The 67,913-nt window shown below is 33.1% G+C and overlaps 2 protein-coding genes across 2 annotated transcripts; both read left to right on the top strand.

Moving 5' to 3' along the window:
- The first annotated feature begins 8,918 nt into the window (after positions 1-8,918).
- Positions 8,919-31,313, top strand: LOC132735347 (uncharacterized). Its single transcript, XM_060722285.1, has 10 exons — positions 8,919-9,025; positions 13,441-13,479; positions 14,336-14,430; positions 17,488-17,559; positions 18,683-18,845; positions 22,453-22,550; positions 23,009-23,077; positions 27,416-27,539; positions 28,443-28,514; positions 31,211-31,313. The coding sequence occupies exons 1-10, from the start codon at positions 8,998-9,000 to the stop codon at positions 31,249-31,251; spliced, it is 801 nt and encodes a 266-aa protein (XP_060578268.1). The 5' UTR covers positions 8,919-8,997; the 3' UTR covers positions 31,252-31,313.
- A 4,736-nt stretch (positions 31,314-36,049) lies between these two features.
- On the top strand, positions 36,050-45,128 carry LOC132735345 (salivary glue protein Sgs-3-like). Its single transcript, XM_060722284.1, has 9 exons — positions 36,050-36,205; positions 37,425-37,568; positions 41,010-41,132; positions 41,383-41,442; positions 42,234-42,383; positions 42,915-42,974; positions 43,250-43,591; positions 44,470-44,589; positions 44,997-45,128. Exons 1-9 carry the CDS (start codon positions 36,166-36,168, stop codon positions 45,104-45,106), a joined length of 1,149 nt encoding a protein of 382 aa, XP_060578267.1. The 5' UTR covers positions 36,050-36,165; the 3' UTR covers positions 45,107-45,128.
- Positions 45,129-67,913: the final 22,785 nt, after the last annotated feature.

Consider the following 67,913-nt stretch of genomic DNA (forward strand, 5'->3'; position numbering starts at 1 on the left):
TTTACATGTAATGAGGTAAATTACATTACGCGTAGTACAATTAACATCATTGTGTAAATCAAAAGAACTACCTGTTATGCTGCTATTAAATTGTGAACCAACAATTATATTGTTACAATGTGAACATCTACTTCGTAAACATTGGCTAGATGAAAATGTGCGATCAAGTAAAGCACTTCTCATAAGATAATTTTGAATGTTTTTAGGACGTCTATATGCTAAAATAGGTTTGAACTTGGTATGTATATTTTTAACGCTTACCTTATCAGACAAAAGTAATAGATCCCAATATTTATTTAAGATTTCACCAATATTAGGCAGAGATGTATTAAAACATACAGTAAAAGGTATTATTGAACTAGTATTTTTAACGACAGGACTTAGAGCATCATTTTGGGACATGCCTTCAATTTTAGAAAACGCTTTCTCAATAATAGATTTAGGATAATTTCTATCAGAAAAATATCTATTTAACGTATCTAAAGACTGCTTAAAAGTACCGTCATCGGAAATGACACGTCTATAACGTTTAGCTTGACTAAACGGGATACCACGCTTACATGATAAAGGATGAGAGGATGTAAAATCTAAATACAAATGCATATTTGTAGGTTTGCAAAATATATCGGTAACAATTTTTCCTGTTACGTCTTTAGATACAGAAACATCAAGAAAAGGTACCGAACTTTTAGAAATATTGTAAGTGAATTTAATATTCGGGTGGAAACTATTTAAGGAATTTATAAAAAAGTTTAGCGTTTCCAAAGAATCATTCCAAATCATAAAAATATCATCTAGGAAACGTAACCAGACATCAGGTTTTACATAAGTAGAGTTAAGAAATTGCTCTTCTAGTCTACCCATGAATAATGAAGCATAAGAAGGTGCCATAGGGCTTCCCATTGCTGTGCCCATGTTTGTAAATAACTCTGATCGTTAAAGTCAAAACAATTATTATGTAAAACAATATTTAACAATTTCCTTATATCATTAGCTTTGATGTTATTGTTTCCTTTATCTTTCTGTAAAAAATATATACAAGATTCAATACCTTCATTATGAGGGATATTTGTGTATAATGATGAAACATCAAGGGTAACTAGATAGGTGTCTTTGTTTAATTTAAGATTACGAACCTTATTTATAAAGTCGGTGGTATCCTTGATATAGGAAGGCAAACTTTGCATATAAGGATTTAAAATAAAGTCTAGGTATTTCGCTATGTTCTCAGTACTGGAGCTACATGCTGAAACAATGGGACGACCAGGGTATCCGAGAGGAAGTTTCTCATCATACGTTTTATGCGTTTTCGGTAAAATGTAAAATTGAGGTGTACGTATAGTAGACGGGAACATGTCAAATTGTTTAGTAATGCTTACATTATTTTCCTGTATTTCATTTACACATTCTTCTATTTTTATGTTGTTCCTTTTCTACTTTTTTGCAATATCGCTCATCGTTCAGTTGTCGATTCACTTTGTCGATGTACTTCTGTTTGTCCATTATAACGATGGTATTGGATTTGTCTGCCTTTTTGATAACAATATTTGTATCACGAGAAAGGTTTTTAAGCGACTGGAGTTCTTGCTTGGATATATTAGGACGAAATCGTTTTTGTTTAGAAGAGTGCATAATTTCATTACTTATAGCCTCAATATAAAAATCCAAATAAATGTCTCTCCCGCTAGGTGGGGTAAAGGTAGATGATGTTTTATTATAGAACGGCAAATTTTGATATTCTTCTTTTTGGTTATTATCATCGCTTTCGTTGTTATCATTTTTATACAAATCGTTGAAGTACTCTTTTAGTCTTAAACGTCTTGAAAAATGAAAAACTTCTTCCGCTAATCGAACCTTATCATGCGAATTATATCGTGGACAAAATCCTAACCCTTTTCCAAGCACTATCAGTTCAGTTTCTGACATTGGGCGTGATGATAAGTTCAACACTGTTTTTTTACCTTGTTGTATCTGACTTTTCCGCTTTTTATATTTTTTATATTGATTTCGTGTCTGGAATTTTTTGAACCTTCGTGATTTTGCTTTGTTGTTATCATTGCGATTTCCTTTATTTCTTGTAACACTATATCCATTTTTTGTAGCAGTTGATTTGTTTTCAGATTCTTTGGTTCCCCGTTGATCACGGCCTCCTTGTATGTTTTCTTGGTGCCCGGGGTTTTCACGTTTTTTGATTTCTGATTTTCTAAGGTTGGTTGGATTAAACGTAATGAAATTATGCACTCTTTTAACCTTTTTTTTTAGAAATGAAGAAAGGAATTCTTTGAAATATTTATTTTACCAATTTGATTAGTGGTTATTCATTTTTACCCCTCGTCAAAGATAGAAGGATATAGATTTTGCGTTGTTTGTCATAAAACATTAACTCTCTTATGTATAATTTTGGAGTTACTGCCCTTCATATTTTTTTTTCATACCAGGTATTGCACTTTGTTATTTTTCATATTCTTCTTCTATTGTATTAAGCATACCTGTAGTCAATTATGATATATCAAGAACTATGAGTCACTGTTATTGATATTTTACATTTTAGATCTTAATAGTGATTTCATGAAAAATTTAATACAAAAAGTTTAGTATAAAATTTAGTACTGGTCAGGGACCATCAACCGGACACTTTTTGATCATTTTTCTATACAAATTTCATAATTTTAAAGCTAGAGGTACGAAAATTTGACACAGTACAGCTAGGTTCTTCTCCTAACTAACAAACTAGTTTGTTTAGTTCTGATTATGTTGACACTTATATCCGAGGCCCGTCAAGGAGGGTATCAAAATTACATAAATTGTACATACTACAGTACCATGTGTCCGGACAGATATGTAATAACGTTGATTTAATTCAGATAAAAGCTTTGGTGTTCTTTTTTTTATTTTTAACATGACACACAATATTTCAGCAGCAAATGCTGAAGTTTTGGATATTTTATTGTTTACTCTGCTAATAATTATTGCTGTTATATGAGGTCAGGCATTGCTTTCTTGACCCCCAAATTTCAACGTCAACATTCTTGAAATAGACATTAAAATATTACCATTTACGGAGGTTGAAATAAATTTATTTACTTAATTTTAGAAGAAACATGCATTTATTGTTGATAAAAAAGTGACTGACAACCACTGAACAAAGAAAATTCTAAATCAAGCATTTTCAGGGCCGTCCGGGTTTGGTGGTTGTCCGGTTTTGGTGGTCCCCAACCAGTATCAATTTTAATTAATTTATACATGATGACATGCACCTCACAATTAGTATTACGAAAATAAATCAAAGTTAGTATTTAAATTATGTTTTTTCCTGGCCTTATTGGATTCAATGACTTTGAATATTGGAGCATTAAAATGCCTTCATTACACGCAAATCCCAAGGTTTGAAATTCTCATATAACAAACTTTAAGTGAATGACCAAATTATTTTTAATAATGACAAAATAATACTGTTATGTAAAGGCATTATATATTGAAAGGATGTTCTTTGACATTATATATTAAAAGGATGTTCTTTGTCATTATATTTTGGAAGGATGTTCATTTGCTTGACATTTCAAATTTTTTCAGCTTTGTATCAAGTTAATACACTGAGTTGGATAATACTTAAAAGTTTTAATTGGGTGTATTGTATCATTGGACGGGTGATATATAGTCAAAAGATTTGCTTGTTGAAAACCTCTTTAGTGCATAGAATTGATAATTTGTATATTTAAGCCCTTGTTATTAAAGTGTATAAAGCTATATATCTGATGCAAAAATTGTTGTTTGAATTTTAAAAAAAGTATAGTTCCAAAATGTTTGTATGAAATAAATATTGTAATTTATTGCCTTAAAAACGAATGGCACATGCACAAAATCATTGCTAAACGGATAAAACCCTTCTTAAAATAGCAAAATGATATTTTTTCCGGAACATTTTATTCTGCTTACGAACATTATCCATGGATATTAAATAACCACAGGAAATTGACATTCTATAAGCAAATAATTAAAAAATAACGGAAAATGGGTGTTTACAACCTTCCACACAGCATTGCTTTGCAATAATCGCTCGTGACGTAATACGTGTTTTGTAAATTTGATCTTTCAAAAGAGAGAAATGGGGATTCAATGCAGAAAATGTGTGCCGACACAATCGTGATGAGCCCTGAACATTATTTATTTGTTTGTTTTGTACATGTGTTAAAAATAGAAAGTAAGTCATCATCTGGCGACTCGAATACATGATGTAGTATAGTACATAGAGGTACCACCGTTTAAACGGTATCGTTTCGGTTCCTAGCAATCGTGTAAACGTTTACAAAAAAATGTAAACGTGGGAGCCTTAATTGTTAATGCACCAATAGTGCAGATAGGAATCTAAAACTTTGATTTTTGGTTGCCAATAATAAACGTGTTGATTTTATATTTATGAAGAGACAGTGTAATAATTTTTGATATTTTCAAATATCAAATTTGAGCAGAATATATCATTAATTTGGTAAAATTGTTATCCCATTGTGATATAATTTGTTTGTGAAAAGAGAAAATTATGCAAATTTGGCTTACAGAAATTTTCAGCCAAGGTACAGGTTGTTCGTATATTTTGTACTTGTGCTTTGTTGTTGTTGTTTTGTATAAATCACAGAATATGGTGTGTAGCTTATTCACATATATCTTAATTCATTTGAGATAGTGGCATAAGATGTTTCTTTTGTCAACAACCAAATTAAAGACAAGAAATTTATTAATCAGACGTTTACAAATCTAAAACTATTACGATATTATCAATATAGTCTGGTTATAGGTTGTATATGCATGGGTGCAAGTTTTCAGGCATATGCCTGAAGCTCAAGTTTTTTTGTGACAAATTTCATCATGTTTTACTATTATATTATGTAGGAAAATGATTATGAATTTATGTTTTCAGGTTTTTCCAAATTTCCAACTTGCACCAATGTATATGTTGATACATTTAGATAATTTAAATACAATCACAAGGTTCTATATATATTGTTTGTATGAATGAATATATTATGAAAATGCATATTAATTTCAAATTCTTACAGATCAAGTTAAGATATAAAAGTTTATAAGTTTTATGTCACTTGACTATTAAAACTTTTGAAGAATGATGGTGCTGTTCGTTTTATTCAGGCATCAGTGTTGACATTAAATTTAGGTTAAAGTTTTATATGTAGTTTCTTGTGCAATATCATATCTTTTCAATTCAATATAATTATTTGCTTGTAACTTAACATTGTTCAAGACCCATGAATTATTGCCCTTTGTCAACTTACAAACTGTGTTGCTCTAAGTTTTGCATGCAATTCAAATATTCAAATTTACTGAAAGTTTTAACTTAAAAAACGATCATAAGAATCATAATTGGAGGTCACTTATCCAAGGCCTGCAATTCTTGCTTGGATTTTGACAAAATTATTTCCCTTTGTGAACTTACAAAGTTTGTTGCTCTAAGTTTTGCATGCCACTTAAATCTTCTGAGCTTCTGAAAGTTTTAACTTGAAACTTAAAAAAATGTCTTGGAAGCATAATTGGAGATCTCTATCCAAAGTCTGCAACTCTTGAATTATTCCCCTTTGACTTGAGAACATACAAAATTTGTTCCTGTAACTTTTGCTCTCAACTTCAAAACTACTGATGGTTTTCACTTCAAACTTAAAACATGTTTTTTGGATCATAATTGGATGTCTCTCTCCAAGGCACATAACTCTTAACATGGATTTTGAATGGATAATGGCCCTTTCTGAACATAGAAAATTCTACGGTCAATATCCAAGACTCATGAACATGTCATTTATTTCTTAGATGAAATATTCGTATTTATGAATTTCTGCATTATACATGCTCTTGTTTAACTATTAAACATTGAGAATTGTTGAGCATGCTGCCAGCAGCTCTTTGGGTTTTTGATTTTTTTACAGTTATTAAAATGGTTGACAAGCAAGGACTTTGAAATCATGAATTGCTTTTTTGACAAGCCTTAAAGGAGTTCCACTGAGGTCAAAAAAGACTAAAAACATAAATTAGAAATTCTTGCATACATCATGTGATGTACTTCAAATGGAAAAATCTTCAAAAGATGACAAAGAAGTATACTCTTAAGGTATACACAGTTAAACTGAAAATTGATTTGTTGCACGATTTTAACCAGGTTTTAGTGAAAATCATTGCAATGCTTTTCATTCTTGAGTCACTTTGCACATTAAAAATAATCATTCTGGGTAAATGGAGTGAGGGACTGGTGTGAAATTTTTTCACACAAGTTAAAAGTCAAGACATTCATCATAATTATAGTACACAAGTCTCAAAAAATATTTAAAGTCCTTTCATGTTAAAAAAAAAACCTCAGTGGCTTTCCTTTAAGGTAAATTTCTTGAAGATTATCTTGCATAGAAGCAATACATGTCTGGTTTCAGTCTATATATGAAATGGCTTAAAGCAATATATACTAGTATAATAATGTGATAACAGATGAACTTTACCTTTGATTACACCAGCAAAACTAATAAATATCTATGTCCTTGATTATAAAAGATATTCTTCTGATATATTGTGATATCTTTCATTTAATGAATTCTGAAATATTTTGATTGTGTTTTCTGTTTTTGTTTATCTCCCCTGACAGCAGTTCACACAAATGTTACTTTGCTTACCTCCCATGATTAGTAGTCATACAAGAATGTCGATAGTTACCTCCCCTGACAGTGGTGCACACAACTGTTAATTTGTTTACCTCCCATGATAGGAGTCATACAAGAATGTAGATAGTTACCTCCCCTGACAGTGGTTCACACAAATGTTTCTTTGTTTACCTCCCCTGATAGTAGTACATAGTCTTGTCCCCTGACAGCAGTTCACACAAATGTTACTTTGTTTTCCTCCCATGGTAGTAGTCGTACAAGAATGTTGATAGTTACCTCCCCTGACAGCAGTTCACACAAATGTTACTTTGTTTACCTCCCATGGTAGTAGTCGTACAAGAATGTCGATAGTTACCTCCCCTGACAGCAGTTCTCACAAATGTTACATTGTTTACCTCCCCTGATAGGAGTCGTACAAGAATATTGATAGTTACCTCCCCTGACAGTAGTTCACACAAATGTTAATTTGTTTACCTCCCCTGATAGTAGTCGTACAAGAGTGTAGATAGTTACTCCCCTTAAAGTGGTTCACACAAAATGTTACTTTATTTACCTCCCATGTTAGTAGTCGTACAAGACTGTTGATAGTTACCTCCCCTGACAGTAGTTCACACAAATGTTACTTTGTTTACCTCCCCTGATAGTAGTCGTACAAGATAGATAGTTACTCCCCTTAGAGCGGTTCACACAAAATGTTACCACACAAAATGTTACTCTGCTTACCTCCCCTGATAGTACTGAGTAGTCGTACAAGAATATAGATTGTTACCTCCCCTGACAGCAGTTCACACAAATGTTACTTTGTTTACCTCCCCTGATAGTAGTTAGTTTGGCCTTTCCAAAGTATAAAAAAATATGGATTTCTTTAGTTAAAGCGTATAGTTTAAAGTTGCATTTTATGCATCAGCATCAGTGCTTATGTTAATTCATGCATGTATACATATGAGTAAGTAGGCATATCGGTGACAAATTTATTTTACAGCCAATCCATTATAACTAGTCCGGGATGTCATAGAAAGGATTCAGGATTGAACGGTTTTCTTTTTATTATATTATCACATTTTTGCAATGGTTATTTACTGTATAATATGAATTATATAAATATCTAAGAAATTTTTAATTTCGCCGTAAGAAATTTCTTGATTTGCATTTAATTAAAAAAAGAAAACAAAAACAACGCCCGCGAAAACAAAAACAACACGCGCGCGCACTCACCAGAAGCTTAACGGAAGACTGGCGGAAAGGACCGAAAAGTTGATACTGAAATCAACTTTTGGAAATCGTAATATGGTTAAACTGGCGCCTTTGTCAACAAACCCATCAAATAAACAATATAAAACATTGAGTAATAAAAACGATGGCTCAACCACCATCCAATCGCGTGTTGAAGTAGATAAATTGTTTCTAAATTCCAAGCATTGTTGATAATTTACATTTTCTTTCCGCATTCTTGATGAACCATTGCGGAAATTCTAAAATATTTGTCGTCTGCGCCTATATGGGATTCAATTATTTTTTAGAAAGCTGACGTTTGAAAGCCGAACTTAACATTTTTCTGTTCTCCGAGTACCTTTTAAGGCAGCATGCCTCCAGATTCAGGCTAACTTTCATGAAAATTTTGAAAATGTAATTAAAAGTAAAATATTGTGAAGTGAACAAAGATATTAATTAATACATCATAAACAACGCTTACAATCCATGTAAATTACTAAAAAAGAGGTCAAAATATGCATTAATAGCCCTTACTGCGTAAGCATGCTTGAAAATATCTTTTAAAGCAGCACACCTCCAGATTTATACTAATTTTCATGAAAATTGGAAAATGTATTTGAATGTGTAATATTGTGAAGAAACCAAAAGGAAACAATTAAAACATTATCAATGACTACCAAAAAAGTGTTTAAAATATTCACAAATAGCCTTAACTGCGTTAGTAATGCAGTAGAAATATAGTTGTAAATTCTGAAAAATCAGTGATTAATCGCACATAATATGTAAAATATTACTTGAATCTTGAAGCATTTTACTTTTCCTTACATCTCAGTACATTTTTCTCAAGTTTGATTTTATTGAAATATTTTGACTCATCTGGATGCATGTAGCTTTAAAAGTGTTCAACAACAGCAGACAGTGTAGCTGTCCTAAAACAAAGACATTTTTACATTTTTTCTGCGCCTGTTTTTGGTGTGTTTGTTTATTTGGTGTGCAGGTGTATAAGTGAAATATTTGGTTGCTAAGGACTTCGTGACTACAAACGCCGTCGTTATCTGTCCTCACTGACAAGTATAAAACAATTAGACATTTAAATTTCAATAACATTAAAGTACAAACAGTATGTGAAGTAGAAATGAATTTTTTGTTCAATTCAGGATTGGGTAAGTGAAATTATATCTCTTCAGGACGATGTACTTAATAAGTTAGGTGCAGTTTATTTGGTCATGCGAAAAGTTAATGGATGGGTTTTAATTGGAATGAAGAGATTTTTTATAGAAAAAAAAGCACAATTTCAATTTTTTTTTCAAAAACAAGAAAGTTATTTATTTACAATTCGTGAAAGAAAATTTTCAGATTCGGTAACCAAGGATAGGTGTTAATATATGGGAGAATATAATATTGATTTTATTGGGATGGTGTACTACTTTATGTCATCAAATCTGTTAACAGAAACAATCTCTTTGTTTCGCTGTAAAGACCGTCTCACTTTTTTTTGAACGCTTCCCTACTACTACTCTACGAGCGGTGGCGGCGGCGGCATAGCTAGATACTTAACTGTTTAGATAGCCATGAAATCTTATATCTCCGGCAGTTCAAATTTAGACTGGTATTTTGATAATGAAGTCCGTAGATATGCATTGGTTCCGAGTTCAGAACACAGGTCAAATCTATTACGCGTATACGCCGCGTGAAATGTTTAAGAGTTCAAGACCCACTTTATTGAAATGCACATCAGGTTAAATGGGTTCATTTTTTAATAAATATTTCATTACATGTAAAGGCTATTACAGTTTTAATGAAGCCTATGCGGAACTCCACTGAGGTCTAAAGGGCATGAAAACTAGAAAACTCTTACGCACTTTGGCCAAACTAAGCAAAAGTTAATAACGAAACATGCTCAAAAATAAGTTTAAAAAAAAGACTTTTTGTGCGTTTCTTAGCCCAATTGAGTTGAACGCGTTTAACTGTTTTTCCCTTGTAGGACATTTTTGCACAATTAGAAATAGTTTTTTTTTCTGGAGAGAAAGATATTTAATTTTGTACAGAAGTCATTTGTTCAGACCTACATCCAAGGTTGCAAAAATTCGAAACCTATTTCCAGTATCATCATATCACATCCCCACCCTCCTCCTCCTATATAACAGTTACAGAAGCTAATTTCCCCGAGCGTAAGTATATCTCAGATATTTTTCCATTTGACTGGTTACTGCTGTCTCCTTATAATCGCCTTTGTAACAATTGCTCCTCCACGCTGTGAGTTCGAATCCCGCCAGGAAATTTTTATTCTTTCATGTGAAAAAGCTGTGCAGCTAGATTACGGAACGTCGGTTTTTCCACTCCGGTGCCCGTTCATGCCTGCAATAATGTACGGCGGGGCACCTTTCATGTGATAAAGCTGTGCAGCTAGATAACGGAACGTCGGTTTTTCCACTCCGGTGCCCGTTAATGCCTGCAATAATGTACGGCGGGGCACCTAAGTCAGGTCATCCTCCATCAATAGTGCAGTTTAGCCGCCATATGACATTTACAGTGCTGGTGCTTCTTAAAACCCGACCATCTAAACGTAAACAAACGTAGTCTTTGTTATTTAACCTTGATCCATTATAAATGATTTTCCTTCCCTATTTCGAAAAACATTTTTCCCGCCATTTTTTTTCTCTCAGCGTTTCTGTGGTTTCCATTGCTTTTTTTTTTTTTGGAAATTTTCTTAGTTAAAGATTTATAAACATTGTTAATATGATTTTGTTTTCAAATAAGGCAAGTTCTGCTGTGCATTGTATAGTAAATTTTCTATAAACAATTTTAACATGTTTAATGATCGTGTACAAACGCTTGTGTGCAATTTAACCCTCTCCTTGGGGCTCTGGTTATTCAAATTTACAACGTCATATCATACTACACGTTTGTAACGTCGCTTTTTATTGGATAATCGTGACGTTTATATAGTGTTATAATATACAAGGCTGCTGAGAATTTATAAAGAAATATCGCTTAAGCCTTTATTCCTCTAAAAATGATGTTTGCTGTATTATAAAATTGTTATAGATATTTCTGGCAGGTTATATGGCCGTATATAAACGGTTGTTTGCAATATAACTCCATCCTAGCGGTTGGGTTAATATATATATAAACAACCGTTTATATAGAGCAAAATAACCTGCCAAAAATCTTTATAACTAATAATATAACCTTGTCAATTAGGACTATATAGTATTATACATGCGGCATTAGATTTACAATGGCAGATGTTTCCCGGTTTTTGACATTTTATCTTTCATTTCAACGAATGTTTCACATGTACACAAATGACCAGCAGACGACACTTTCCGCTTGACCTTGGGTGAACTTTAGCCTCAGATAAACAAACGGTATACATGTATTATAATAAAAGACATGTGTAATTTATACGCTTCCTATTTTCTTTTATTTTTCTTTTATTTTATTGCATTCTTTTATTCTTTTATATTTTACATTAGTATTTTTATTTATTAGAGTATTTATGCTTCTGGTTGGTGGGTGAGAGAGAATTGGCATTTATGCTCGTATATTTGGTTTAATTATGTTTCAATTTCATTTGAGAGTCTTTATCATTTGGTTTTATATTAAATTTTACTTTTACAGCTCAGTCTGGTTTAGTTTTATTACAGAGTCTTTTTATTTGCTTTAAAATGAAAGTAATCATTATGATTTGGTTTAAAGAATCATTGTGATTTGATGTAAACAATTATTGTGATTTCGATCAGAGAATCATTGTGAATTGGTTCAGAGAATCATGATGATTTTGTTTAAAGAATAATGGTGATTTGATGTAGAGAATTATTTTGATTTCGATCAGAGAATCATTGTGTTATTTGGTTTCGAGAATCACTGTGATTTGGTTTAGAGAATTATTGTGATTTGGTTTAGAGAATCACTGTGATTTGGTTTAGAGAATTGTTGTGATTTGGTTAAGAGAATCACTGTGATTAAGTTTAGAGAATTATTGTGATTTCGTTCAGAGAATCATTGTGATTTGATTTAGAGAATCACTGTGATTTGGTTTGGAGAATTATTGTGATTTCGTTCAGAGATTTATTTGATTTGGAGAATTATTGTGATTTCGTTCAGAGAATCATTTGATTTGGTTTGGAGAATTATTGTGATTTGGTTTAGAGAATCACTGTGATTTGGTTTAGAGAATTATTGTGATTTCGTTCAGAGAATCATTGTGTCATTTGGTTTAGAGAATCATTTGAGCCGCGTCACGACAAAACCAACATAATGGGTTTGCGACCAGCATGGATCCAGACCAGACTGCGCATCCGCGCAGTCTGATCAGGATCCATGCTGTTCGCTTACAAACTTTGTAACAAGTAGAGAAACTGATAGAGAACAGCATGGATCCTGATCAGACTGCGCGGATGCGCAGGCTGGTCTGGATCCATGCTGGTCGCAAACCCATTATGTTGGTTTTGTCGTGACGCGGCTCATTTATGGTTTAGTTTACATAGTAATTGTGGTTTGATTTAATGAACAAATCGGTTGAAATTCTCACCACTCCTGTTCCAATTCACCAAAGCCATGGATGGAGCAAAGTTATGTCGACCACCACAGCAAAACTAACATGCAAATGCAGCTTAACCGACCGATTTAGCACCTGACCGGTTTTCCTGGATAACTAACCTGTAAATATAAATTCCTACGCAAGAGACCGGCTACTTATCCCACATGATTTCGAAACAAGCGGTGACCATTAGAATCTATTTTGCCTCACCAGAACCGAACCAGTGATCTTATGATTATATTCCCGATACTTTTACTATATACAATACAAGTAAATTATTAATTATAAAAAGCGGCTCGGGTTAAATTCGCAAACAACCGTTTATACATAGGGTCAAAAATTTTCATAACAAATAATATAAATGCTCTTATTTAAATATACATGTGTATAAGGACATTTGACAAAAACAATGAGAAATTTGTCCTGGTGGTCATTTTCCTTGTTCTTTCTTAATTTTTCTTTAATTTTCTAAGTTCAAAGAAATTCTTCAAAAGTATGTTAACATTTATGCAAAAGCTTATATGAAAGTTATAAAATTTTTCTTTAATTTTCCAAGTTCAAAGAAATTCTTCAAAAGTATGTTAACATTTATGCAAAAGCTTATATGAAAGTTATTACAACTTCTATTGGGCAATTTTGTAGTAGTTGTTGGTCGTTTTGGTTAAATAATTCAGACCGTTTGTGTTATTTGTAAGCTTATTATTTAAGATGAGAAACTGTTATAATTGTAATATTAATTAACGAGATATATCTTACAATATATATAACGTATTTATTTTTTCCCCTTTTTTATTTATTTATCTGTCTATTACATGTACAAGTTTGACTGAATGTATGTATGTATGTGTGTTTGGTGTGCATGATGCGTGCGTGCGTGCTCACTCACTCACTCACTCACTCACTCACTAACACTGACTAACTGACTGACTTCTTGACTGACCTCACCTCTCCTGTGCTCTCCTTACTTATACTTACTTACTGTTATTTATTTATTTATTTATTTATTTATTTAAGTATTTATTCATTTTGTAGGGACGTGTATGTTATTAATATCAGCCTTTACTCTAAATGGTGAGTATTTTTGTTTTCACCTACATTTATTTTATAGGAAATCACTAGAGGAAATCTCCTGTATGAGTGAATTATTATAAAAAAAGGTTTGTCACATTGTAAAAGTTCTGAACAAGTCTTATATAGTTACTTAAACTTTCATAAGAATAATTCAATTTAAAAGAAATGTATGGAAATAGTGTATTCTTAACAAAGATAAAAAGTAATTTAACTATATACATGTATACGTTGCAGAAACATATTCTGCTTTGTTACAAATGTTAGATAGTAAAGAAAATACGATTTTCCCCTATATGTAATACGGGGTTTCTACAAATAAATATAAATTATAGAAAGAGACTTAGAGCGAAAGTGTAGTTTTTTATGAGTTTATTGTTTTGTATCAACAAACTGGAGCACATTTATTTATATCACAAAAAAAAGTAATTAACTGGCATCAACTTGAAGCTCTGATGCCAGTGGTAAACAGCCAGGCCACCCTGCACTTTGGTGCAATATGATCAGGCTTTATACTGCTGGTTGTTCATTTTTTTAAATTTTATTATTGAAATCCCTATTATTTGAAAAACTTTCTAAATTAAAAGCAGAGTAAATCCAATATACAATTTCATAGAGTGAGCACCATACTAAATACCGTATTCCGTTTATACCGGACAAGGCGCTAAAATCTCGCCTTTTCACCCGCCGAACGTGTAATTCATCTCTTCTCATCGATTTTTATACGATTATGAATGAAAAATGTAAGAAGAGGCGAAAAAAGCGATATTTTTCTATTTTTTGATCATGATTTCTGTAAGCGTCAAGAGGTACTGTTCCAACACTGTCTTTACAATATATTTTAAATTCTTAATTTTAGTGAATGGTCAGTATGTTCTAAAATGCATGTCATGCAGGAAAGCAGCCCATTTTACTCACTGTGAGGATATGGTGAAATGTAATCCTATTAAAGAGGTAAGTAAAACTTGTAATAACAGTTTTGTAATAATAAACCCCTAAAGCAGCGTGCCTATGTTCATGTTTTTTGGGTTTTTTTAATAAAAATGTATATGAAAGTAAAATATTGTGAAGTGAACAAATGTATAAATTTACACATACCAAACGATGTTTACAATCCATGTAAATGACCAAAAAAAAGGGAAAGAGGTCAAAATATGCAAAAATAGCCTTTACGCAGTTAGATTTATGGTGTTAAAAACTCCAAAATTAGTAATTAATCGCACATAATATGTAAATTGTTATGAATCTTTGTACCTTTCTTACAATCTTTGTTCAGTTTTGTTCAGTTTTTGATGTTCTTGAACAAGTTTGGCTTATTTTGAGGCAAACAGCTTTAACCTGCCGAATTCTTTAAATTCCGCCATTTTCGATAATAGGCGTGGTATCCCGATAACGGAACAATCGCAACTTTTCGGCTAAATAATAATCATCGAGGCGTTCCGAGTGAAAACAGAAGCGGTGCCACTGTCCATTATGTCAAGTTAGTCAGCCAGTTGCATAGTTCTGGCTTTCATAACTTTATATGTCGCTTTTATTTTGACGCTGTGCGACAGTTAAGCCGTACTATAAAACCTGTTCGCAGAAGTCTCTTTAGCTAGCAGATTTTAAGCGTTCATATCTAGATAAGTATAATTTCATTTTCTGTATTGTTATTGATAGTTTGACTAATAAATTTGCTTCATTTGGAAACAACAGTACTAGTCTAGTACATGCATTTGCGAGCGTTAGTATTTTGTACATTAAAGGGACTCCACTGAGGTTTTTTTTTTTGACATGTCGGGACTGAAAATTTTTTTTCTCCAGATTAATGCTCCTCTTGTTGCAGGTAATGATGGTAAATTTCAGTACATCCGTTTCCCTGAATGATAATACATGTAATCTAATTGTGAAAAATGGCCCAAAATTATAAAGCGATGACTCAAATCGGACAAAGAATAGCACAAAAAATACGATTTTTAATTCATTTCTGAGTACATTTCTTAATTATCTTTTGCATATCCTTTTGTTTTAAGTGCCCCAGTTTATCTATCACGTAAGGAATTCAATTCATATATTTTTAGGCTTTTGGACATCGGTGAACTTCCTTTCTTAATGTACATTCATTTCGTAATTTCAACTCTATTTCGTAGTGTTTCTATCAGGGATTGAGCTCTGTATTGTCATTTATCACACACCCGTGCCGGTTTTTGCGACTCCGTAAATATGGTATTGCACGGCCGTGCATATATTTTGACGTGACGTCATTAGCGTTATACAAACATAGTGTAAAGACGCGCTAAATGTTAGCGTTATACTATATGAAAAATGACTCTTATTTCACTTTAAACGGTCTTTATTTTGGGTATGTGATAAATAGAATATTAAATTCGTGTAAGTTCATTACTGAATTTATTGCACTCGTTGGATAAAATGATATTATGCTCGCCAGAGGCTCGCATAATATAATTTTTTTCAACTCGTGCAATAAATTCAGTATTGAACTTACACTCATTCTATACCCTCTATTTATATATGACGGTATAACTTTCACTTGTTTATAAGAAAAATTATTAGAGTAACGTATTCTTTTTCCTGCACGTAGCAACACTTAAAAAGTTATTTACATGAACAGGAAATTGAGTCATACAATGTCATGACGTACTGTCATGACAGAAAAAAATAATTTGCTGATAATCACACCGTAAAGTTCAACCGTTCAATGCGTCAACAGCCGTACTAGTATATATATGTCGGTATAAAAACATAATTTACGAACGGTATTTATCTATTTAAACATATCCCAAGTGTGCTCAAATAATCCATGCTGTGGATTCATAGTCAACATTGAAAAAAGCCTGCTAATAAATTTCTGGTCCTGTGCAAGCTCAACTTTACGTGAATTTTGATTGAAAATAACCACACTTTCCTATGAGATGCGGCTTTTTTTTAAAAGTCACACAAACTTATATTACCTCATGATAATAAATCATTAACAGATACGATTCGTAAACGTCAACATTTAGTCATTAAATATTCCAAACCATACCTTCAAAAAAGCTTTTCTTATAAAGATAAAGGGTATTTAAGTTTGAATGTCTTGAGTTACGTCATCAACCTTTCGACTCTATTTAATGATAACATCGACATCCACTCATCAACAACTATGAATAATGGTGAAAACCGTTCGACGAAACAATTTTATGGGTTTTGTGCTATAGTAACTGGGAAAGAGTAAAAAAAAATGTTAGCAGGCTCCTTTAGATGATGACTATGACCCCATAACATTGATTTACTCAAACACTGTTTGGATACGTTAAAAATAGATAAATACTTACCATCCTTCAATTATCTTTTTATACCGACATGTGTAATCTAGTACGGCTGTCGACGCGTTGAACGGTTGTCTACCCATTAGATTGTACGGTGCGATTATTGTTTCTGGTTGGGTCTTGAGTCACACACACACCAACACAATAGAGGTCATAATTATGGCGACTTTTTAGCTTTACTTGATGAGGAAGACCTCAAGTGCCTCTCCGTGCACGAATCAGGCACAAACAGACCCCTGAATAGCACCGCCGACGTTCCGTAAACTAACTATAGATGGTTTCAACACACGAAAGTCAAAGAGTTAATGTCCCTGGCGAGAGGCAAACCCACAGCAATTAGGGAAGAGGGGTTGAACATTCACTGAACATTCACCATAAAAGTTCTTTAAATTTATTTGATAAACTGTAACTGAAGTGTCAAATACTAAGGCTGTACTTTTTGTGTTTTGAGTTACTTTAATGCAAAAATTCGTAAATTGTCACATTTTTGCAATACTGATGAATAGCTTTTGAAGATATGTTTGATGTTAACACAAAGTAGATGACAATCAGATTGATATAGGTTTTTCATTTAGCAATTATTACCTCCCCTGGCGGCCATTTTGCGAGGCATTTCCAAAATATATGCACAAGATAAGATAAAAAATGTCTGATAATTCTAATTTAAGAATAAGATCATTCAAAACAGTTTTACTAATTACAGGTATGTTATGTGGAGGAAGAAATAGACATCGGTGGCGAAATTGTAGTGAACGCTGGGTGCCGAGAAAAAACGGTCAGTTTATGTTAAGTTTTCCTTATTTTGTTTAAAAACATTAGTTTTCCTTATTTTGTTTAAAACATTATCTTGGCGCAATGATCATTTTTTTAAAGACCTATTATGCCCCAGATATGCTGTTATTTTCATTTATTACAAGCTTTTTATCTTGGTGTCCGGTTGTAGTGTTTAAAAAGTTACACTTTGGCCAATAACATCCGCAGGCACGTGTATCGGACCTGGGAAGAAAATTTGACCACATTGATAAAAAACATCTGTGTTCATCTTAAATGTGTCAAAAACCAAAAAAAAAAAATCGCCCCCTTAAAAATATACTATAAGTTATGCAAGGCCGGAAACTCCAGATTCGAGTCTATATATGAGCAATGGGTTATTTACCGGGACGTTGTGATAACAATTGTCCAGATAATTAAAAAAAAGCTTGTATCACTATTTCACGTTTGTATTAATAAGCTTCTAAATGAGACCGACCCCAAGTCTCTAGCACTTCCCGTTCTCAGCGCATTCGTGCTAAAACTCCCAGGTAGACAAAAAAGTGACACAACAATTATGTACGTAAACATAGACTAATACATGTTTGTCAGCCGAGTACGGGTCAACATCTCTTGAATTTACTAAATAATATTACTAAATACATTAAATGGGACCACTCACAACCGTCAATAGCATCTGATACACGCGAAATTCGAGTTTCAAACATTTTCACGGCCTTTCGATTCCTTGCTACGCCATTAGGCATCCGTGTGCGAAACGTTGCGGTTTCGTTACTATTGGCCAATCAGACGACTCCTTACAAAATATCGAACAGCTGATTTACAATGGCGTAAAATATTTTTTTTTTAATTTTGTTTTCTTAACATGCTTTAAATCGATGCCATTTGAATTATTATTGTTTGTTGATGATTGTTGTGTCGAACACTTCTCATTTATCTGTTTACTTTTATGAATTTTGGGTAAACAGTAAAAGTTTCTTTGTTTCGCTTCAAAATTTGTAAAATAATCATATTCTTTGTGCACGGAACAGGTCTGAAATCGATCATTAAGGTTTCTGTAATATTGCTTTAAACAGAGAATTCTTTCTGTTCTTTCAAAATTTACATCTTAGATTAATCTGTTCTAGAAATGTGACGCAATCGGCTGCTTTGGTGACGAAAGTAAGATCAGAAAAAGGAGCGCCAATCAAACATCAATCGGGATAAATAGCGGACAACTAGATAGAGATATTGTATGCCATCACTGTTGTGACGGAGATTTCTGTAATATGTATGGTTGTCCTGATTCATGTAAGTAGACAAGGCGTCGTTTACTGTCTTCCCGCCCAAACATCCTTCCCTCTATCACGTGACGGAGATTTCTGTAATATGTATGATTGTCCTGATTCTTGTAAGTAGACAAGGCGTCGTTTACTGTCTTTCCGCCCAAACATCATCCCCTCTATCACGTGACGGAGATTTCTATAATATGTACGGTTGTCCTGGTTCATGTAAGTAAACAATTAAGGCAACGTTTTCTGTCTTCCCGCCCAAACATCCTTCCCTCTATCACGTGACGGAGATTTCTGTAATATGTATGATTGTCCTGATTCTTGTAAGTAGACAAGGCGTCGTTTACTGTCTTCCTGCCCAAACATCTTCCCTCTATCATGTGACGGAGATTTCTGTAATATGTACGGTTGTCCTGGTTCATGTAAGTAGACAAGGCGTCGTTTACTGTCTTCCCGCCCAAACATCCTTCCCTCTATCACGTGACGGAGATTTCTGTAATATGTACGGTTGTCCTGATTCATGTAAGTAGACAAGGCGTCGTTTACTGTCTTTCCTGCCCTAACATCCTTCCCTCTATCACGTGACGGAGATTTCTATAATATGTATGGTTGTCCTGATTCATGTAAGTAGACAAGGCGTCGTTAACTGTCTTTCCGCCCAAACATCCTCCCCTCTATCACGTGACGGAGATTTCTATAATATGTATGGTTGTCCTGATTCATGTAAGTAGACAAGGCGTCGTTTACTGTCTTCCCGCCCAAACATCATCCCCTCTATCACGTGACGGAGATTTCTATAATATGTATGGTTGTCCTGATTCATGTAAGTAGACAAGGCGTCGTTTACTGTCTTTCCGCCCAAACATCATCCCCTCTATCACGTGACGGAGATTTCTATAATATGTATGGTTGTCCTGATTCATGTAAGTAGACAAGGCGTCGTTTACTGTCTTCCCGCCCAAACATCATCCCCTCTATCACGTGACGGAGATTTCTATAATATGTATGGTTGTCCTGATTCATGTAAGTAGACAAGGCGTCGTTTACTGTCTTTCCGCCCAAACATCATCCCCTCTATCACGTGACGGAGATTTCTATAATATGTATGGTTGTCCTGATTCATGTAAGTAGACAAGGCGTCGTTTACTGTCTTTCCGCCCAAACATCCTCCCCTCTATCATGTGACGGAGATTTCTGTAATATGTACGGTTGTCCTGGTTCATGTAAGTAGACAAGGCGTCGTTTACTGTCTTTCCGCCCAAACATCCTCCCCTCTATCACGTGACGGAGATTTCTATAATATGTATGGTTGTCCTGATTCATGTAAGTAGACAAGGCGTCGTTTACTGTCTTCCCGCCCAAACATCATCCCCTCTATCACGTGACGGAGATTTCTGTAATATGTACGGTTGTCCTGATTCATGTAAGTAGACAAGGCAACGTTTTCTGTCTTCCCGCCTAAACATCCTCCCCTCTTTCACGTGACGGAGATTTCTGTAATATGTACGGTTGTCCTGATTCATGTAAGTAGACAAGGCAACGTTTTCTGTCCCCTGCCAAAGTCCCTTACCCTTTCTGCAATATATTTGGTTGAAGTGACTGATATAAGAAGGCAAAGTGACGTTTTTGTCTTCGCCGCTTAAATTCCCTCCTTTTTTGCATCTGACGAATTGTTTTTGCAAAATGTAAGGCTGTTTTTTTTTCGTGAAAGAAGACAATGCGACGTTTTTTTCTCCCCGCCTCCCCGAATGTTGCAGCTAGGGCCTGTTCATGAACGGTACTGAAAAGTGCAAAATACCGTACCCCCCTAGCACCTACTTACGGAGAATACAACAGTTAATATGAAAATTAAAAATCAATCGGAACTGTGTTCATAATTATGTCGGGTATCACGAACCATGAATGTGATGCATCAGTGTCATTCCATGAAAAGGTCTCCAAGTAAATAAATGCGTGTGTCCTAAACGAGAAAACAATGAACGGAACTAAATAAATTCGAACTTTGAGAGGGTACTAGCGGTATGAAGCTTGCATACCACAGACAAGCTGTCCAAAGACAAATCTGATTTCTGTAATATGTTTGGTAGTCCGGACCCGTTTAAAAAGACAAGATTGAGTTTTTGTCCCAACTCTTTAAATAGTCCTCGAAGTGATCAATCCTTTTAGTCAATAAAGTACAAGTACATGTAACATTACTTACAACAAACAGAACCCGATATACAAAATTCGATTAAAGGTCGATATTTACGTCAAGCTCGTTCAGTCGTACATGTATTATCACAATTTTGAGAAGAACATTTGAGCCGCGTCACGACAAAACCAACATAATGGGATTGCGACCAGCATGGATCCAGACCAGCCTGCGCATCCGCGCAGTCTGATCAGGATCCATGCTGTTCGCTTACAAACCCTATAGCAAGTAGAGAAACTGATAGCGAACAGCATGAATCCTGATCAGACTGCGCGGATGCGCAGACTGGTCTGGATCCATGTTGGTCGCAAACGCATTATGTTGGTTTTGTCGTGACGCGGCTCAAATGTTGGTGACCTGTCAGCTGTACTGATGTCGGAATTTGACCCACCAGGTTTACGTAAGAAACACTTTGGCACGATTTATTTTGAAATCGTGAAAAGAAAATTTAATCACGTTTACTGTGCGTCATTAAAAGTGTTGTTTTTTTTTTTCGAAGCACCTTCGGCATTGTTAACTTTTTCTGTATCAAATGAAAATTTTAAGGCTTACACTACAGTTGCATAGACAAATAGTCAGATTGAGTACTTAAAAATATTATTTGAGTGAGCGAACAATCCGAAATTTATTTAAAGCTATTAGTCTAGTCCTACATAAAAATATTAATTTGATAAATTATTTCCGTCATGTCAAAAAAAACCAACAAAACAACAACAACAACAAACAAACAAAAACTTAATGGAGTCCCTTTAAACATTTGTTTGTAAAATTTTCTAAAGATGGAAGAGTTATCAAAGAGAAAGGTTCATCGAATAAATCTATAGTACGCTTCACATTATATGTCATTACGATCAAATGCGGTAACGGGTTTTTTTATGTTATTTATCAATGAAATGCGGTTACGATTTTTTTTATGTTATTACACTGCACTGAAATGCGGTACTAGCTAACGGTTATTATGTTATTGCACTGAAATGCGGTAACGGTTATTATGTTATTGCACTGAAATGCGGTAACGGTTATCATGTTATCACAATCAAATGCGGTAACTGTTGTTTAATGTTAATACAATCAAATGCGGTATCGGTTTTATATGTTCTTAAACAATGTTATGCGATAGCGGTTTTTATATGTTACTATACAATCAAATGCGGTGACAATTCTTGTATTATCTTACGATTTATTGAAGTGACTATATGTTATTACAATAAAATGCGGTAATGATATTTTTATATGTAAATATACGAGCAAATGCCGAAACAGGATTTATATGTCATTATACCATCAAATGCGTTAATAACAACGCATTAGAAAAGTTTCATGCATTTCAAATCTCTTCAACAGACTCGCTTTAACATGCTTCAAAATGGTTGTCACCAAATTGTTTTAATAGTCTTACATCTTACATCGACCTCCATTTCAATTTTCGTTTAAGTTGATGTCAGCCATCTTCCCGGAAGTAGATGTTTTGTTTGCGATCACGTTTTACAGCCGGAGTACTGTAATGTTATCAAAAACTGCGAAGCAGGCTATGTAAGAACAATATTACTACTCGTATAATATATTGAAATTGTGTCTCAGCAACTGTTTCTCTCTTTTGTGACTGTTTATGTAACTGCTTTCTTATTTTGTAACTGTTTCTGTATCTATTTCCGTATTTTATAACTGTTTCTGTAAATGATTTCTTATTTTGATATTTTTTCTATAACTGTATAGCTGTAAAAGAAATAGCTTTTTTATTTTGCGACTGTTTCTATAACTGCTTTCTTATTTTGTTACTGTTTCTGTAACTGTTTTCTTACTTCATATCCGGTTTTTTGTAACTGTTTTCTTATTTTATAACTATTTCTGTAACTGTTTTCATATTTTGTAATAGTTTCTAAAAGGCATTTCTGTGTTTTATAACCGTTTTTATACGTGTATTTTATAATCGTTCTGTATTTTGGATCTTTAAATTTAAAAAAATAAAATGACCGATTGATTTTTTTCAGTCCTGTGGTAAAGAAATTATGTCTTTTGGTTCTGGAATAAGGTACACCTTGCTGTGTATCAGGACACAGGTGCGTTTTATGAACATTCTTTTTTGGTGGTGGTGTTGGTATTTTTCACTCCGGATCACGGCAATACGCCACGTTGAATTAACCCGAGCACAGTTCATCGTTCCTGGGCAGGCTGTCAAGCAGTAAACTTCTGTACATACCAAAGCAGAGGTACAGTGCATATGACTGTTTAAAACATTTTCATGATCAATCACAACAAAAGTGACCTGCACTGGTATCCGGGAATCGAACACGAGTCGCCCGATTCACAGTCCAGCGCTCTACCTATTGAGCATGAACAAGTTTGACATAGACTGTTCCTCTTATTGTCACAATTTTTAACCCTGTTTGTGAGTTGGGATTCATACGCATTCGGACCAATTAGCAGTGATCATTTTCATTAGCATTACACCTTTATTAATAATAAGAATGACGTATTTGAAATTACAAACTGTTACGGACTGTGGTTATTTAACCAGCGTTCGTAATAAGTGACATTTTAGTTATTAGAGATATCCGTATATAATGAGCGGTATTTCGCAAAATCGTCACTTTTTTTTATAAGATTCTATTTACAAATAACAAATAATTTTATGACTAAGCTTCAGTTAATAGATAGGCTTTTTGATACGTGTATGGTGACGTTAGTAATTAATATTGCGTGATTTATGAACTTTTTTGTCTTAAAAAATATCATACTTATTGTTAATGTCACTCTAAGATCAGTGTCTTTTTAGAACGATTTTCATTTGCATGTGTTTGATATTATGTGTTCAAGTGTAAGGCTAAAAAAGTTAATGTAGATCTTTTCAACTATTAGACTAAAAAAAGGTTTATGTTTTTTAAGTATAAGGTAGACTCAAAAAAGTATATATATTCGACTGTAAGACTAAAAAAAGTTTATGTTTTTAAGTATAAGGTAGTTTTTAAGTATAAGGTAGACTCAAAAAAGTATATATATTCGACTGTAAGACTAAAAAAAAGTTTATGTATTCAAGTATTAGTAAGACTCAAAGAAGTTTATATATTAAGACTAAAATGGTTATGTAATCAAGTATAAGACTAAAAAAAAGTTAATGTTGTCAAGTATTAGACTCAAAGAAGTTTATGTTTTTAAGTATAAGACTAAAATGGTTATGTAATCAAGTATAAGACTAAAAAAAAGTTAATGTTGTCAAGTATTAGACTCAAAGAAGTTTATGTTTTTAAGTATAAGACTAAAATGGTTATGTAATCAAGTATAAGACTCAAAGAAGTTTATGTTTTTAAGTATAAGACTAAAATGGTTATGTAATCAAGTATAAGACTAAAAAAAAGTTAATGTTGTCAAGTATTAGACTCAAAGAAGTTTATGTTTTTAAGTATAAGACTAAAATGGTTATGTAATCAAGTATAAGACTAAAAAAAAGTTAATGTTGTCAAGTATTAGACTCAAAGAAGTTTATGTTTTTAAGTATAAGACTAAAATGGTTATGTAATCAAGTATAAGACTCAAAGAAGTTTATGTTTTTAAGTATAAGACTAAAATGGTTATGTAATCAAGTATAAGACTAAAAAAAAGTTAATGTTGTCAAGTATTAGACTCAAAGAAGTTGATGTTTTTAAGTATAAGACTAAAATGGTTATGTAATCAAGTATAAGACTAAAAAAAAGTTAATGTTGTCAAGTATTAGACTCAAAGAAGTTTATGTTTTTAAGTATAAGACTAAAATGGTTATGTAATCAAGTATAAGACTAAAAAAAAGTTAATGTTGTCAAGTATTAGACTCAAAGAAGTTTATGTTTTTAAGTATAAGACTAAAATGGTTATGTAATCAAGTATAAGACTAAAAAAAAGTTAATGTTGTCAAGTATTAGACTCAAAGAAGTTTACTGTTTTTAAGTATAAGACTAAAATGGTTATGTAATCAAGTATAAGACTAAAAAAAGTTAATGTTGTCAAGTATTAGACTCAAAGAAAATGTTTTTAAGTATAAGACTTAAAATGGTTATGTAATCAAGTATAAGACTAAAAAAAGTTAATGTTGTCAAGTAAGACTGCAAAGAAGTTTTATGTTTTTAAGTATATAACTAAAAGTTATGTATAATCAAGTATAAGACTAAAAAAAAAGTTAATGTTGTCAAGTATTAGACTCAAAGAAGTTTTATGTTTTTAAGTATAAGACTAAAATGGTTATGTAATCAAGTATAAGACTAAAAAAAAGTTAATGTTGTCAAGTATTAGACTCAAAAAGAAGTTTAAATGTTATTTAAGTATAAAGACTAAAATGTTGTAAGTATAGCTCAAAGGTTATGTTTTAAATCTAAAAGTATAAGACTAAAAAAAAGTTAATGTTGTCAAGTATTAGACTCAAAAAGAAGTTTATGTTTTTAAGTATAAGACTAAAATGGTTATGTAATCAAGTATAAGACTAAAAAAAGTTAATGTTGTCAAAGTATTAGACTCAAAGAATGTTTAATGTTTTTAAGTATAAAGACTAAATGGTTATGTAATCAAGTATAAGACTAAAAAAAAAAGTTAATGTTGTCAAGTATTAGACTCAAAGAAGTTTATGTTTTTAAGTATAAGACTAAAATGGTTATGTAATCAAGTATAAGACTAAAAAAAAGTTATGTTGTCAAGTATTAGACTCAAAGAAGTTTATGTTTTTAAGTATAAGACTAAAATGGTTATGTAATCAAGTATAAGACTAAAAAAAAAGTTAATGTTGTCAAGTATTAGACTCAAAGAAGTTTAATGTTTTTAAGTATAAGACTAAAATGGTTATGTAATCAAGTATAAGACTAAAAAAAGTTAATGTTGTCAAGTATTAGACTCAAAGAAGTTTATGTTTTTAAGTATAAGACTAAAATGTTATGTAATCAAGTATAAGACTAAAAAAAGTTAATGTTGTCAAGTATTAGACTCAAAGAAGTTTATGTTTTTTAAGTATAAGACTAAAATGGTTATGTAATCAAGTATTAAGACTAAAAAAAAAGTTATGTTGTCAAGTTAAGTAATTATTAGACTCAAAGAAGTTTATGTTTTTAAGTATAAGACTAAAATGGTTATGTAATCAAGTATAAGACTAAAAAAAAAAAAGTTAATGTTGTCAAGTCAAGTATAAGACTATTAGACTCAAAGAAGTTTATGTTTTTAAGTATAAGACTAAAATGGTTATGTAATCAAGTATAAGACTAAAAAAAAGTTAATGTTGTCAAGTATTAGACTCAAAGAAGTTTATGTTTTTAAGTATAAGACTAAAATGGTTATGTAATCAAGTATAAGACTAAAAAAAAGTTTATGTTTTTAAGTATAAGACTAAAATGGTTATGTAATCAAGTATAAGACTAAAAAAAAGTTAATGTTGTCAAGTATTAGACTCAAAGAAGTTTATGTTTTTAAGTATAAGACTAAAATGGTTATGTAATCAAGTATAAGACTAAAAAAAAGTTTATGTTGTCAAGTATTAGACTCAAAGAAGTTTATGTATTCATGTATAAGACTAAAAAGACTTTTGCACTCTATACGGACGAAATATTGACTTCAGTCACAGTTTTCCCTATGGTAGCGTACTAACCATTGGTATAACTGGTTGACAATAATTATTTACACGAACGGTTTTTATCATATGAATATGTCATTGGTATTGTAACAAGCATTGGTACGATTTGGTGAACCTATGGCAACATTATTATCACCAGTAAAGTTGGAACGTCGCCATCTGACCTATGCTGTGTCGGTGTGACGTAAAACCCAATCAAACAAACAAACAATATGAGTTTCATGAAAAGGACAAAGCAATTCTTCTTAGTGTATCTAGATCCAAATTCTGATATCCAGACTTCACACAGAAACAATCGATCCATAAAGTCGTTTACAAGAATAGGCGTAATTCGACTCATGTGCCCTTCCGTGCACTATTTCAGGCACGAACGTTCACCTGAATAGAACCAGCAACGTTCCGTAAGCTAGCTGGATAGCTTCCTCACATGAAATAATCCAAAGTCCCTGTCGGGATTCGGCCTGTCGGGATTCGAACCCACACCGGTGAGGGGCAAGTGGTTTGAAGTCAACGACCTGAACCACCCGGCCAAGGACGCCCCTGAGCTAATAGATCAATTTAAAAAAAATCTTTTTCAAGCCTTGTAAAGAACATAAATTTTCTTGTTTGTTTTCCAAAATGTAAATGTTAAATTCACTAAAATGGCATAAGGATGATTTGAATCAGGATGACAAAAAGCTTTTGGTTCCAGAGTGCTCCAAAAACGCACCAGAAACGTTCTAGGTAAAAGGAAATTTCAAAAGTGAAACTCTGACAGGTATTATTTTTGTATGTATTATGACCATTATTTACATTTACATTTAAATTCATTTAGAAATGTGATTTACTGAAGTTGATTCATAGTAACAACAGCGGGAGAAAGAAGCGGAATTACCAGCAAATAGGAGCAGACTGCTGTGAGGGTCATCTCTGTAATGGATATACGCCCATGAAAATAGGTATTGTTTTTATAAATACCGCACAATCTTAAAAGCTACATGCCTCCAGATGAGCAAAAAATTATTTTGATAAAATCAAAATTGAGAAAATTGTACTTTAGATTTTAGGGGAAAAAAGTTCCACATTCAAGTAATTATTTATATGTTATGTGCAATTAAAGACTGGTTTTTCAGAATTGGTATCTATATTTCTACTGCGTTACTAACGCAGTAAGAGTTATATTAGCATATTTTTACTCTATTTGGTGATATAAATGAGTTGTAAGTGTTATTGATAATGTGTGAATTGCTTTCTTTTGGTTACTTGGCAATATTTAATATTAATTTAGTGTCAGACATAGCAACAAAAGACGTAAGCATTACATATGGATGTTGTTGGCAAGTGCGAGATCCACAATCCGATATTATATATGAGCCGTGGCATGACAAAACCAACATAATGCGTTTGCGACCAGCATGGATCCAGTGCGCGCAGTCTGATCAGGGTCCATGCTGTTCGCTTTCAAACCCTATAACAAGTAGAGAAACTGATAGCGAACAGCATGGATCCTGATAAGACGGCGCGGATGCGCAGGCTGGTCTGGATCCATGCTGGTCGCAGCCCATTATGTTGGTTTTGTCATGACGCGGCTCATATATTTAAAATTAATTCAGATACATAATATAATCTTTGTGAAACATAGATACATTTGAATTGATATAATATATTTTTTCCGTACAAGGAATTATTAACACTATACACAATTGCCAAAAAACAATTTCCTTTTCACACTGAAATACACTATTTTTTCAGAATTGTTAATTCATATTTGAATATCGTTCTGTTTTGTATCACAAGATAGGGGTAAGTTGCTTCACAGTACAAAATGTAGTAAATATTGTGTTTCCTTCTTTTATTCACAGATTCCCCATCAATGGTGTCTGCTATATACAAATGTCCGCTAAGAGGAACCAATCAAATTCCGATTGATACAGGTACGTTTGGTTAGAAAAAAAAAATGAAGAAAAAATAATAGAGAACTAATTTCTAACATACATGTAAATGTTTGATATTTACCATAAACTCCAACTGTTTTATACTTATCTATATATACGGAACGATGGAATATTTACCGCGCGTTTCGACGATGTTTAATATCATATTGATGTATTTATGTATTGTTTGACAATATTGACCTAAGACAATTGAATATTTATTGACCTGTTGTCGGTAATTATCAGATCTCGAAATACCCCATGCAGATTTTAATGTTTGGTACAACGGTATACATGTAAGTATAACTAACTAAGAATTACCAACGTAACACTTGACGTACTAGCTCGATGACTAGACGGAAGACTTTCAGTTAGTTTTTACTTGTACGATTTTTCTATCATATTTCCCAGAACTTGACTGTTATATATGTTTTACATACGAGCCATTCATTGTACGAATTGAAGTTCATGAAATGAAAAAATATGTTTTCATAAAAATGATGTTCGTGAAGTTAGCCAGACAGCCGGAACAGCCGGAGCAGCCGGAGCTCATTTTTGTCAACTCCGGCTGTTCCGGCTAGCCTCAATCCGGTTCCGGCTATACAGGCTGGCCAGTGATGATACGGTCAAACCTGTGCAAAAGAACATTGGTTATTTCCATAATGTAATGTCAAATTACTTATCACAACGATCTCCGGCTATTACGGCTAGCCAGAAAAAACAGAAAACAAGGCCACATAAGATGAAAAAAAATCCGACAGCAAATTGAAGAATATATGTGACATGCATTGTGTGTCCGGGTGTCCGCGGGTATAGGTGTGTCCGTCGGGAATACTCTGATATTTTGCCGACGTTGAGCCGAAAATCGTACTTTACAGCTCATATCTGGCCAATTCCGGCTGGCCCCTGTGGGGACCAGACTCAATTCCGCAGAACCGCATATGGTGGGATGGTTAGGGGGTCTGACCGGGTGTCCGCGCATAAAAATGATGAAATTAATAAGAAATGCTAGAAATGAAACACACAGTTTATCAACTCATGTTTGATATATTTTACAGAAATAAACAAGATTGATCAGTGCTCACTTGTGTCGCCTGTTTATAGCCAAATGCATGTTGCGGCTGCTGTATAGCATAAGACACATGATCAAGCCGAAACGCGTTTTTTATTCAAAGGTCATAATCTCAGCCAAAAATTATTCAACCCGAAAACCTATGTAATGAGTGCAAGATCTTATGCAACCTATCAATCCTTCAACATTCCATCCACATTGCATTAGTGGTACATGTATTAGAGAAGCAGTCCGGACAAATTTTGAAAATAAAAATAATCAAAGGGCCATAACACTGACAAAACTCATAGAACCGAAAAATGGCGAGGACATGCACAACTAGACAGGGTACTAATCATTCCTGTAAGGTTTGGATAAAAATACACAAGAAGTTGTTGATAAGTAGTCCGGACCTGTTCTGTGACGGACGGACATGCGGAAGAACAGATAGGCAACAGGGAAGTGACCCCTATATGTCGCCAATACTCTGTAGAGGCTACACAATTAGCAGTTTATGAAAATTACAATAAAAGGTTTGACCAAGGCAACAACTTGCAACCAGTGGTCACACATCAGTTGTTCTTACCATCAAGCAGTAGTTACTGATTAAAAGTTTCGAGATATGTAGTACCATTAAACTCCTTACCGTAAATCACAACAAATTAAGACAACTTACTGACAAATTTCCCGAAAATGTTTGAGTCTTAGGTCAATATTGCCAAAAAATACTACTGCACTTTTAATGACAGTAAACAATATTTGATAAAGAAATAACCTCGGATGTTAAGTCGAAAATTCTATCACTCCACGTGATCTTGTCACTATAGACAAAGAAGGGAAAAAACTGGTGTTAAACTGCCAGTAAAAACTGTTTAGGGACTACTTGTATACGTGGCTTTTATGTTTACACCCTCGATTATATAGTTTACAAAGCCTTAAAGCAACAATAAAAAACATTTTTATTTATATTTTCAGTTCTTATAATGTTTTCTTTTCATATACAATACCGAAATAATATCTCAAATACACTAACGCCACATATTTGATCATTAATTACTTGTATAGCATGCTTGTAAAGATATACTTTGCTCAATTTTGAGTTGATTATTTTTATTGCAGAAATTTATTGAAATCTATAAAATTCTTACTCCACATGTCTTATACAAGAAAAGAACGTAGAATCTCTGTTTAGGAATCCGCGTTCCTTATGACGAGTCAAGTTGAGCTGGTCCTTTTATTTTATATCTACAAATAGTTATCATTTTTTTCAAATATCAAACTTGAGCATAGTATATCTTTAAGGATATATTGTGAGAAATATATTTATCACATACCCGAGCCGCTTTTGCGACTCCGTAAAATGCTATTGCACGGCCGTGCATATATTTTGACGCGACGCCATTTGCGTTATACAAACATAGTGAAAAGACACGCGAAATGTTCTTTTTCACTTCAAACGGTCTTTATTTTTGGTATGTGATAAATGATAAATTAAATTCGTGAAAGTTCATTACTGAATTTATTGAACTGTTAAATAAAATAATACAATTTCATCTAACTTATTCAATAAATTCAGTATTTATCTTATACACTCATTCAATATCCTCTATTTACGTAGTATACTATATATTTTCTCAATTTTTAGGAGGCTACAACTCAATACAGGAATGGCAAGAAGATTGGTGATTTGTCATTTTGCATATTAAATATGGAAAAGTATAATTGCAATAAAACCAAACATACAAAAATGACTTTCTTTCATATACAATATTAAATATTAACTCCATTGAGCACCAAAGCCTAAAAAATATCGGGAAAAGAGTTCTAGTCCAGTCATGTCAAAAAACTACTATGGAGTTCCTTTCATTTTTTATAAGAAAAGATACTTGTGGTGGGAACTGGTTTCACTCGTCGATTTAGTCAGTAATTAGCTGATAAATTATGTTTGAGAAATAAAAATAAAGTATTTTGATAATCCGAATAAATGAAAAAATAAATAAATAATACTGGCAGCGTTGATAAGAATTACACTTTATTTCGATATGAAAACCTTATCCCAGCTTTTCGATGTATTGACTGCGCTAAATTTTCAGATATCATTTAAAATAGTTATACCCCATAAGTCAACAGTAATTCACATGAAAAAGTACGGCTATTTAAATTACATTGCACATAAATCGCCTAGTTTGTTTCCTAGAGCAATAAGGTTGACAATCATTGCACAGAACTTTCGTTTGTTCAAAACATGGCCGCTGCAACAACATAATTATACAAAAGTATGATAAGTATTCTGCATGTTTATAATTTGAACAGTTGGCCCAAGAAAATTGATATTTTCTTTACGAATATTTTAGATTTATACAGAGAAAAACCATTCGTACGTTCAAAAAAAAAAGACAATGACCTGCGAGCCACTCGAAGCCATATTCCCGGGGCTAGAGCTTTGTGCCTTATATTGCTGTATAAAAGGACCTCCAAATTAATGCCAGAACAAATTTTGCTTGTTTGATTGGGTTTTACGTCACACCGACACAGTATCTATAGGTCATATGGCGACTTTCCAGCTTTACTGGTGGAGGAAGTCCTCAGGTGCCCTTTCGTGCATTATTTCAGACACGAACTAGCACCTCAGTAGAACCACCGACGTTCTGTAAGCTAGCTGGATAGCTTCCTCACATGAAAGAATCCAAAGTCCCTGTCGGGATTCCCACAGCGGTGAGGGGCAAGTGGTTTGAAGTCAACGACCTTAACCACTAGGCCAAGGACGCCCCGCAAGAACAAATCGCATCGGAATCAGGCAAATGTTTTTTTAGAAAGTGGTGTTTTCTTCGAAATATTTTACAGTTGATACTAGACAAAGAACAAATCGCAATTCAAAAACAACGACCATGGCATGGGGCCACATTCCTTGTGCTAAAGCTTTTTACCTTATATTGCTGCAAAGAAAAGAACATCCAGACTTATACAAGGGCCAACCCACAACGGAACCAGACATATGTTTTTTGGCACTAGAAAATGGTGCATTTTACCAAATATTCCACATTTTATATAAAGAATAATTCGCAAGTCCAAAAAACAAACAAAAAACGACCATGCCATGCATGCCTCTCTAGGCCATATTCTTTTGGTTAGAGAATTGTGCCTTATATTGCTATAAAAATTAACCTCCAAACGAATGCAAGAGCTAATACACAACGGAACCAGACAAAAGGTTTTTGACGGTTGGCACTAGAAAATTATGTATTTTACGAAATATATTACACTTTACATAGACCAAGAACAAACCGTAACTCGACAAATCAACCGTGTCAATCTTGACAGAGGTCATGTTTCTAGCGTCTGAGCGATGAGCTCTGAAACGTCTTCCTAACTGATCCCAACTTAGTTCATTAGGAGTATCACTAATGGATTTATTGCTTACATCATTTTGGCATCAAGTTGTAGACGGGCCAAAAAGTGGTCGTCGTCAATCAGCATCTGTTCAAAGGTAACTTGACAGATAGATATGGAATGCCGGTAGGGACATGCCACTTTGCTTATTTGCCAACTACTTAATTGCTTATTTGCTAATTGCTGATTTGCCAATTTGCTTATTTGCTGATTTGCCAATTTGCTTATTTGCTAATTGCTTATTTGCTTAAATATATATATTTTTATGCTAAAGTCTTTGTAGTCTTTATTTCAAGCTCATGAACCTATATCATGTTATTATGTTTATAAAGTTTTGTTAATTATAACTTGTGACAATTAGGATCAATCCATCATTACCTAGAATATAGGTAGAAAGACAGATGGATACATTTTAATCAATTTCGAAAAAAATAAATTCAGTTTCAGAAAGTAGTTGTTTTTTTAATTATCTTGAGTTTCAGTTTTAGCTCCACTATTCAGAGAATAGGGATGCTGTTCTACCCACCAATGCATTGGTTTTCTTGGTAACTTGTTTTTCTGTCATATCTCTGTTACTTTTGCTGATTCATGCATCTTACTGCAACTTTGCATAAACTTTGCGTCACAAGCATGCATACAAAGTACATGTACATGAAGAAGCTGTGCCCGTTATATACTGAATGTTAAGGTCACCAATGTATTGTACTGAGAAGCCTTTGTTTTTCTGTCATATCTCTGTTACTTTTGCTTATATCTAACTGTAACTTCAAATAAGCATTAAATAGGCAGCATGCATACACAATATTCAAAGAGGCTTTGTCCATTATACCCTAGGTCATGATCATGGTCATGGTCACATGATAGCATGTAAAATGTACAATATGAAAAAATGGAAAAGTGTGACCAAATTTCAAAAACATTAAACCAAAGCAAAATGTTGATGCACAAACAGACATAAGTGATCTCAAAATCTTACAAAGCCAAAAACGCAGCCTATTGCTTAAGTGCAAAGACAAACACCCGTGTTAAGCATGTACCAAATGTATCATTTGTGATACTATGTGTTCGTACCACTAAAATGAGGCCCTCTGCGACAAATCTGCTGAGAATAACGACATTTTATATGCCATAAAATAAGAAATAGTTTTGTTTTCAAGTTCTTTTATTTTCAATCTTTACCCAATAATGTTCACTTATATATGACTAATCAAGTGTTTATTATGCCATCAATCTCTGACTTAAGCTGCACAAACAGATCTATAGCTGCAACACGTTATAAGGCAGGCTCAAGCACAGATGCTGGCGGGTTACATCCTGCCCCTAACGTGATACGCGTCTGTAAACACTATATCAAAATTATTTTAATATTTATCAAATACGAATTGGACATTTGTTACAACGATAAAACCATTAAGTACTTTATTGAGACTTAATTGGTGGTATATGGTATTTTTTCATACCGGTATATGTAAAAATTGCTTGAAACCAGTTTTAACGATGTCCAATTCGTGTTTAAATATTAAAATATTTTAAAATGAGTGTTTACAGGGGCATGTTTCACGTTGGGGTACGGGATCAGACCCAAAGCGTCTGTGTTCTCAAGGACATGTCAGCCATCAGCTGTAGACATAAATCTGCGTAGGCATCACTGCAACTAAATTCATAGATCAACAGTAGTCTTGAAAAAACACTGAATTTACAAGAATACTGTTGGTAAAAGTTAACAGATCTGACTCAACTTGTTGTCTGTAGTCAGATTTTCCATATCTTTCCGGCACAGTGTAAAGTATTTCTATTGCAAAAAAGCAAATTAGCAATTGGCAAATAAGCAAATACGTAATCCAGCGGTTAACAAATAAGCAAATTAGCAATTCAGCAATTGGCAAATAAGCAAATTTGTCGTTAAGACTATCAGCCATTGGCAAATAAGCAAATCGGCAATTAGCAAATAAGCAATTCAGCAATTGACAAATTAGCAAATTGGCATGTCCCTACCGGCATTCCATAGATAGAAGCTTCAAAAGTAATTTCGCACGGATGTGCCGCAAAACATGCATGTACATGTTTTCTTGCGTATCATCAGACTATCAGAATCTTACATCGGCTGTCGTTATAAACCGGAAAAAAAAGCTGTAAGTATATAACTGTTGAAACGGCGGTAAAAAGGCTTAGCAAACAGTAACCCGAGAGATAAATATTCCCGCCTGTGAGGACAGCCGATGGTTGATTGTGGTTCTTACATATAACATGTAAATCATATTTGGGAAAGACATAGAAAAAAATAACACTACAGTAATGTTTATTATAATTCTTTTTAAATAGCGTATGAATTTACAACTAAATTGATAACTGCGAAATAACGTCATCCTAAGCATGCAATTCATTAAATGACACGCGGTGTTGTCCTCATTCAAAGCACGCGACTTGTCTTACAGAAATGCTATTATCACAGGAATGAAATTCTTTTAAAGTCGCGCGAGAATGACGTCAATAAATTTCACCACAGGAGGGGGATAGGGGTAAAGCTGCACCGGTGTAAAAAATAGATAATCTTGTCAAGAAATCTGCAAGAAAACCCCGTTTTATCCCTACTTAAATCTTCGTATAATACATGACGAGTGCTTTAAATGACGTCATCCATGCGCACCTTTTATGATTTGACGGAACTAGGATTTATTTTTAATAAAATGTTCGTTCCGATTAAGGACTAAATTTGTTGTGAGCATTTGCTCGCTCCGTTTTTTTTCTTCAGAATAATCGGTTTGTGTGTGTTGTGTTGACTGTTGTTGAATTGGTTGGGTGCGCACGCGCGCGTGCGTGCGCGCGCGCGCGTGTGTGTGTGAATTGAACTTTTAAACATTTAAAATATCTTAACTCTAATTGAGATATTAATCGCACTTAATACCTATTTTATTATATTACTATATTACCTATTTCATAATTGTGTGTTTTAGTTCCCAATTTGATATTTAAATTTTAATTTTTATTTAATAATTTTAGGCTTTTACACCTCTAAACCTTATAATTTCCAATTCTGTTTACTGTCTTATAAGCTTAACTGAATCACCTAGAAGATAAAGAAATTGTGACATTTAAACTTCAAGTTGTTATCATTTAACTATTCATCTAGGTTATCACCTTTAAATTACGTTATTTTTAGAAACAGAACTTAAACAATTATAGTGAACATTAAGATGTTATAAAACTAAAATGGATCGCTTTATGTTGTGGTTTATATTCGGACTGTTCGGTAAACAAGTTTGACATAATTGTTTGGAAATGTAGTTATTAGATATTTGCAGTTTGATATAGTTGTAGAATTTAGTTGCCATCATTTTTTTTATCTGATTACCAAGGTAGTTAAAAAAAATTCGGGATGATATAGAGGGTGAGATATGGTATCTTAAAAAACAAAACAAAAAACAAAACAAAAACAAAACAAACAACCTAACCTTTTATGTTGACTTCGGTAGTAACGAATTATTAAAAACAGTGCCTAAAACGTGTTGATCTATGGTTCGAACAACATTGTTATAGTTTCTTCACAACAGCAGGTGTCAAGTTCGTGTGGCAACCGTAAAAAGTTGCCCTGTGCTTCAATTCAGTGTTGTTATATTGTTATATTTTTCTGGTACTTCGGGATCATAGATGCCAGCGCTTTTAAGTGTTGAAAATTAAGTAACCGCTCGAGACGGTGCTAGGGACGTGAGGGATGTTGCAGTTTTTCATTATCCCTCATGTACATAATCAAACCGGGTCTGCAATTTTCATGTCATTTCGTTGTATTTAATTCTTCTTAGGGATCATCCCTTTTCCAGATGTTTATATTATAATTATTATAATTATTTATTTATTTATTTTGAATAATAATTATTATAGTTAAACCATGACAGTCATTCATGCAAAAGAAAATGTCTCTTTCATAAACCTTGATTGATTTAAACACTTAAAAGAAGGCAGCAACGTTGTTAGTGTCTCAATGAAGAAACGGTTTAATGAATGCTTTTGAAAAATAGTCACTTTGTTAAAGTTCAAGTCATTTCATTTGAGGGGAAAGTAGATCAAAGATAAATCTTAACATGCCTATCTTAAAATAAGATTGATATATAAATACATGTATATTGACGCTAACTAGGAAACAATAAAACATTTAAGATGCTAAAAGGATGCGACGCATTTACCAACTGTATCTGTTTCAATTGTATTTTTCCTTCGTATTAGCAAAGTCTAAATGGCTTAGTCGTTATCCGAATTGTCGTATGCGTCCGAATAGTTGCGACATATAGTTGACTCATTTTTAGCGCATGTTTTCTTATCTTTTTTTAAATAAATTTTATATTTATCGCTTTCTTTCGTCGAATAAACCATATACATTGTAACAATAGTGATAATTGATTTGTTCAGAGGATTTATACTAAAAGAACAATTGCGAACAATTATGAACCAATGGAAAATCATTTTAATTACAGCAACAATCAGGACGACACAGTCTTCCACAGACTGTACCGATTTAGACAAAGACTGTGCGGAGTATGGTCATGATTACATATGTAATGGCGACTACCTACCATGGTCCAAAATACACTGCCAAAAATTTTGTGGTCTCTGTCCAGGTGAGCAACTTAATCTTTCAAGTTTAAGGGATTCTTGCAGTGGAATGGTTTCTAAACACACCAGCAACTTTCTCAAACCTTCTTTTTTGGTCTCAAGAGATGTCGATATCCATCCATCCATCCATCCATCCATCCCATCCACCCACCCAGCATCCATCCATCCATCCATCCATCTAATGTAATACCTTATAAAATTAGATCCTGGCCTACGTATAGGAAAGTTACTAAACAGGACTTAATTTCAATTAAGTAACTTCCTGAGACAATTTTTACAAGGGTACACTGAATTTGTGACTGATGCACCGAGGCAATGCTAGTTACCTCATAGAAAAGAACCTGAATCATATTGTACGTGCTTTCGTTCAAAGGTGCCTGACGTCTAATATCCCCTTAATACCTTCTTATATCTATAATAAACATAATGTATGAAGGGGTAGGGTGTGGTATGTGTTAGACGTGTTTAAGGTATGTCCACTACGTTGTACTTTGCTGACATTTTGCTATTCTTTTTGACACATTACTGCATGTTCAGCAAACTTTCTTTTGTTGTTTAACTGGTGGCATGCTCTAAATCCATAATTAAAACATGGTTAAATCCATAATTAAAACATGGTTAAATCCATAATCAAAACATGGTTAAATCACAATCAAAACATGGTTAAATCCATAATCAAGACATGGTTAAATCATAATCAAAACATGGTTAAATCATAATCAAAACATGGTTAAATCATAATCAAAACATGGTTAAATCCATAATCTAAACATGGTTAAATCCATAATCAAAACATGGTTAAATCATAATCAAAACATGGTTAAATCCATAATCAAAACATGGTTAAATCCATAATCAAAACATGATTAAATCCATAATCAAGACATGGTTAAATCCATAATCAAAACATGGTTAAATCATAATCAAAACATGGTTAAATCCATAATCAAGACATGGTTAAATCCATAATCAAGACATGGTTAAATCCATAATCAAAACATGGTTAAATCACAATCAAAACATGGTTAAATCATAATCAAAACGTGGTTAAATTCATAATCAAAACATGGTTAAATCATAATCAAAACATGGTTAAATCCATAATCAAAACATGGTTAAATCCATAATCAAATCATGGTTAAATCCATAATCAAAACATGGTTAAATCATAATCAAAACATGGTTAAATCATAATCAAAACATGGTTAAATCCATAATCAAAACATGGTTAAATCATAATCAAAACATGGTTAAATTCATAATCATAATATGGTTAAATCCATAATCAAAACATGGTTAAATCATAATCAAAACATGGTTAAATCATAATCAAAACGTGGTTAAATCATAATCAAAACGTGGTTAAATCCATAATCAAGACATGGTTAAATCATAATCAAAACATGGTTAAATCCATAATCAAAACATGGTTAAATCATAATCAAAACATGGTTAAATCATAATCAAAACATGGTTAAATCCATAATCAAAACATGGTTAAATCATAATCAAAACATGGTTAAATTCATAATCATAATATGGTTAAATCCATAATCAAAACATGGTTAAATCATAATCAAAACATGGTTAAATCATAATCAAAACATGGTTAAATCATAATCAAAACGTGGTTAAATCCATAATCAAGACATGGTTAAATCATAATCAAAACATGGTTAAATCCATAATCAAAACATGGTTAAATCCATAATCAAAACATGGTTAAATCCATAATCAAAACATGGTTAAATCATAATCAAAACATGGTTAAATCATAATCAAAACATGGTTAAATCATAATCAAAACGTGGTTAAATTCATAATCAAAACGTGGTTAAATTCATAATCAAAACATGGTTAAATCATAATCAAAACATGGTTAAATCCATAATCAAAACATGGTTAAATCATAATCAAAACATGGTTAAATCATAATCAAAACATGGTTAAATCCATAATCAAAACATGGTTAAATCATAATCAAAACATGGTTAAATCATAATCAAAACATGGTTAAATCCATAATCAAGACATGGTTAAATCCATAATCAAAACATGGTTAAATCCATAATCAAAACATGGTTAAATCATAATCAAAACATGGTTAAATTCATAATCATAATATGGTTAAATCCATAATCAAAACATGGTTAAATCATAATCAAAACATGGTTAAATCATAATCAAAACATGGTTAAATCACAATCAAAACATGGTTAAATCCATAATCAAGACATGGTTAAATCATAATCAAAACATGGTTAAATCCATAATCAAAACATGGTTAAATCCATAATCTAAACATGGTTAAATCCATAATCAAGACATGGTTAAATCCATAATCAAAACATGGTTAAATCACAATCAAAACATGGTTAACTCATAATCAAAACGTGGTTAAATTCATAATCAAAACATGGTTAAATCCATAATCAAAACATGGTAAAGTCCATAATCAAATCATGGTTAAATCCATAATCAAAACATGGTTAAATCATAATCAAAACTTGGTTAAATCATAATCAAAACATGGTTAAATCCATAATCAAAACATGGTTAAATCATAATCAAAACATGGTTAAATCATAATCAAAACGTGGTTAAATCCATAATCAAAACATGGTTAAATTCATAATCAAAACATGGTTAAATCACAATCAAAACATGGTTAAATCCATAATCAAAACATGGTTAAATCATAATCAAAACATGGTTAAATCCATAATCAAAACATGGTAAAGTCCATAATCAAATCATGGTTAAATCCATAATCAAAACATGGTTAAATCATAATCAAAACATGGTTAAATTCATAATCATAATATGGTTAAATCCATAATCAAAACATGGTTAAATCATAATCAAAACATGGTTAAATCATAATCAAAACATGGTTAAATCATAATCAAAACGTGGTTAAATTCATAATCAAAACATGGTTAAATCATAATCAAAACGTGGTTAAATTCATAATCATAATATGGTTAAATCCATAATCAAAACATGGTTAAATCATAATCAAAACATGGTTAAATCATAATCAAAACATGGTTAAATCATAATCAAAACGTGGTTAAATCCATAATCAAAACATGGTTATACACATGTTTGACATTTCTTCAGAATTAAAAAAAACATCATGGATTTCTGAGGCACTATGTGCCTTTAAGCTTGTGCAGAGATACTGTTATATTTATCTTAAATGGCGAGATGTTCAACTATTTGAACAAAGAATTGCAATATCATTTCATTGAAGATAACAAGAGTAGTACGTATTATAATTGACGATCTTTGCTTGTGTTTATCTTACATAACACTGCTCTTTCATTGTGTTGATCTTATACATTTCAATCACTATTTGTGTTGATGTCGTACATTTCAATCACTATTTGTGTTGATATCGTACATTTTAACCACTATTTGTGTTGATCTCTTAAACATTTCAGTCCACAATTGTGTTGATCTCGACCCCGATTGCAATGAATATGGATATGACTACATTTGCCTTGGTGACTATATCCCATGGTCTCAAATCCACTGCCAGAGATACTGCGGCCTATGTGACGGCAGTAAGTTTTCTTTACTTATATACTTATAATTACTGTAAGGTATTCCATTAGTACATTTCGAAATTCAAATAAAGATCATTTTCTTTAGCTACTCCCTGCAAAATGATCAGATTTCAGTTTACGCAGTGTTAAGGTGGCTGTAAAGCTGCATGCCTCCAGATGAGCCATAATATTTCAAGAAAATCGTACTAGAGCATTTGAGAAGATATGTCATTATAATGTAAATGACTGACTTTGTTTATATTTGCAGTGCCAACTAAACCCCCAGTTACAACTACGCAGCCAACAACAACAACAACTACTGTCAAAGGTCAAACAACTAATATCTTTAGAATAAATGCCCACTTGTTTATTCTGACTTGCGTTTGCCAGCCGATGTATTTAAAGATATTTAGTATATTGGTCGTAATATTCTGCTTTTTCATATTATTATGAAATTTTAGTAGTCAATGAAAACATATTTTCACAAAGAAATTACGAAATACCATTGCACTGAAGTACTCTTTATTCATGCGGAAGAAAATAACAGTTCACAAACATCACATAAATACTCCGACGTAAGTACAATGTACTCGAGTACAGGAAACATGAAAATATATGCATTACAATGTTAAATTGTTACCCATCATGTTCATCTGTAACAAGATTGGAATGTTTTCAGAATTATTCATAAAAATGAATATTGAGACTTTACTCATAAAAAATGTGCACTGCTTTTTATCTGTTATTTCCACAAACAAAATATTCATGGCGTGATCTTTACTGTACGTAAGAGCATTTTATTTTTAGACCCTGGTCTGTAAATCAGTTCTCTTGCTTAGTTTAAGAATTTTTAGGGGAGCGGTGGCCTAGTGGTTAAGGTGTCTTCCTCTCAACCCATGGATTATTTGTTCGAGCCTTTATCGGGTCACGACCATGTTTCTTTATATGACACCAGTACTGGTTGGTTACAGGAAGCGCACTCGAATTTAATTAATTCAACTTGCAAGAACTTGTTTCGCAACCCAGCTTAAATAAATATGTTTAAACCAAACCAATAAAAAAATTAAAGAAGTGACACATTACATTTTGCTAAAGTAAGTTTCTGTTCCTTCAAACCAGTTGTTGCCACTACTACACGTGCTACAGCGAATGTGGTTTGTGTCGATCTTGATCCTGATTGCAGTGATTATGGAAACGACTACATTTGTACTGGAGATTACATACCGTGGTCTATGATACATTGCAACAAAACTTGCAACTTCTGTCATGGTACAACGTTGTTTATAATATATGCTTTTATCTAAATTTGTATTAAAGAGTAACATGACTTTTTTAATATTCAAGAGTGCAACATAGTTAAAGGTAATTTTTTTTTCTTCCCCCTTTTTTTGGCTATTTTTAAATTTAAGTTGAATTTTTTTTTAAAATTTTCCCAGGGAAAAAAATTTTGCTTTAAAATATTTGTATTTTTATAGAACTTTTCAAATAATTTTTGTCTTTTACTACCTTGACGCACGAACAAAATTTCCAAAAAATCAAATTTCCCTTAAAATGATTAATACTTTTTTGAATTTTTTCAAGGGAAAGTTCTTTACGATGGGGGTGAAAAAAAACTTTTTTGGAAAAAAGGCAAATTTAAATCCCTTTTTATCTATTTACCCATTTTTTTAGATTACGTAAAAATTAAACACCTCATTTTAAAAAAATGCTTTTAGTGAAATTATTTTTTTCTTTAAATAGAACCCTTTTAGGACGCAGAAGTGACGTGCGGGAAAATGGCCCCCCGACTTATATTTGTAGAGGGAATACCCAAAATTGGTCCCCAAATTCACTGCGCAAAATATTGTAATTTATGCCAAGGTAAATCTTTTTCACATCCCACAAATGAAGGGTCCGTCCGACAGCTTTGATCGCTCAAGGTAATATTCTGTTATTAAAATACGGACACGCCAAGAATGAAAGCAAGTCCCAATCCTTTTGTTATTTGATTGTTTAAATGATAAAGGTCCCTTATTCTATTATTAATTTAATAAATTACATTGTAAAGTTTTATCTGTTTACAGTCAGCTTGTGTATCTTCCGAATGTACATTCTTAAGGCTGCTTGTATTACCAATAATTCTTTTTTGAATTCAGTAACAACTTTACCCGCAACAACAATAAAACTCACGACAATTCCTTCAACAACCTTGCCATCTACGTCAACTCCAACATCCACAACGCCAACAACAACCGCGCCTACAACAACAACACCTACAAAAACCACGCCAACAACAACCAAGCCAACAACCACGCCAACTACAACGCCAACTACAACCACGCCTACTACAACAACACCTACAACAACCACGCCTACTACAACCAAGCCAACAACCACGCCTACTACAACGCCAACAACAACCACGCCTACTACAACACCTACAACAACCAAGCCTACTACAACTAAGCCAACAACCCCACCGGGCACGGTTTCTCCGAGTAAGTAATTCTCGTAATATTCTTTTTATCTTAAAAACTTGCCTGTAATGGCTGGAATGCGAGAAAAAATACGAGAAAAGCACCCGGGGAGCTAATTAGCCTTATTTCAATCATAGTCCTGAGACCTTCTTATTGAAAATGTGCCTGAGTTTAATTGTATACCCATACATGCACAGTGCGTAAACTGGAGTTACCCGCACTCCATGTACTGCACTGTCTGGTCTGTCGGGAATAAAAAAGAGAGCATGCTCATGTTTGCTGGGGTTTACTTATTGAAGGGATAACGATAGAAAAATCATATTCAGATGCCCGTAAATTGGTTACTTTTTCTGTTGTTTTATATTGTGACTGCACGGAATGTGTTTGTTTTTATTTTTGCCTTTTATTCAAAAGAGAAAAAGACATCAAAACACTAGGCAATCTGATAAATAACAAATTCAATAGCCTCATGTTTTGATGCTCTTTCTATTACTTAGCCTACATTATTTTATATTTCTCATACTGTAGTACGCCAAATGGATTTTGTATTTATATCATGCATAAATTTTAATCACTATTACAGATCATACTACTTTTGAAGATTTTAATATGTAGAAAAAATAGAATATTTAAAATGCTCATCTCTTTTATCTAAAATAAATGTCATAGAAAAACAAACAAATCCTTTCAAACTCTTGTATTGATTTTGAAATTCAGAATTGTAACAAACGTAGTAACATATAAATGATACAAAACAAGTGACGGCATCAATATGATTTTAGTACAAATAAATGAATGCAAACAAATAATCAACATGTCATGTTTTATCTTTCAATATTTAAATGAGAACTCAAGTGTTTAGTAATTGGTTTTCAGAGATATTTCATAATCGTTTTCAGAGGAGGCATGTGGTAATGTGTTGACAGATTGCGACAAATACGCGCTCAACTTATGTACTGACCTTGACCAAAGAGAATGGATGTGGGACAATTGCAGAGGGCACTGCAAAATGTGTCTACGTATGCTTTTAACTTATTAAATTTTATTTCAGATTTTCATTTTTTAAAGATATTATGAATACTTAGATTGCTTTTTGTGCATTAACTAAGAAAAGTGTAAATTTGCATTTTAAGAGCTCCATCACAAAAGCTACAAAAATATGTTGGGTCATAATCAGTCTTTCAAAAGTTTCAAGTCATGAACAGGGTCAATCAAACTGAGTGCATCTTTTACTTTTATCTAAATGTCGTTATATCTCTCAGTTTTTTTTTTGTTTTGTTTTTTAAACGTTTGATCGTTTTCTTGATTTTTGATGAAATATCTTTAAAAGATCATGTCTTTAATCTCAAATTAATTAATTAATTAATAATGTTCTGACCGAAAATTCGATGATATACGTTTGAGTTTTATGTTTTTGTCTTTACAGAAAATAGGCCGTGTAAGGATATCACTATCGGGTGCGCAGATTTCAAAGACATGATTTGCAGCGATCCATCAATGAGCTTAGAATGCAAGGATACATGCGGGATATGTTAAAATAATAAAACCTTATTTGTTACACTGGTTTTTGTTATTGTTTATAGCCATTGTCCGGCTCTGAGGTTGAAACAGTCAGACCGAATTTCTAAGGGAATTTCAATCGAAATATTAAATAAAATATAAATGAGGTAACAATAGTATAATGACTTGGCAGTCTGTATGGATATGTACCATGGCCTGACGCTTAATTAGTTGCAAAGGCTAAACACTTTTATCATGTTTAAATATGAATGAAATAAAGAATGAAACAAAAAACCAACAACAACAACAACAAAAACATCCAAGAACAACAAAGAACAAAACAACAACAAAAACAAACAACAAACCACACTAAATATTCGAATGGGTAGAAGTTAACATAACAGACCCGATCCCTCGGGTATAGGGCCGAGTCAGTTTACTAACATCTATGTAGTCTGAAATACTGTCCGGTTGCTAACCTTACTATTATGCTTACTATTGATACAATATACTTTACGGATTTAAGACGAATGCCTAAATTACCGTTACCAATAAATACATAAACCTTAGTAATGTTTATCAACTTATCGCTGCCTTAATGCCATTACAAATAATGTTTTTGGTGTTTCGACTCGTCCAGTATGATTTTTTAAGCTGTGTACGAGGCCAAATATATTCCTGTTTTATACAGTAAAATGTATAATAACCTATAATTATTAGAAGACTTGACTTCGGTTTTAATTCTAACCTAGGACGTCTAGATAACTCTCGATCGAATGCATGTCAGTTTTAAGAATTTTACCATTTAGGTTTTTGATAGACACTCTTCATTATTCACAATTTATATAATATATACCGGTATATGAAAAACATGTATTAAAGTATAGGTGGCGTCTTTGGTTACTAAGCATCATACGAAGTTGTTAATTGAACGTACTATTTAAGGCACGGAGAAGTGTACACTTGTATACTCGTTCTTCAGCTCCTCGAGAAAGAAGACTCAACATTCTAGAGACCCAAGAGGTTGATCGTTTTATATTCACATCAAAGAAATAAAGTGATGGAAAGACTAAAGCACAAAGATGAAGCTTTTCGATTGAAGTTTCCTATGCTTTTTAGGAATAATGACGCAAACATAGACGAGCGATTAGAGCTAGAAGATAAATACCCTGCAGGCGGGCTTATGAAGGGGATAAAAATGCCAAACAAAATTGAAAATAATTTTGCAGTTGTCTCTAGACAGCTAATGGAATACGACGACCACATGAAGCTTTCTACGCGCCATAGAAGTGTCAAGCAAGATGACAAGATTACACAAGTTATGGTCGATTTGGAGGAAAAGCTAAAAGCAAAAAAAGCAAAGAATGGAAGGAGGTTTTTATGGTTCAAAAAATAGAAATAAATGGATGGAAAAGATTCGACGATGTGTAATACAAACATTCTCTTCTCAGTAGCAAATCTTTTAGGCAAAAAGGTTAGTTAGGCATTCATTTTCTGATGAACATTAAATTTTGTATTCAAAAGGAAACAAACTGGACTCAACCACACTTGCTGCTTTTCATACGGAACCGATTCGTCAGCATTGATATCATTTACTGATCAGTGCACAATGTATATTAGCCATACGAGGGAACTTTAATGACATGCAAAATTTTGTGTAACTTGTTTCTAATTTGGAATTACATGTAACTGATTACGTTTAATAAGATATACATCTATTGGCATTTCAGATTCAAGAAAACAATTATTTGGTGTGTAAATTAGTTTCAGCTTATAATAGAACTTTAAGAAACTTGAGATATGTTAAATGACTGGGTAAGCTTATTGTTTTAACTATCGTGAGTTGTGTCGACATATGTGGTCGTGCATAATGTACCTGGTATTATTTTATGTATATTTGACGTGAATAAATGACAATGTATGGAAATTGTTTGTTTTTAAATTAATTTATAACATTTAGAATCATGTAAGAGTGTAAGTTATTGACAATGGTATCTTTATGATAATGTCAAGTCATATCTTCTAATATAGAGTCGATATATCTCGATACAATATAATCTCATATTCTTCATTAAGGAGAAAAGCAAATCTAAATGGTTGAAACGCCTTTAGAGTGTCAAATGCGTCATTTCCTTTCAATAAGTGAAATACCTCTTCTAAAAAATTTATTATTGTGTAAACATGCTTTCAACAGTGTCACTGTGTGCCAGATTCTTTCACATTCCAAATGGCAAAAAAGAGCACTTTCCCCAAAACTAGGAATGTATCCGATGACGATTTTTGTCATTCCTAATTTTCCCATAAAATTGTCATTTAGAAATGAACCAAAGAGATGGTTTTATAAATATGATTTTAATTCTATGCACGATGTTTTACACTATACATGCAGAATTCGTGTAATAAAGCGATAATGAAGACGCTTGCTAAAAGAAACTTGAATATGAAGTCTTACATACATTTTTAATTCATTTTGATAAAGATCTGGAAACAAAGTGATCCCTCGGAAGCATTAATCACAAGTTCACTTTTCATTTTCAGATATTTTTTTCCAATTTTGGAACTTACAATGTATTTTTTTCCAAACTACATTTTCCGTTTCGATATAAACGGTAGAAGAGAAAAACAGAAATAAGAAGAAATAATAATGTACATGTCAACAATTAACACATAAACAAACATTATGTGGTAAGTCCACACTCGTTTCAGAATAAACGCCACGTTGGTATGATATGTTAAAGCGGTCTTCAACTTTTATATTTTGTTGGAAAAACAATTTTGTGTTGTTTCAAACATAGTATTTCAGTACTTTATTTTATCTTGGAAAAAATGCATCAAGTCACCGTTAGGCCTTCTTCAAAACAGCGTCCCGCGAGCTATTTATAGGGTGCCACTCATCATAAGGTCCAGTTATGTAAGAAAGAGTGCGTCTGGTTCTACTTAAAGACATTGTTATGAGGCATTTTCCTAAGAAAACTAGTGAAAATTACCACTTAACCATCGGTTTATGCCCTTCCCTTCTCTAAAACCATGGAAAGAAAGAAGTATATAGACAATGGGATCTTTGCCAATTGATGAAAACACAATATTACGTTGATGAAAACACGATGGTACGAAGATATAAACATGATGATACTGTATGAAAAAAAAAACGATGGTATAAGATGAAACCTTGATGGTAGGTAGGTAAAAATACGAAGGATCTTTTATGGAAACACGATGGTACGGTGATTAAAACACGATTGTACGTAGATAAAATCACGTAGTACTATGGTGAAAACATAAAAACATATAGTACTAGACGAAAACACGACGGAACGATGATGAACACAAGATGGAACGATAATGAAAATATGAAAGTACTTTGATGTAAACACGATGGAACTAGATGAAAACTGAATGGTACTGATGAAACCACAATGGTATGAAGATGAAAACACGATCATGGTACTAGATAAAACACCACACTAGCTTTTTTGTGTTGTTCAACTGTGTCTTCCCCTGATCAGTACAGGAACCTAGCATGTTTGACTCAAAATAACAAGAAAAACAAACGATTGACCATCGTTACAAATAAAAAAGCTTTTAATATGTGCAGGTTTCATTTAAAGTCAGATTTTCTTTCACTCAAATTACTGTGCATTTTGTTTCATCTTCGTACCATTGTGTTTTTTTTTCTAGTATAATCGTGGTTTCATCTCCGTACCATCGTAGTTTTGTCTAGTACCATAGTATTTTTTATCTATTGGTAGCAACTAAATATACCTATGCGACCAGTTCACATCAAGATCAGCAGCTAGTTTATCTCCGTTGTCTGGTCATGGTTTTCACCAATTGCTATTCAGTCAGTATATATTCTGAAACTTACTAGTATCATAAAAATGATAAAAACATAAATTTATGTCCAGATTGAAAAATGGATACTTTATTTAAAAGTAACATTATCAAAACTTGTTCACTACCGTTTAATCGATCAGGTTAAACCATTTTCTTAAAATTAAAATCTACGTTCGTTTTATGTTTGCAGCGCGCACGAACCCTTGCCCGAGCCAGAATATGTTATTCATAACAGTTACTTCCCCTGACCAGTGACAAAGGCATTGAGAGTGATGGGGCAAGAAATGTAGAATCAAAGTTTTGTAAATGTCTTCATATGTATATGTCACACTATCAGAGTAGCTCTTGAGATGCGAACAATACTAGTTTTTTTAGGCAGAAGAGTATCTTAAATATGATCAGTAGCAAATGTTTCCTTAAGTCTATTACGCATCTTTGCAGACAGTGCATTTTCCAGTCGACGGCCATGTCGAACATCATCATTCTGGTAAAATTTTATATTTGATATTTCTGAAAACAACAAATAGCTGTCTGCTAGAGAAACAAACAAGAAACATTCTATTATGTTCATAAACAGAACGAAATTACTCCGTCAAAAATATTTTACACCCTTTGCCAAGGGCACGACGCTTCTTGATATAGGAACGTAGTGTAGAGCTATAAAGGGAGTGTACTCTAATGGTTATAAAGGGAGTGTACTCTAATGGATATAAAGGGAGTGTACTCTAATGTTTATAAAGGGAGTGTACTCTAATGTTTATAAAGGGAGTGTACTCTAATGGCTATAAAGGGAGTGTACTCTAATGGTTATAAAGGGAGTGTACTCTAATGGTTATAAAGGGAGTGTACTCTAAGGGATGTTGTGTCATTGTAAAGTTCCAATAATGTTGATTTTATTGACAATCTCTCGGTGAATTTATGTTATCACATTCTTCGTAGTGTCTTGTAAGTGTGATGTCCTTTTAACATTTTACCTGCTAAAACTGAAAGTGAGTGTGAGTAGCCCATTAACACTCAGCACATATAACATCAATAATTTATCACATACCCATGCCGTAAAATGGTATTGCACGACCGTGCATATATTTTGAAATGACGTCCTTTTCATTATATAACGATAGCGTTTATTGAAGTGCTTATGATAACTTATCAGGAGTCCTTATGATAACAGTCACGGAGATCGTGGAAAACTTTTGTATATACTACAAAAACACTGGGCAAAAATGGCAATTTTCATCTTTAAAAAAGTGAGTTTTAGGTGCTCAATTAAACTTTAATGATGAAGTTTGCCTTAGATCTTGTATTGTGTCAACAACTATTTCATAGGTAGTTGGATAGTCTTACCAACTAAATACCTACCTACCTAACTACCAGCTAGTAGGTAGTTGGTTATTCGAATACTACAAACTACGAAATAAATTGACGCTCATGAAAATTTCATGTAATAAAAATATCTTACTGTCGCGTTTCCATTATTTTACTATCACTTTCACTATCGTTTTGTCGTACTACTGTACTGTCGCTTTGTCGTTTTATCGTACTTTCATGGCGATGTCGCATTGTCATTATACAAACTTTTGCATTGTCGTACTGTTGCATCATCTTTATTTGTGGTATCTGGGGGCTTCGAGCTCAGGATCGTCTTTAAGGGATATAGATATAGGAGGCTAACACTTTCTGCTTGACATGACAGGCAATTGGATGTGATTTTTTTATAGTTTGATGCCAGATTTTGATATAAAAAATTAACACTTTCGAATAGAGCACGACAATGATTTGAGCCCCGTCACGAACGACAAAAACAACATAGTGGGTTTGCGACCAGCATGGATCCGCGCAGTCTGATCAGGATCCATGCTGTTCGCTATCAGTTTCTCTACTTGTTATAGAGTTTGTAGTTTTGTAGAGAAACATTTTTTATCACTGTTCACAGTAACCGCCCATCGTTCAGTCATCTCACGTGTTAGATTTATTCGAAAAACATTGATTTGATACAAATTGCCTCTTAAATTCCTATTAGTCCCGGTTCATTGCATTACTCAGTCACAAAGGATAATGCATACAGCTTAGATATTAAATGTGAAGAATTTGAATAAAAATCAACAAAGTTTGTTCAAATCATACCAATGAGGTCAAAAGTGTAACTTGAATTAAAAAAAGTTTCAAATATTTTAATATATATGTACGACAAGTCATTTTATATCAATGTTAGATATATAATTATACAAAGTTGTAATATTCTGTATTAAAAGCAATTATTCTTTTTTTTTGTTTCTATGACTCTTTTTTTATATTGTCTCTATTCTATGTTTTATTTGACAAAAAGCATTATGTCGTCCTAGTTTTTATGGAAATCCCAACAAAAACTCATTAACTGTAAGTTATATGAATTTTATATCATATCAGGCATACGATTGACAAATATCGCTTAGCGTTTCAAATTAAGGAAATTATTATCTCTCTTTACTTGGTGCTGGTCCCTTTTTAATATTTCATAAGTATATTACTAAAGAAGGTTTTGATGAGTTATCTGTTTTGTGGAGTTATCTGTTTTGAAGAGTTATCTGTTATGAAGAGTTATCTGTTGTGAAAAGTCATCTTTTTTGAAGAGTTTTAATATATGTTTTGAAGGTATAAAGGATACAACGTTCTTGTTTGCCTCCTAGACCGTGGAAATTGTACTATTGAAAAGTACACGAACGACATTGTCATAGCACGTACATGTCCGAGTAACCTATTCATTAACAGTGCTCAGAAATTGAATTTTTGACATTTCCCATCCTAATCAATGCTTTTCAATAAACTGAATAATTATCGACAACGTTCATTAGAATTATCACTTGTTTCTAAACGCAAAACTTAAAACATAATAACGTTCTTGTTTGCCTCCTAGACGGTTGAATTTGTACTATTGAAAAGTACACGACCGACATTGTCATGCACGTCGATGTCCGAGTAACTGTTTCATAAACAGTGTTCAGAAATTGAATTTTTGACATTTCCCATCCCAATCAATCCTTTTCAATAAGCTGAATAATTATCAACAACGTTCATAAGAATTATCACTTTTTTTTCTATACGCAAAACTTAAAAACTAATCTTACCATGTATATACATAAATGTCAAATATCGTGTACACATTGAAATGTCAAATATCATGTGCACGATTAAATGTCAAATATCATGTGTATATTGAAATGTCAAATATCATGTTGACATTGAAATATCAAATATCATGTGTGTATCAAAATGTCAAATACCATGTGCACATTAAAATGTCAAATATCATGTGCACATTGAAATGTCAAAATTCGTGTGCACATTAAAATGTCAAATATAATGTGCATATTGAAATGTCAAATAGCATGTGCACATTAGAATATAAAATATCACGTGCACATTGAAATGTCAAATAGCATGTGCATACTGAAATGTCAAATATCATGTTGACATTCAAATATCAAATATCATGTGTGTATCAAAATGTCAAATATCATGTGTGTATCAAAATGTCAAATATCATGTACACATTGAAATGTCAAATATATTGTACACATTGATATGTCAAATATAATATACACATTGATATGTCAAATAACATGTTCACATTGAAATGTCACTGAAATGTCCATTTCATCCCTTTTTTCAGAATTTTATTTCTCATAACAAGAGTATGTGCATCTCTCTATCTTTATAGAAGGTGATGATGTTGTAGTTACCCCTAGTGTTTGTCCTTAAAAATTTGTAACACCCGTGGTTTGCAAAAATCATACTGTTTCATGAAGGTAAAGATATTGAAATGATTCATACCAAGTATTGTAGAAAAGTCATTGTGGTAAAAATATCAACTAACAGGGAATGTTTATATAGGGAGCTTGGACGATACCCGATGTATGGTGGCATATTTCTGCCAACAGATAACCTGATAACAAACTAGTTAATTAAGAGGTTAACTAGTTACGTAACTAGTTAACCTGATAATTAACTAGTTATTAATAGGTTAACTAGTTACATAAATACTTAACTAGTTAACCTCTTAATTAACTAGTTAATTATCAGGTTAACTAGTTACGCAAATATCTAACTAGTTAACCTGATAATTAACTAGTTAATTAAGAGGTTAACTAGTTAAGTATTTATGTAACTAGTTAACCTATTAATTAACTAGTTAATTATCAGGTTAACTAGGTACGTAACTAGTTAACCTCTTAATATTTAGCTGACAATAAGGGATGGCAGTTGCGGGCACAAACATGCATTTATTTCCCGTTATGATCTTTTCTTTATTGAAAAAATTAACTAGTTACGTAACTAGTTAACCTGATAATTAACTAGTTAATTAAGAGGTTAACTAGTTACGTAACTAGTTAACCTCTTAATTAACTAGTTAATTATCAGGTTATCTGGTGGCAGAAATATGCCACCATACCGCTGTATATACATAAAAAATTTAAAATGATAAAATTCTGGATAAAAATTTTAAACTTATCAACAAATAGTGCAGTTTTTAGAGACTGTATTATGTGTGATTTTTCTGACCATTAAAAAGTGTATCCTTGATATATACAAATAAGAATGGTATTCTAGTAAAAATAATGCAAGTCGACTTACATCATACGTGCACTGAAAGCATGACTAAGTTTTTGAAAATTATTTGAACTTTGAAACAGATAAACGTTTCAGAATTGCATTATATATGTAGGTTAAGAACTTCATCGCATAGTCTTAATACCGAAATTGGAAAATATAACACAACAAAAATAGAGTAAATAGATTATGTAATAATTGTACAATGGATAAATTATAAGATGAATATCACTTTTTATTAGTTTGCCATAAATACAGACATCTAAGACATAAATACTTTCAAAGATTCTATTGCCATTGGCCAAGTTTTTTAGATTTGAAAAGCTTATAAATGTCAGAGCACCATAATAGTACAGTAAACAAAGTTGCCAAATTTATATACTTTGTGAGCATCTAAGAAATAATAAGATGGATGCTATACTTCTCTGGCTATATTGTATGTTTTGTCTTTTGTATAGCTTCATTTCAAGTTCACATCAGTATATGATTGTAAATATTGGCTATATATGCATCTTTCAGTTGTTTAATGCTTAATAAATGTTGCTGTTGTTGTTTCGGCGTTTACACACAGTGCATCGTGATTGTTTGTTAGAATTGTTACAGACAAAGCATAATCAATATCAACACAGATATTTTTTAAAGAATTTCATGTAGGATGACTTGTATAATCTGACTATAAATGTCGTCAACCAAAACCTTACCTTAAGATTACTACTACATAATGATAATATTTGCCTTGTTTGTCTAAACACTATTACTTTTCATATTTTATACACTTTTTAAATGACCTAAAGATATTTGATCATGAAACATTTCTGTCGAGAAATCAAAATTTATACATTTCAATATGTTTTTTAAGGATTTGCCTTTCCCTATTGATGACTATTTCTATAGAATAGTCTCTGTTATTTGGGGAACAACTTATACCCTGCCCTGGTTATGACGTAGGTACTGTATCTACGTCATATCCTTTTAACGCTGGCGTCGAATGTTGTAACAATGGAAGAAATGAATTGTTGTACAAATTCGTTGCATTCGTCAATATCGCGAAAGACATTTAAACAAACAGTTTTATATTCCTGTAAGATTACATTCTTATATTCCATAAGCCTCGTTGTTTTTTTTCTATCCACAACGTTTTTAATTCATTTGGTTTTACTAATTCGTATTTGCTAACATACTTTTAAATTAAAAGGAAATATTTCGGTGATAACAAAGTCTTTATTTTACTGGCCTTCAAATTTCATTTCGTGTCCCACAGTGCATACTCCCAACTGCAAAGCAAGCGAAAATGGAAAGAAAGTTCAATATTGCATTCTTATGAATTCTAAAATCCCTCAATTCTTTAATATTCAATAAACGTGTTTAAAGGTACATTATGCCACAGAAATTAATATTTTGTTTTAATTCTTTAGAAATGTCAAACATGTGTTTAATAATGTAAAAACAATGGATTAAGGTAAGATACCTGTAATGGGCATATTTAGGAACCTGATCAAGCTTAATATTTTATCAAAGTACTCTATTTAACTTATTCAATTGCAACTTTTCAAAAAACATTGACAATCAAATTTTCAAATTTTAAGAATTTTTATGTGAAAACCTTCACCCATTAAATTATTCCAAAAAAGTTGGGGTAGGGGTAAGGAATATAGAAGAAAGAAAAAAATGCAGCTTTTCTTACAATGTTAGTGTTTATTATATTTCAACTGTTCACATAATGTATTGATTTCAGCAAATTGACAAAAAAAATCTTCTAAGATATTTGAAACATAAAAAACAGCTACAAAAGTTTGTTTTAGAGGTGCAAAAGTTGAACATGCAGAGGACATTAATTGACAGGCTGTGACAATTATGGGCTTGACTAATGTTTATTATTTTCTTAAGACATGGTAGATACATAACCCTCTTGAAGTAAATTTTAAGTGATGAACGTTAGAATGAGCTAGCTTGGTCAATATTCTGAATATCTTGTATTTCTTTTAAATCACACCAGAATCTATCATACGGCTCACTTTTCAATTCATAACAATTTCAGTGTTTGAGATATTCAAGTAAATAAAGTATTTCAATCATTTATCATTCTTTATAATTTTGAGACTTGGTTTGTATTTTTTTCAATAGTCCATGCCAGTTTTAGAATTGTGCAGCAAATCTAGGTTTTGATAGATTCTCCACATTATTTACAAATTGTCATATCCAAAGAGTACATGTATATGTAAGAAATGTATTTATATGTGTCGTCCTTGGTTACTGAGCGTTTTTGAAAGCTGTTAATTGTTCTATTTACGGTTCGGTGAAACGAAAACTTGTAGCGGAAGAGGATATTAGGTGCTTGTAAACAATAAAAGCTCAACGCTTCTAAGACAGAATAAAGGAGATGAAAAAACCCAAAAGAACAAAGATGAGGCGTTTAGAATGAAGTTTCCTATGCTTTTTAGAAATATCGACGCAAACATAAACGAGCGATTAGAGTTCGTAGATAAATACCCGACAGGGCTTATGAATGGGATTAAAATTCCACACACAATTAAAAATATTTTCGAAGTTATCTGGTGACAGTTTATAGACAACGACAACCACATGAAGCTTTCTACGCGCCATAGACGTGTATAGCAGGATGACCAAGCAAACAATTTATGGGTTATCTAGAGGACAAGATTAAGCAAAAAAAAAAGAACAAAGAATTGAAAGATACTTTCATGGTTTAAACAAATTATAAATGGCAAGAAATTTCAACCATTCACTACTTAAAAGAGAATCTTCATGCAATAAGATAATATGATAAATTTCAATTCCGTCAGGTAATTTATCTAAAAGTCGCCACCCTGGGTTCATTTGCATTTCCCCTAGTAAAAGACGAGTATTTCTGTTAGGTTTGTGTAAAATAATATTCGAGTACTGATTGACCAGATCCGTGAAATATTTCAAAATTCTTTAATGAATAATAGTCTTGTACCGATTGACCGATTGTCTTAAAATTGTATATAATTTCTGTCTAAGGATTGTCCCTTTCCCAAAGCCGAAGTACTTAAAGTACTAATGGAAGACAAGTTCAACCTGGTTCAAAGATATTTCTGCACAGTCAATACATATTTTTAAATGACGTAGCAACAACAACAACATAAACATAAAAGTTTGATTAGGAAAATTTACTCAATCATTAAATAAATAGTTTAAACATGCTGCTTTTTCCAAGCATATTCTCGTGTTTACTATACATGGATGATACGGAGTTGAGTGCCGGCACACAAAAACCAAATCAAAAAGAAAAAGTTGAGAGATGGCCATTTACAGCAAAGTATGAATGCTGCACAATCAATCATCCTAGAAATCCAAGAAAACCAAATGCACTTTTAACTGTTTTAAGTCGTTTTATAATTGGTTTTGAAATAAGAAATAAAGAATATGAATTCATCGGTTTGCTAATGTGTGCCTACAGCAAAGGTTTTGGAAAAATATATTAAAGTACTTTCTATGTAAGGATTCATGTAGTTTTTTTTTTATTTTAAGAAAGCGCATTAAGTACTCGAAACGAAATTGACATTTGGATTTGTTTTCCCCAGTACACTCTGGGGGTCCGCCACCCTGAATATGCCATTTATAATGCTATTTCGTATTTACCACAGTGATAACTTGAAAACTTCAAGCGAGTTAGCTGCTAAAAGAATGGCTAGGCGCACTGTTAACAAATGTTATACAGGAAAAAATACGTTTTTTCATGCCGTTGTTTTTGCATAAAGACTTCTGTACATGGACTGGGTCTTTCAAATATAACGATCTTGAAAAGCGCTTTGTAAACTCTTCTCGCTACAATTAAACATGTCTCGGTATCATTTTTGTGTCGCCTCTACGGAGTAGTGGCGACATATAGGGATCACTTCTCCGTCGTCTGTCCGTCCGTCTGTCTGTCCGCTCTCACAGGAGAGTAATTATGTGGCTAGAGGGACAATAGGTAACTGTTCTTTCTCTTTGATGTCATTCATTCCGTAATGCTTTTATGTGGCTATTTTCTTTTGTGTGGCTAAAAAGAACAATAGAGAGAACAAAAGAGTAGCCACATAATTACTGTCCTGTGAGAACGTCCGTCCGTCTGTCTGTCCGTCACAAAACTTGTCCGGACTACTCCTCATAAAATACTGGTGCAATTTCATCCAAACTTTACAGGAATGATCAGTATCAAGTCTAGTTATGCATATTGTCAGCATTTTTCGGTTCAATGATTTTTGTCAGAGTTATGGTCCTTTAATGATTTTTATTTTTAAAGTTTGTCCAGACTAAAAGTTTGTCCAGACTACTTCTCTTATACCACTAGTGCAATTTCAATGAAACTTCATAGGATTGCTACATAGCACAAGTCCTGTCCTTGCGCATATTGCACGGGTTTTCCGGTTGAATGATTTTTGGTCGAGTTATGTCCCTTTGATAAAAAGGTGTTTTTTTCTGTGTGTTGCCAGATACACAAAAGCTTGTCCGGACTACTCCTCATAAACTACTGGTGCAATTTTATCCAAACTTTACAGGAATTATCAGTACCAAGTCTAGTTGTGTACTGTCCGTGTGTCTGTCCGTCTGTCAGAAAACTTGTCCCAACATGAAATTGGCCATCATGAGGCGACACATGTGATCACTGATTGCTCTTGTTTTACCCGAGAGTGATTATCATATGTGCGATACCTTATATATTTGTATGTTATATTGATAAGAATAGTTATTTGTTGAGTGATTTTTGTTTGTTTGTTTGACATCTTTTAATGTAGTTAAAAATGAATTTATGCTTCTGTTACATTCTTTAAAGTTAGAAGAATAAGTTGGAAAAAGGCATACACTATTCAACTTAAAAATGTCCATAGAAAGAAATTAACGGCTGCTTTAAAATCATCAGTTGGAAAGCAATACATATCTTAAAGAAACAAGTAAACAATAAAAGGGTATAACAACGGACATTATATATTAGTGTCAGGTGTCAAGTGTCATGGATTTTCAACACAATTAGCATTACTGGAAAATTATAAATTATGTCAGTGTTCAAGATAAAGGGCGAACATTAAAGCTGCACGCCTCCAGATGAGCAAAAATAGTTCGACAAAATCAAACCAGAGAAACCTGTACTAAAATTTTAGTTATGTGCGATTAATGACCGAATTTTTAAGTATATATAACTATATTTCTACTGCGTTAAGTACTAACGCAGTAAGGGCTATTTTTGCATATTTTGACCTCTTCATAGTAATTTACATAGGTTGTAAGTGCCATTGATAATGTGCTTTCAAAATGATCAACCTTGAGTAAAAAGTAAACATTTTCAAAAATAATGTTTTAAAGCCATGATCTTGAATATCATTGACTTTTTCTTCAGAATATTTAGAATATTGCCGAAAAACGGCGCCATTTTGAAAATGTTTTTTTTCAAATATAAAAAGTACATCTTAAACTTTGCATCAGGAACGAAATAAACCCAAATTTCATTGCATATCTATATAAAATGATCACGTTTTAAGTAAAAATCGATATGGTCATGTAAAAGGATTAGTTTTCAGTAATGATCGATCGACTTAACTTGTTGGGATTAATGCTTCCGAGGGATCCCTTTGTCTCCGGACTTTTATGCTTCACAACAGCAGGTGTCAAGTGCTGTGTTGCTGCTGTAGAAGTTTCCCCGTACTTCACTTCATTGCTGTTATATTTTTCTGGTCCTTCGGGGTCATTGATGCCAGCACTATTGAGTGTTGAGAATTGAGTTACGCTCAAGCCGGTGGTAGGTGGCGTGAGGGATGTTGCACTTATTCATTATCCCTCATGTATAGACTCAATCAAACTTAGTCTGCATTTTTCATGTAATTTTGTTGTGATTCATGCTTCCGATGGATCACTTTGTCTCCAGATTTTTTTTAAACAAAATAATACATGTATCTTATATCACGGTCGGCGGGTAACCTTATCATATGATTCTGCCGTCATATCTTTTTTTGGGACATGTGCCCGTCTCCGAACCTTTCTCCTTGAAGGACCCTGACATGAATGACCAATGCTTTTATTCTTGTTCATAACATGAGATTTTAGTCTTTATTATATTTATGCCCCCGCCATATAATGGCTGGGCATATAGTGTTACCATGTGCCGCCATTGCGTGCTTCCGTCATTCTGTCATTCCGTCATCATCAGTTTCCGTTCATTATCTTAGTAATGGTTACACATATTCAACTCAAACTTGACATATGGATATGTCATGAGAAAAAAACACGTCAAGTTCTAATTTGGTCATGGTTTGATGTTTTTTGGCAGAGTTATGCTCTTTTTACTTTGAAAGTAATATGAAATTTTCAGTTTCCATTCATTATCTCCAAAACGGTAATACACATTCAACTCAAACTTGACATATGGATATGTCACCAGAAAACACAGGCCGAGTTTGAATTTGGTCATGGTTCGATAATTTTTGGCAGAGAAATGTCCCTTATACTTTGAAATAATATGAAATTTTCAGTTTCCGCTCACTATCTCCCCAACGTTATTACACATTCAATTCAAACTTGACATTTGGATACGTTAAAGAAATGCGCAGGTCAAGTTTTGATTTGGTCATGTTTCAAAGATTTTTGGCAAAGTTATGCCTCTTTCACTTTGAAAATAATATAAAATTTTCAGTTTCTGTTCATTATCTCCCCGACAGTATTACACATTCAACTCAAATTTGACATATGGATACGCCAAAGGAATGTGCAGGGGAAGTTCGAATTTTGTCATGGTTCGATGATTTTTAAACTTATGTTATGCTCTGGAAACTGTTTTCAGTTTTGAGGTAAGAGCACCCTTTAACTTTGACCTTGTGACCCCAAAATCAATTGGGATCTTCTGCACAATATGGACAATCATCCTTTGAAGTTTGAACACTGTGGGCCAAATGGAACTTAAGTTATGCTCCGGAAACTGTTTTCAGTTTTAAGGTAATAGTGACCTTGACCTTGTGACCCCAAAATCAATAGGGGTCTTCTACCCAATGTGGACAATTATCCTATTAAGTTTGAATATTGTGGACCAAGTGGAACTTTAGTTTTGTTCCGGAATCCAAATTGCTAACGGACGGACGGACGAACAGACAGACGGACGCCAAGGGGTTTTACATAATATGCCCGAAATTCTTTCGGCCATATAAAAATGGTTTGTGTTAACATTGAATAGTTTTAAGGGCTTTGAACTTAAAATGAAAAAAAAGATCTGTGCAAACAAATTTGGAACTCAATATTATATCATCTGAAAATTTGGCTGCATGAGGGGGCATCCGTGGCGTGACGACACATTTCTAGTTTTAAAAAGTATTTTGTTTACCCTTATAACCTATCACAGAATGAATGCGCTTTGATATCAGACAACTTACATTTAAATCGATATTTTAAATTCCATGCTGTCTTTTCACATTTGCGCTGAATTGTTTTAAGTTAAGGGGAAATAAATACTTAAATAACAACAATTTAAAGATGGCCAATGACTTAATTCCCTTCAAAAATACCACCAAATGAAAATGTTAGATATATCTGTGTAGAATCATTTTGTACATGACTTAATAAATCTAATGCATATATAGCAGGTTTGTTCAAAATTTTCAATTCAAGATTATATTCAAACATATGAGTTCATTAATGTAAGTCATCACGGTTTATTTCAATCCCAATAGTATCTATGGAAAAAGCACCATTTTCAATCTACCAATAATTTTGTTCAAATTTCTATGAAGTTGGAATAATTTGAAGATATTGATATGTATCTGAAGTCAGAAGAGTTATAAAATCAAAATAACCACATGTAATTCAACAACATATGAGCCGCGTCAGGATCCATGCTGTTCGCTTACAAACCCCATAACAAGTAGAGAAACTGATAGCGAACAGCATGGATCCTGATCAGACTGCGCGGATGCTGATCGCAAACGCATTACGCATTACGTTGGATTTGTCATGGCGAGGCTCATATCTTATCTATATTTGTTTGGTTTACATTTTTGTTAGACTCGAGCATTTCTCGTGACACTTTCAAAAAGGTTTCTTTTGTCGATATGTCTACATCTTGCACATGTGCATCTTTGCTTTTTTTATTCTTTCATCGTAAACTCCAATGCTCATTTTTTTGTTTAAATGGTCAAGTATGATTTATTAGAAAGAAGAAGAACCCAATTCTCGAACAATTGTCAATTTTCTACAACATGGAGAAACTAGTCGTATATACCAGATCCTACACATGAGGATTTTGGCAGTGTAAAGCGGTTACGTTCTTCGTTACTCGGACGATTTAGGCGATTATACAAAGAAAATTTTATCACATGAGAACGCATATAGTTTATAAACATTGTATGATGTTGTTTGACTGTTTTGAAAACACATGATAATGTTTAATTTTCAGTTAAAAGTGCAAATATAATGTCTTTGCAGGCTTACTTGGAAAATGCAGAAGCAAAAAGTATGATTGCTAGGCTTCAATTAAAATCATTGGAGAAAAAGCATGGAGTCGAGTTAGTGCGCAAGGAACTCGGATTTAAACACCAATTGATCAATGTTTGAGTAATGGACATATGCTTCTACAACAATACCCTGAAAATGGACAAAAACATCAACTTTCTCGGGAAGTAGCAGATAATGATAATGTGGACAAGAAAGAAATCAAGATCAACATAACTTCTCCAGCTAAATGTTTAGATAGTATAAGGTCGCTATAGCAGTTAGTCGCTTAGTGGTCAAAATATAAGAATTTCTGCAGACAACGATGCATAAAACACAATTTGAAAATAGTTGATGGGAACAAGATTTTAAAAGATAATGTTGTATGTACAGAAAACACAGCATTTCCTAATGAAATAAACAATCTACAGAAATCTAAGCCTGTCAAAAAGGACAGCAGAATTGCTTCATTGAATCCAGTTATTTGCGATGATCTTATTCGGGTACAGGGTCGGCTTCAGCCTTGCAAACCAAGTAAATGTCCAGTGATACTTCCCAAGAAACATACTGTCACAAGATTGACAATAATGCATATACATGTACATGAAAATACTTGTCATGCCGGAAAACAACATGTACTAGCCGCAAACCGTGAGAAAGTCTTGATCTATCAGGGATTTAGTGTGTTAAAAGATTCATATACAGACGATACATACCTAGTTGATGATTCAACAAATGGCACCTCTCTTACCCGATCCGATAACACCCGTTAACCCCCGTTCACAAATGTAGAAATTGATTACTTTGGACTATTCATTGTAAAGTCAGAGTGTACACATGTAAAGAGATACAGTTGATTTTACGCGCCTACAACTGGAGCAGTTCATTTTGAAGTTAGACACATCTTGACAACTGACTATTTCATCGCAACAGTTCAGCGTTTTACAGCTAGAAGAGTATATTAGAAATAGGTGTACAGTGATAATGGAACAAATATTGTGAGCTGTTATCGTCAATAACGACACTCATTTTAAGAACAGAAGAATCCGAAATAGGAAAATGTATGACAGAAAGAGAAATTAAGAGGAAATTTAGCCCGCCACAAGCAAGTCACCAAAGAAGAGCAATGGAGCATGGGAGAGACTTATTCGTTCCACGAGATTTTTCTTTTGAAATCATTAATCAAGCAAAACCTTAAAAGATAAGCAGCTACTTTCTTTGATGGCAGGAGCCGATAGGACTCTTAACGATAGAATGATAACCCCGGAGACTGTATTACATGTTTTGATCGTTATGTTACTTCTTATTTGCAGCTCGTACAGGTTAAATTGAAAAAGAAATCCCTATAGAAAGTCCAGAACGGCAAAATTGAAAATGTTGCAGGCTCTGTTCGATTGAGTCTGTTCAAAGTCAAGGGGGAATAACTATTTAACAATAATTTTAAGGTAATACATGATGTATTTCCCTTTTACGCATAGCCTTCAACGAACAAAACATTAGAATAAACAACAGAGCACTACGTTGTTTCGAATTGTATCAATGTAGAATTATTTGGACACAAATTAGCACATTGCATAAGAAAACTGTTTAAAATAAGGGTTTTGTAAGTGGGGAGTTCCCTTTAGAAAGTTCACATCAGGAAGAATTAGTTGAAAATATTGACTCGGCTTTTACTGAGACTGTCCATGTAAGACGATATGAAGTCCAACATCTCTTACGCCTTTAAAATATTTATGTTTTAGAAAAAGGGTTTCAACAACTTTACTTCTTATCATAACATCATCATCACCAAAATACCACCTTCCACTCCAAACTGATCGTACCACACGACCTTTTTTAAACATCAAAAGTTTCTCACTAAATAATGAAAAGTATAAAAATGATTCAATCATTTAATTTGCATAGTTAGTAAACCTAAATACAAGATGTTTTATCGCGTAGATCTCGCAATGTGATCAAGGAAAGCATGCGCCCTAATTTTTTCTGTGTGTTCGTTTTTCTTTATTTTAGAGGGTCCAGAGACACATTATTACCCTAATACACCGATATTATATCTTTTCGTCATTCAATGGTCAGATGTTTTACATGGGTCACTCTGACATCGCAAACGCAAACGCTATGATAAAAAACCATGACGTGGATAGCAGAAGAATGGTGGGGTGGGGCACATACCGCTAGGTGAGTGTTGCGTTTTGTGTACACCATATCATTATCGCCAGAGCCTGGGCAATTTACCAGCAGTATAGTCTACCTGCTAGAAATCATGACGGAGACACACGACAGCAGCTCTAGACTGGTTCTTGATTATACAGACCAATCGGAACCGGTTTGCAACAGCAAAAAAATAACATTCTTACTTCTTTACTTCTTCTGGAATCAATGTTTGTACTCAAACTGTTTGTAGAACGAAGGTAATCTGCATTCTAATAGACCCTTTATGAGAATTTCATTGACACGCCGTTACCGCAAAGCTCGATTGGGCAAGTCAGTATGTAAGATGGACCAGACAGAACTGGAGACATGTTCTTTCATGGATGAGTGTAAGTTTTGCCTAGGTCTTACTGAAGACCTTTGGAAAGACGGACATGTTGCTAGGCACGATCGCAACTGGGTTGGTATTCAGTTATGGTGTTGAGAGGCATCAGCTGGGATGGCCGCTGTACTTAAAGAAAACGGACACTATTTGGCATCAATAAGAATAAAAGAAAAGTTTTTCATTACAATTATTTTTCTAGAGATAAAATGGAATAAAGATTGCCAGCAACTTGCAGCATTTAATTATTATTTATTGTTTATTTACATGTTTTGTTTAGTTTCTCAACGTAGCCGTTCTGTGTATTCTTACAAGTGTGTCCGAAGTTTGACGGAACGAGCTGAGAAGATTCGATTGCATGTTACCTCTGGATTATAGTTATCAGGAAAATGTCAGAAGAAAACAAAATTATTCTAAATTTAGCAATACATCGGTAAGATGTTAGACATCTAGGTTACGCAATATAGAAGTGTGCGATCAGTTCTTTTAAATGGACGAAAATGAGCACCCCAACAGTGCCTAGGTCTTCAACGACTACCTGCAGAGGGAGGGTATTGAACGTCTCGAATTACCATCACCAATCTAAATCCAATTGAGTCCATGTAGAATGAGTTGCAGGTACGGTTATTTTCTCACCAGGTGAAGAAACAAATAGGAACCTCTGGCCATGTTTGTGAAAGAAATGGCCGTAACCAGCGCTAGGATTGTCAGAAATGTGAAGGTGTTGCTCGATGTATTCTCCAATAGGTGACTGTCACATATACGCTACTGAGTCTAAACTTTAAAACATTAATAATGTTTGAGAAATGTAGTTACCAAGTTGCATGTCTAAATATAGAGTTTTTCTCTTCTCTAAAATAAAAGAAGTTGGACTTATAATTCATGAAATTGTAATAGTATGAAGGTTATTTTGCCAAAAAATATCCGACCCACACCCTTACCCAAGCAAAATGTGTCGGCAATTTCGCACTTGGAATCAGACAAAAGGTTGCGTTCATTGAACGCCGCCTTTCCTTGTTGATCTTGTTTACCATATCTTTCACGGTTGTCCCGAGAATATTGTGTTTTTAACGAAAATTGCTACAGTTTATATACAGAAAGAACAAACCTCTGGTCCAAAAAAAGGCCATGCCATGCGGAATTCTCCTTGATATTTTACTTGGATTAGGGTTTGGGCCTTATATGAGAAGGCGTTGTCAAGATGATGTATTTACCAATGGGCCATACATACGCTACTGAGTCTATACTTGTAAATATTAATAATGTTGGGGAAGTGTAGTAACCAAGTTGCATGTCCAAATATATTTGAGATAGGGAGTCATTATCTTCTCTAAAATAGTGAGAAACAAACTCCATGAATAGGACAAAATTGAAAATGTTACAAGTTTTTTAGCCTGTTCATGGACGGTACTGAAAACTGCACACACCCTCTATTCGGCTAAGGCAGAATCAACATTAAAACATGAAAAACAATTTAATTAAAGTATCGTGTGCCCTAAACGAGAACACAAAGGGCAGAACTAAATAAATTGCAATTTTAAAAAGGATCGGCTGTTATGAAGCCTGCATATCACATACAAGACGTCAAAAGACAAATATAAAAAGCAGGCAACATAACTAAATTATCAAATCATTGCCGAAACTAATCACAATAAAACATGAGGTGCAGAGCAAAAATTCGGTAGTTATTTATCTACTTGGACATGTCAATTGTGTTGATTATCTACTTCCCATGTTCCTTTTTACATTTGCCACCGGGATAAATAACTGCACTGTTCAGGTCAATTTGTATTAATTATGAAACAATAATTTCAATATGATTCCTCCAATTCAAGTTAACGTTCAGTAAATTCACTAAAACATACAAAAAAGATACGTCCTCATGTTCGCCAAATGTGATATTATCACCTTTTCCGGTTGCTAAATACTCTGCTTCAATATGTTTCAAATTGATTTGTTGAACAGGCTAAATCAAACCGAGTCTGCAACATTTCCAATTTTACCGTTTAGTACGTTCTTAAGGGATTCTCTTATTTCTCTTTTAGATATTTACACATAAATATTTAGCCATGTTCAAATTTGAAAGGTGTAATGATGGAAACCCAGACATGTTTAAGATGTCAAATTAGGCAACATAAAAATCGTCCAAAACAGCTAGATTGAAAAAGTTGCAAGCTCGGTTTGATGAACTGTAGTGGTAAATGTCAGCTAACTAAATTCCCTTTGCAATAATGTAATAGTTTCAACAGCCCATAATCATGAAGGGAATAAGGCAGCAACAAATGAAGCGAGAATCCGTCAAACAATTAAAAAAATGTCACGGTCAACAGGAGACGTTCCGGCCAAATCTTACGAACTACCGTTTTAAAATCATGACTGCTTGAAGTCTTACCCTAAATGCAAGTCAAAGGATAACGGTTTGCTTGATATGATGTGCTTCTTCGAATATGTCTTTAAATCCACTTAAGGGCTTTGGATTCATTCATTTGAGAAGGATTTCAAGCTTGTTTGCGTAAGATCAGTGATTCTTTTTTTGTGCCCGTTCAATCTCGAAATAACTAATTTATTATCGCTTATAGCTCATAAAATTAAAAGTGTAACCTAAAGGAAATTTGGTGTTGGGAAAAAAAGAATGAAGTTCACATAAATATTCTTAACAAAATTAAATGATTACACACAATAATTCGTAATACATAAAACGTACTTTTTTAAGCAACAAATAACTTATTGACAGCGATATTATATCTCTCTTTCTGTTTAAATGTTTTCGCTAGGCAAACTTTTGACGCTCTAATTTGTTAAACTTTTGGAACAACGTTGAAAATCGTGTTTGATATGTTTTATAGACAGAAAACTTTTCTGGGAATGGTAAAATAGTGTCAAAGTACGTTTGTCTGATAAGTGGACTATCAAGATCAACATCCCATTCTTGCCCCTTAATGTCAACTACTTCACAATCAGACAGTTACAGATTATTCAAATAGGAAAAAAAAGATCCCCTAAAGAAGGTCCATAACAACAAAGTTGAAAATGTTGCAAGCTCGGTTTGATTGACCCTGTTAATGGACGGTACTGGAAAGTGCAAGTTACCGTCCACGCCCCCTATCAGCACCGACTTAAGCAGAATTCAACTGATAAATAATTTTGAATGTAGAAACACCCGCAGATGTGTTCATACGGTGGTCATCATGAAACCTTCACTGTGACACTTCGTGCATGACTAGAAGTGTGAAAAATAAATTAAGACCTGCACTATGTCGATTGAATAACGTTAAGTTTCATCTCTTTACCTATATACAGGCTTTGTTTCAAACTTTGAGTATTCAAAAAAATTGATAAACAAGATCAACAAGGAAAGGCGCCGTTCCAATGAACGCAACACCCATATTCAAAACCTGTAAAAACTTCTAACTTTATCATGCGGAACAAAACAGAAGAGATATTGGACACATCTTA

The sequence above is a fragment of the Ruditapes philippinarum genome, unplaced genomic scaffold (genome assembly GCF_026571515.1).
Source record: "Ruditapes philippinarum isolate M1 unplaced genomic scaffold, ASM2657151v2 ctg3448_1_1_1_1, whole genome shotgun sequence".
Taxonomy (NCBI): domain Eukaryota; kingdom Metazoa; phylum Mollusca; class Bivalvia; order Venerida; family Veneridae; genus Ruditapes; species Ruditapes philippinarum.

Coding starts and splice junctions, on each gene's coding strand:
- LOC132735347 (XM_060722285.1), top strand. CDS start 8,998: ATGAATTTTTTGTTCAATTCAGGATTGG. Junction 23,078..27,415: donor TGCTGTGTATCAGGACACAG/GTGCGTTTTATG, acceptor AAATTCATTTAG/AAATGTGATTTACTGAAGTT. Junction 28,515..31,210: donor TCAAATTCCGATTGATACAG/GTACGTTTGGTT, acceptor CTCAATTTTTAG/GAGGCTACAACTCAATACAG.
- LOC132735345 (XM_060722284.1), top strand. CDS start 36,166: ATGGATCGCTTTATGTTGTGGTTTATATTCGGACTGTTCG. Junction 36,206..37,424: donor GTTTATATTCGGACTGTTCG/GTAAACAAGTTT, acceptor TTTTAATTACAG/CAACAATCAGGACGACACAG. Junction 41,133..41,382: donor CTGCGGCCTATGTGACGGCA/GTAAGTTTTCTT, acceptor TTATATTTGCAG/TGCCAACTAAACCCCCAGTT.